This window comes from Lepus europaeus, chromosome 13, assembly GCF_033115175.1.
Source record: "Lepus europaeus isolate LE1 chromosome 13, mLepTim1.pri, whole genome shotgun sequence".
In the NCBI taxonomy this organism is placed as follows: Eukaryota; Metazoa; Chordata; class Mammalia; order Lagomorpha; family Leporidae; genus Lepus; species Lepus europaeus.
In genome coordinates, this window is record NC_084839.1 from 98,892,175 (window position 1) to 98,964,263 (window position 72,089).

Here is a 72,089-nt window from a genome sequence, read left to right on the forward strand (position 1 = left end):
TCAAACTCTCAAATAGCCTTAACCCACATCACCAAAATTGGATTTTTCCTGGCATCATCCATCTGACTGAAATCTGATTTGATCTGGTATCAAATCCAGATACTTGTGTTTCCTTTTTACATATTATTATGTAAAGCTTATCAGGTGGTAGTGAATTCTCCCATTTTTTTAAACCAGGTTATGAAATGAACATATAAAAAGTAGCTTTTTTATACATTGACAATGAACTCACTGCAAGAGAAATCAGGAGATAAATTCTATACACAACAGTCACAAAAAGACAAATATTTTCAAAGAAATTTAACCAAAGAACTAAAAATTTTGCAATGAAAATTATAAGATATTAATGGAAAAAAACATCCAAGACAAGCAAAAAAATTTAAAAAAAATCATTTCTTATGGATTGGAAGAATCATTATCATTAAATTGGTTATGCCAATTGAATCTACAGATTCAACACATCCCATCAAAATACCACAACATTCTTTACAGAATTAAAAAAAAAAAAAAAAAAAACCCAGAGGCCAACACTGTGGCATGGTGGACTAAACCTCTGCTTGCAGTGCCAGAATCACATAGGGACACTGCTCCTGTTCTGATACAGCTCTGCTATGGCCTGGAAAAACTGTGAAAGATAGCCCAAGTGCTTGGGTCCCAGCACCTACATGGGAGACCTGAAAGAAGATCCTGGATTCTGGCTTCAGAGTGACTCAATTCTGGCCATTGAGGCCATCTGTGAAACAACAGATGGAAGATTTTTATCTCTGTCTGCCCCTCTGTGTCTGCAACTATACCTCTCAAATAAAAAATAAATAAAAATATTTTAAAAGTCCAAAAATTCACATGGAATAACAAAACACCCAGGAAGCTCAAAATGATCCTGAGGAAAAAAATAAGAAGCTGGAGGCATCACAATATCTGACTTCAAAATATACTGCAAATCTATAGTAATTAAAATAGGTTGGTACTGGAATAAATATGGACACACAGATCAATTTAAAATAATAGATAGTCAAGAAATTAATCCACCTACCTACAGTCAACTGACAGAAGTGCTCAGAGCATACATTGGAATATGTATAATCTCTTTAACAAACTACTGGAGAGAATCCTCCAAAACTCCTTCTACGAAGCCTACATCACCTTAATTCCTAAACCAGAAAGACACAATGTAGAAAGAGAACTATAGCCAGATATCCCTTATCAACATAGATGCAAAACTCCACAACAAAATACCACCTAATTGAATCCAGCAACACATCAGAAAGACCACTTACCCAGACCAAGTGGGATTTATCCTTGATATGCAGTGTTGGTTCAACATTCGCTAATAAATGTGATGCATCACATCAACAAACTGAAGAATAAAAACAATATAGTTATCTCAATAGATGCAGAGAAAGCATTTGATAAATACAACATCCTTTCAAGATGAAAACCCTAAGAAAATTGGGTATAGCAGAAACATTCCTTAATACACTCAAGTCAATTTGTGACAAACTCATGGCCAATATCCTACTGAGTGGGAAAAAGCTGAAAGCCTTCCCCCTAAGATCTGGAACCAGACAAGGATGCCCACTCTCAGCACAGCTATTTAATACATTCCTGAAAGTTTTAGCCAGAGCCATTAGGCAAGAAAAAGACACCAAATCATAGAAATTGGAAAGAAGGAAGCCAAACCACTCCTATTTGCAGATGACATGATTCTACATACAGGGAATTGAAAAGAATCTGCTGGGAGACTATTGGGACTTATAAAAGAGTTTGGTAAAGTGGCAGATTATAAAATCAACACACAGAATTTTATAACCTTTGTACAAACAAATAATTCTATGGTTGAGAAAGAACTCTTAAGAGCAATCCCATTCACAATAGCTAAAAAAATTAAATACCTTGGAATAAGTTTAACCAAGGATGTCAAAAATCTCTGTGATGAAAATTACAAAATATTAAAGAAAAAATAGAAGAGGACATTAAAAATTGCAAAATCTTCCATGTCCATGGATTGGAATTCACAATATTATCAAAATGTCCATACTACAGAAAGCAATTTACAGACCCAATGTGAACCCAATCAAAATAAGGATTATATTCTTCTCAGATGTAGAAAAAATGATGCTAAAATTCATATGGAAACAAAGGAGACCCTGAATACCTAAATCAATCTTATACAACAAAAACAAAGGTGGGAGCATCACAGTACCAGATTTCAAGATATACTACAGGGCAGGTATAATCAAACAGCCTGGTACTGATACAGTAACAGACCTGCAGACCAATAGATCAGAATAGAAACTCCAGAAATCAATCCAAAGGTAATAAATCAACCACTAGAGCCAGGACAGTCTCTTCAACAATTGAAAAGTAGAGAATCTCCTGAAATTCCTTCTATGAATCCAGCATCATCTTAATTTGTAAACCAGAAAAAGGTACAACAGAGAAAGAGAACTATAGACCAATAGATATTCCTGATTAGCACAGTTGAAAAAATCCTCAAGAAAATGCTAGCTATTTGAATCCAACACTACATCAGAAAGGTCATTCAGCCAGACTAAATGGGATTTGTTCTTAGTGTGCAGGTGTGGTTGAAGATACACAAATCGATAAATGTGTTACATCACATTAACAATTTGATGAATAAAGCAATATAATAATCTAAATAGATGCACAGAAAGCATTTGGTAAAATACAACATCTTTTCATGATAAAAGCCTTAAGTAAATTGGGTATAGAAGGAAAATTCCTAAATGCAATCAAGGCAATCTATGACAAACCCACAGCCAGAATCTTACTGAATGAGGAAAACTTGGAAACATTTCCACCAAGAACCAGAACCAGTCAAGAATGCCCACTTTGACCATTGCTATTTGATATAGCTTTGGAAGTTTTAGCCAGAACCATTAGGCAAGAAAAAGTAATCAAAGGGTTATACATTGGAAAGAAAGAAGTCAGATTATCTCTGTTTCAGATGACATGTTTCTCTATATAGGGGAACCAAAAGACTACAAAGAGACTATTGGAACTCTATGAGAGTTTGGTAAAGTTGGACAACATAAAATTAACACACATTAATCAGTAGCCTTTGTATACACAGACAATGCCATGGCTTATTAAAAACTTGTAACATCTGTCCCTTCCATAATAGCTACAAAAAATTGAAATACTTTGGAATTTTTATCATAAGCAAGGCAGACAGGAAAATCAGGTTTGAACTTTTGCTTCAGAAGCAGCCCCACTTGGCTGATAGACTATGATGTCATGGGCCTAAGGTATTCTCAGGGAAAAAAGGCAACTGTAACTAATTTTTCTTTGAATCTAGGAAGATCACTACCCTTGAAAATATTGCTTTGTAATGTGCTGAACTTATTTTGCAATTTATTTTAACAGGTTTCTGGGTAATCAGTACTCAATGAAACAGCAATGGGTAATTAGTACTTGTCGTAAATGAATGCAATTTTAATTTCAATTAAATGCAGATAAAAATATATCAGCATTCTAGGTCATTTAGGTGTAACTGCTAATTTAAATTGGGTAAAGGCGAATGAAATAAATGTGTCTAAATGTAAACTTTTGTATACTCAACATGTTATATTCTATTAAAAAAACAATTTGGGTTAGTTTATAAACTGTCTATGAAAATAGTTCAACACTGTTTAAAGTAACTCAGGCTGAAATTTGATGTGTTACCTTAATCTTAATTTGGAGATTTTTAACAGTTTATCTCAAAATGTAAATCAAGGACATTGGCAGATGGAAAACATCATAAGTATACTAATCTATTTCTCTTCGACATAGAATTAAAATCTGATTCTCTGTTAAAGCAATGTGTTAATCTATTATATTCTCTTGATGTCTGTTAGATTCTAATTGTTTAAATTTTAAGTCGCTATAATATAAAATGCTACTGCTACAAAGGTCTAAAAATTAAAAAGTCTAATGATCTTGTGTTACTAGACATGATGGTTATCTTAATGAGAAAGCCCCAGAGGCCTAAAGGGTTAAACGCTTTGTAAAATCCTATGGGTGCTTTCAAAAATACTGTGAAGTAAGCAAGTGCCTCTTTTTGGTTAATAAGTTTATAATTTTAAAAGTGGCAACTTTTTAAAGTCTTGTCATCTACAGTTTTATATATCAGATTCGTTGCTCATAAAACTAAAACATTGGTTCTGTGTTTAGTTGTCCTATAGGTTCCAATGGGCTTGTTCCAGCCACATCTATTGTATTCAGTACTTTGGGATGGCTCTGTAAACTGATGAAGACAATAATATATTAAAGGTACCAACTGAGAGAAAGTATGGTTTACTGAGGTTACTAAAAACAAAAAGCAATCCAAATTATTGATAATTTACAAACAGGAGTTAGATTTATAAAAAGCTATTAAAACTGCTATATTGGTCTATTATGTTATGTTATATGTGTATACATATTGTATGTCTACATGGGAAAATTTATTAAGAGTTTTATTTTAATTGGCTTATAGATAAAGATTGCCCATAAATTTAAACGCTAAAATTATTCAAAGATACATTTTGATTCATGTGACCTAAATCTCTGTATTATGTTTTAAACTTGTTGGTAAAAAGAAACTGAAAACATTTTATATGCTTGTGCTTAAGTTTACTGGTTAAACAAGTTACACCATGTTAGATATTTAAGAGATGTTTCCAAATATATGTATTCTTAATATTTATGGAAGGCATTGGACCTTCTGGTAAATGTTTTCTTAAGTTGTTATCTAATGGTTAAAACTGTTTGCTAAGTTTTCATTTGATATTGCTATTCTCAATAGACAATCCAGGACTTGCTCCCTCATTTCTCTACTCTAAGTCCGACTTGTTCTCTCATTTCTCTGTTCTCTTCAAGGTAGGAAACTAATTCTATACTGAAGGACTCTCTAGGATGCAAAATTTAATCTTTAGACCTTATAAAATAGATGGCTAACATTTTCTGTAATAATGGCATAGCCAAAATGAAAGCTTAAATTATAATTTCACAGCTAGATTTACTTCGCCATCATCAAAGTAAACAGGGAAAACTTCCCTTTCAGACGAAACAAAGGGAAAGAAAGTTTGAAAGTGAGAATATAATTTTCCTCATGGGCATTGTCTACCTTAGAAAAACTACTACAGAACATGCCTGTGACTGTAGGCTTCTAGTTTAGGCCACAAAGATTAGAGATGGGACTTCAGCACCCCCTTAACTTGCATCCTCTGGTCTGCTTTAACAAAAACCAGGAGAAAAAGAAAGCTAAGCATCAGAAATGTAGAGATAAGTGGCAGGCCTATTAATGGCTGTTCTATACAGGAATCTGCCCTCAAGGAGACCCAACAGACCAGTCCACTGCAGTGGCTTTCAATGTGGTAAGCCTAGGCTTCAGCAGAAGTCAGCTTGTGAAGAGCCCTGGCAGCTCTGCCAAGAGTTAGATCACTGGAAATGGAACTGCCCTGGAGTCGAAGGACAACCAGATCAGAGCCACAGATCTTATTGGCTCTAAGCCCAACTTCCAAAGTGACCACTGCAGCTGAGGGGACGGCCAAGTAGGGTCAGCAACACTGCAGGCAGAGCTGTTGATTTCCTGTTAGAGATGCCACCTGCCTTTACCTGGCCAGCTCTTCTCCCAGGCCAGCTAGGTAACGGAAGTCAACAGGGTGCCTTCCCAAGGAGATTCATACCTCCCTTAGGATGTACCCTATGAAGAGATGAATAAGTCTGGGCCTCTTAACTCATAAGGTCTCAAAGCCCACCAGATTGTTATCAAGCCCCTTCTGTCAGGTTCCATTTGCCTTTCAATCAGAAAATTTGTTTGTAGCTTGGACAGCACCTTTCTTAGCTCCTCTAATAATGACTCTGTCCTTTGTTCTAGACCCTGTCTAGCCCACTCCTGTGCCTCATTCCTTTGTAATCATAGCCTCTACTCTAACATCAATGGCTCTACTCCCAACCTCTGTGTACTGATGGTCCTCTTCCCCACTTAATGTTGTATGACTATTTAGAATTTCTCTACAGACAAACCCCTCTACCCACAAAAGATGAGTGGCTTTTCTCCCAGTCTTGGCTGGAATCAGCTTTAAGCCACATCCATTAAACTGTCCCCACAAGGGTCCAGAGGCCCCCCCACCCCCATTTCTTCTCCTCTATGAAATCCTTTCATTACCTGGTTAATGCTACTCTTAGGATCATTGGTTACTATTCTCACCCTGTTTTTATACTACAGTGTCTGTTTAAGTGTTTACAGCAGGTGGTAATGGAACAAACGAAGGCCTTCAGCAACCAGGTAGTCAACCAAATGCTGCTAAAGGGATATACTCGGCTCCCCACCCAGGAGACAGCAGCTTGAGACATTGCCCTATGCCAGCGAAGAGTACCTCATCGCCCCAAGTCAGCAGGAAGTAGTTCTATACACAGATCATCATCCCTCTACCCTTCTTGGACTTTTGGGACTAATGTAATTCCATACCACTCCTGCTTTATAAAAAACAAAAGGGAGGAATGTTAGGAAACTGGCACAATTTTATCTATGATGTGATCTACACCCTGATTTACATCCTAGGCTCTATTCCCCCTCCTCCCCCCGCCATTGCTGGAAGCCAGGTGGCCACATGGCCCAACTGCTGTTGTCAAGCTCCACCCCCATCCTAATGGGATTCGCTGCTCCTGCTTCCCTGCCCGCCCTTGGGCGAAGTTTTAAAAGGGCCTGTTCCTGAGCACCTGGCTCTCTTGGCTCCTCTCGTCTGCTCTCCTCTATTCCTCTCGTCTCTCTTCTCTCCTCGCTAGCTCCTCTCCTCTCTGTCTCTCTCTCTCTCTCTCTTATACTTTCCTTCTCTCTCTTTTCCTTCTTCACCCCTTCCCTCCAGTCTGCTGGATTTCCCCTATAAACCCTTTCCCTTAAAAAAAAAAAAAAAGAAAAGAAAAACAGCAAATGCTTTCAGGGCTATGATTGGTCTGTATTTTGATATTGAATAGAAGGGAATAATTTTGTAGAAGCAATATTACTGACAAACCAGTATACAGAAATTTTATGGAATAGAAACCCTTACATATATAGTTATGAAATAAAATAAATTTGACAGAACTTAAATTAAGAATATTTCAAGTGTATTACCAGAATATTTTTGAAATATAACACTGATCTAAAGAACTGATTTTAGAAAATTTCCAAAATCAAATATAAATGTAAAGTTCCCAAAGAATCCATGAAATATAACAAAATATATATGATTTGCAAAGGAGAATGATAACACTGATGCTAAGTGTTTCTACGCAATGTTGTGCAATGCATTGTAAAAACCTGGCAGAATTTCTGTAAAGTTGATTACATTACAGAGACAACAGTGTTTTCTATAGGTAACATGTTCCAAGATTGACATAATATTAATGAAAAAAAACCTAAGTAATAGTTATAAATTCAATAATATAAATGGAATAAAGTATGTTATTTGTTATATAAACAGGTGATTATAATCAACTGAAGTATAAATTTTAAATAAATTATTCACATATGACATGATTCATTACATTTTGATTCCTGTGAGTAGAAATTAGCAGTTTGTTTGGATTTGTAGAATTCTATGCAGACATGGTAGAAATATAGTTTTAAGATTAAATTTATGAAAAAGTCTTTATAATTGCAGGAATATGAATCCAGACCAGTTCTTATTTAGCATAGTAGTTCTGAAGCAAAGATAAAAGTGTGTCAATCTAGCATGTAGAAGTTTTCGAGGTCAACATTGAATTATGTGTACCATTAAAACCATTAAAGGTTCTAAAACACATGCATTCTTGGAAAAGTGAACAGGTCCAGTACTGTAGTGAGGATCAGGAAATGTGCTCATGGACGTTCTAAGATGCTGTGTGGAATTTTATTTGAAATATTGACTCACAATAACAATGGCAAGTTGATGTTTGCTTTTCAAGGAAGACAGATGATAATGTAAGTGAAAAATGATACAATGTAATATGAAACAAGAATTGAGACTGTGATACACATAGCATGATAATATTTTTTGGATTTCCTGTGAATAGAACTGAGTCATTTGGTAGGAGCATTAACAAAGTAACAAACACACACACACACACACACACACACACATATATATATATATATATATACAGGATGTGAATGAACATATCAGTTAAATGAACTCTTAAGAATACAAAGAAATCATCATAATTTAAAGCATAACAAATTCAAGTTAATGCACTGTAAGTATACAAAATTTCACTTTTGACAAAGTAGCCAAGGTAACTGTTCTTTCCATACAGTCCACAAATTACTATATATATGTGTGTATATATATATATGTATACATACGTATTTGTATACATATATATAGCATAAGACACCTGTGTATAGTTGCTTCTCAAAAATTATGAGCATGAAAGTTACTCAGACATTTCAAGAAGGATATGAGATGGTGCCCTCACAGTAAAAAAGTAAGCTGGAGTGATCCCAGGATCCTCATTTTAAAACTGCAGCAAAACAGTTTGGTAATGATACACACATGCACTACAGAGGTGCAAATGATCTTGTCACAGGCAAATAAAAATCCCTGAAAATTCAGATATGATATGCAATTCATCTTGAGTGATGTGATTAGAAATTAAAACTGGTGAGGAAGTTAAAAAATTTCTAGCAGATTTAATGGATATTATTGAAAAATATTTCCAAGATTTCACTTACAAAAATACAAAATTTGCAGGAATTTAACCTAGAAATATTTATGCTACTCAGTGAAATTTTAAAGTAAATATAACAGAATGTATTATTCAGTAAATTTTTTTTGACAGGCAGAGTTAGACAGTGAGAGAGACAGAGAAAGGTCTTTCTTCCATTGGTTCACCCCCCAAATGGCCGCTATGGCTGGTGCACTGTACTGATCCAAAACCAGGAGCCAGGTGCTTCATCCTGGTCTCCCATGTGGGTGCAGGGCCCAAGGATTTGGGCCATCCTCCACTGCCTTCCCGGGCCATAGCAGAGAGCTGGCCTGGAAGAGGGGCAACCGGGACAGAATCTTGTGCCCCAACTGGGACTAGAACCTGGGGTATTGGTACTGCAGGCGGAGGATTAGCCTAGTGAGCCATGGCACTGGCCATATTCAGTAAATTTTAAACTTAAAGGAAAAATATGGCCAAAGAGAACTATACTTTGGAAAATTTCAAAAATCTAAGATTTAAGATCATTTAATTTTTATTTCCCTTGGTATTCAGAAATACAAATTTTCTGTCAATGAGTATAATGGCACCAGGGCCTAGAAGATTCCAGAAAACTATACAGGGAGTTGATTACTTCTCAATGAAAAATGACAAATATGTTTTCTCTGAGGTATAGTGGCTAATATACAGATTATGAAACAAATTCATTGTATGTGAATGAGGCTGACATCTTGGGATTTGATTATTGTTTATAATTCTTTGTCTATATTTTGTGAACAGTGGTCTTTCTACTTTTTACTTGTTGAACTCTTTATTAGGTGGTGCATTGAGCCTGTAACTATGAAGAAATAAATATGTTATCACAAAACCTACACAAGAAAGGAAGGAAGAGGGAGGGAAGGAAGCATCATTATATTCTTAGAATTGTATCTTTGAACTGCATGAAATCTGTTCTCTTTATATTAATAAAAATTCATTATTAAAATTATACATTCTGTTAGGTTTTACATGTGAAATGATTGCTGGCTATAAGCTATAGCAATTTAACAGTAAAATTAATCAAATCAATGTACATTAAGAAAACAAAAAAGACAGTTATCTAGAGTAAACCAAAGAGAATCCTGAACTGAAATGATTTGACTCATAGTAAAGGCACCTGCTATGGATATAGAAAAATAAATTTTATTTTCAAGGTAAAATAAAATAGAATTAGATAGCCACAACTTGTTTCAAAGAGAAAACAAGTACAGAGATTGCTTACTGGGTGAGAAAGGCTGGTTACAAGTCAGTTAAAAATCTGCTGATCCAACATCAGCTGATTACTACTCCAGAGGGGTTAATTCTTGTACATCCTTAACCACTCCAGTCTTCTCCTCCCTCGTCTTCATATTTGAAGATATGAGGGTTGCACTGTGTATAGACCAGGCAGCAGATTTGCCATCTGTTCCTCTTTAAAAAGTTATTTTAAAAGATATTCTGAGGCAATTAACAAAACAAACATAAGTAGCTTTCATTAAATTCATTGATACATATTCACTGTTCACACTTTTGTCACCATTATGGCTAAGTACATAAACAGTCAATATTTTCAGTTTTCAATAGTACTAACAATCCCAACAATGTGTCTTATCACTCTCACTCTTCCCATTAGTAAAGATAAAGTTTTATCAATCATAACCTATGAAATCATACGAAAATAGGAAGACTAAAGACTGATCCTGATCAATAAATCAATTTAATTGAAGATGCTGTCTTAGCTTGATGTATCTGGTAATGAAAGAGTATTTCAGTTACAGATCTAGAAAAGGCATTGCCAAACTAAGTGTATCTTTAGTTGGTGTGCATTTTTTTGTATTAAATGTGCTATTAACAAGCTAAGATGTCTTTAACACATTGGATTGAAGAAGATATCCTGATTAGGCTGCCATTTTTAGTTGCATTTTTCTCTAAAGTTTTGTCTCACATAGTAAATTATTTTGAGATGCTAAAATAATTCTGTTGAAATTATTGTGTCATAAAAAATCTTCCTGGATCTCGCTCCACCATGGTAGCTTTTAGTGAAACTTCAGTGATCAAGTTACAAAATGTTTAACAAAATTGTTTTTATGAAAATTAGATTGCCATACTCATTCATGCAAAAATTCAAGGTTGTGTAATAGAAACAATAGCTAAAAATAGATGTTTTGGCTGTATGCATCTCCCTTTATATTATACATTTAGAAGCTATTAAAAAGTCTTAGGTTTTACCTGTGTGTACTGATGATCCTCTTCCCTACTTAATGCTGTATAATAGTTCAGACCTGGTTAATGCCACTCTTAGGATCATTGGTTACTATCCTCACCCTGTCTTTTTATGACCTTGTCTAAATATGATCAGAGTCAGCGAACTTGGAAGGCTTCCATAACCTTGGCAACTCATGACGAGAGCCTAGGGTGGTTACTGGCACCATAAACTAGAGTGTCAATTTGTTGGGTCAACAACAGGAGTCACTGTGCACTTGCTCCTCGTGTGGGATCCCTGTCCTTAATGTGCTGTACATTGTGATTTAATGCTATAACTAGTACTCAAACAGAGTGTTTCAGTTTGTGCAAACTGTTGAAATCTTTACTTAATATATACTAAATTGATCTTCTGTATATAAAGAGAATTGAAAATGAATCTTGAGGTGAATGGAAGGGGAGAGGGAGCGGGAGAGGGGAGGGTTGCAGGTGGGAGGGAAGTTATGGGTGGGGGAAGCCATTGTAATCCATAAGCTGTACATTGGAAATTTATATTCATTAAATAAGAGTTAAAAAAAAAGTCTTAGGTTTTAGCAGTTGTGACAAATCTAGGCTAACTTGTAGTTGTACCACTGAAAAGCACCGTACAGCAAGATATTTACATGACCCTCTAAGGAGTGTGATTTTAATTCAACAGAGTAATAAAGTGGCTAGCGGTATAATAACTGGAAAAGTTCAAATTTTAAATTACACTGATTGTACTTACATATCAGTGTTACCTAAATCTAGGTTCTGTCTATCCAGATTTAATCTATCCATATGGCATATTGTTTTTAATAGCCACATAAAAAACTTATCTGTACTTAGTAGGGTGTATTAGTGTAACTTAACAATCAAATTTATTGCTTTACTCATGCAGTGCCTTTTCTAGTCACTGTGGTATAGATTAGAAACCTTGGCATGGCACAGGAAGGACAGTATGAAAGTCATTAGAAGAGAGAGGATGCTTTACTGAATTGCTTTTAATGAGGGTATCAAACATCAGGGATGAGTTCAAGTTAAATCCACAGAGAATGGAAACATCTTAAGGTCAGTCACTTCATATGTTCATCCTTATACCTGAATAATCTGGAAAAATGCAGAGCCACAAACAACACAAACAAGAACACCAATAACTAGGGTCCTGCAGATGCCTTCTTTGAGTTCTTGGCGATGTTGCCATGCAGGGTGACAGTCTTGTTATGCTTCTCTTTGGCTATAGTCATCTGCTCATGACCATCTTTGTGGAGTTAGCACTTGCCTTGACCACCATTTCATTGGATCACTCACATCCCCTATAAAGCCATGTGTGACATCCCTTATGGGTGCCAGTTCAAGTCCTGGCTGCTCCACTTCAAATCCCGCTCTTTGTTTATGGACCAAGAAAGCAGCAAAAGATTGCACAAGTCCTTGGACCCCAGCATCCATGTGGGAGACAGGAAGCAGCTCTTGGTTCCTGGCTTCAGATGGGCCCAGCTCCGATCATTGCGGTCATTTGAGGAGTGAACCAGTTGATGGAAGACTTCTTTCCCTCTCTGTATCTACTTCTTTCTGTAAATCATCTTTCAAATAAATAAAACAAATATTTTAACAAAGAGAATATAAAGATAATGCCAGACTTAGATTTAAAACCTAAGGCATTCATTCACACAGTAATGGTAGAGTTGACACATGAGAATGAGTGTCTCTTCATGTTTTACACCCTCCATGCCTTACTTGCCATGTGTTAGTCATCGGCCTTCATCATAACAGTTATTCTGATATTCAATGAGTCACAGCTATACCCTACACAACAGATATGAACCTTAGCCTTGACTCTTGGGGACAACAATTACAATACAATTTTTCTTCCTAGATACCATACCAATGACATTTACATGACCTGTATTTCTTAGCAGCCAATTTTTTGTAACCGTAGTCCCATTACAGATAATTTTTATATTAAATTTTCTGTATTGAAATTATATTTATGTTATGTCTCTTTATTAGATACTGATCATAACAGAATTCATTCCAGGAAACAGTCCTGTAAAGATGGAGTATGGAAATTAGTTTGGCCCTGACTTTTAATCACTCCTTAAATCTGTGCTGCAAAAATCTATTCTTTTATTAATCCTTTAGACTTAACTATAGTGTGGAGTCCATGATGGTGGATTGGGTACTAGAAGTACATGACCTGCAGCAACATCACAATGAACCAAGTTCTGGTTGATAGTGATGTAGTTAGTGCCAAGTAAAACACATGCATCAGGAAACAAATATTTATATTTGATCATTGTGGCAGTACTCATCCTTCATAAGGACTGTTGTATGGGGTGGATTTATTGGCCTCTTGAGCACTTACCAAAAAACACTGATAAGTTCACTCTCTTAACTCCACTCAAGTCACAGTCTGAAGAACAGAATATTTTCATGAAAATCCTGGAAAAGTCTTCCATTTCTTGTAGTCACAGGATTGAAATTGCTTTAAAAAAAAAAAAACAACACAAAACTGATCAGGTTGCAGAATTATGATGAGAGTTGAATTCTCAGCCTTGCTGTTTTTCATGTGAAAGTTATAGGGGTTCTTGATAAAGAGCAAGATAATGATATTTGGACCCAGATTAAACTCACAATATCGAACCCCTTAATCACTTTGTGATCCTCTTATAAGAAATAATTTGCAGTCAAGTGTCCAAGAGACTAGCTTTCTTCAGAAAACGCAAACATCACCAGGAGTGGAATCTTCAAAAGAAGATGATCATTCTCTTCCTGACTGAGTAGAGAGAGCCATTTGGTTACAACCAGATCTACTCAGTTACAATCTAGCATAATACAGTGTTTAGAGACATATTGTGTCTCAGGAAGAAGTAGCTTTTTTTTTTTTTAAAGATTTATTTAGGCCGGCGCTGCAGCTCACTAGGCTAATGCTCTGCCTGTGGCACTGGTACCCCAGGTTCTAGTCCTGGTTGGGGCACCAGATTCTGTCCCGGTTGCTCCTCTTCCAGTCCAGCTCTCTGCTGTGGTCCAGGAAGGTAGTGGAGGATGGCCCAAGTCCTTGGGCCTTGCACCTACATGGGAGACCAGGAAGAAGCTCCTGGCTTTGGATCGGTGCAGTGCACCAGCTGTAGAGGCCATTTGGGGGATGAACCAATGGAATGAAGACATTTCTCTCTGTCTCTCTCACTATAAAAAAAGATTTATTTATTTATTTGAAAGTCAGAGTTAGAGAGAGGAGAGGCAGAGAGAAAGAGGTCTTCCATTTGATGGTAAACTCCTCAACTGGCCACAATGGCTGGAGCTGTGCCAATCTGAAGCCAGGAGCGAGGAGCTTCTTCTGGGTCTCCCATATAGGTGCAGGGGCCCAAGGACTTGGGCCATCTCCTACTGCTTTCCCAGGCCATAGCAGAGAGCTGGATTGGAAGTGGAGCATCTGGGTCTTGAACTGCTGCCCATATGGGATACCCACCTTCAGGCCAGGGCATTAACCTGCTGTGCCACAGTGCCAGCCCCAAGTAACTTCTTTACTATAGTAGTTTGCTAGGGAGGTAATAAGAAAATGTACACTGGATAGCTTACATAAGAGAAATTTGCTCACAGTTCTGGAAGTTAGAAGTCCAAGATCAAAGTAAGGTTTGGTTTCTTATGAGGCCTCCTTCCTTGATTTGAAGATGGTCACTTTCATGCTGTGTTGTTCTTTCCTTTGTGTGTGAACATCCCTGATATCTCTTTGTCCAGTTTTTTTTTTCTCTTATAAGAACATCAGTCACTGGATGAGAGTTCATCCCAACAGGCTCACTTTATACCAGTCATTTCATTAAATTCACATTCTAAAGTACTAGGGTTTAGCCTCTTCAATATATGAATTTTGAGGATGCACACTTTATCCTCTAACACTCACCAAACAAGGACTGTGGGAGAATAGTGATACTGCTGTTCTTGTACCCTTCTGTGTCATTTTAATTTTTACAAACATGTTTAAGTTTTATTCACATAATCAAACAGGAATGGAGTGATAATGTCGAACAGAATACAAACATGAACAAACTAAATGCACTTCAAATGAAAAACAACCACACTGAATGGGGGAATAAACAGATCCAGGTAAGTTTGTATACAAAATTTTGATTGAGATCCCTCAATATGAAGCTAGAGACAACTACATACAATCAGTTATGCTAATTATGTTTGATTTTTATTACACTATCGATTAACATCCTAAAATGATATGTTTACATATTCTACAATTGAGGAAATTATAAGCTTAAGATGAAAATATAAGATTAAGACTGGAATAATTGCTGTTTTTCTTTCACCTATGTTTTATTTTCTGAATATTCTTCATTTCAAGAAAACAGATTTTTAGAGCAATGGTTTCTTCCAGGCTGGAAGTAAGAGAATAGCATTTTGAAATGACATTGCATCATTTAATCATGTCAGTAAGGAAATTGTCAGGGTCATAGAGAGAATTCAAATGGATACAGAAATCAGCCTGAATGTCATAAGAAACCAAATCCAGAATTTGAGTATTTAAATAGTAGCAGATTTTAAGTCATTGAACAAAGTAAAATTCTATAAACTCTTATTGACATAAACACATGCATAAATAGGTAGAAGGAAACACTCTTACTAAAGTAGAATGTCAGGGCTAACACTGTGGCATAGCAGGTTAAACTGCTGCCAGCTATGCCAGCATCCTATTTGGGTGCTGACTGAAGTCTTGGCTGTTCCACTTTTGATCCAGCTACCTGTTAATGTACCTGAGAAAGCAGTGGAGGATGGCCCAACTACTTAGATCCCTATACTCATATGAGAGACCTAGATGAGGCTCCTGGCTATGGCTTGGTCAAGCCCAGTCCTTTTTTGCCATTCAGGGAATGAATCAGTAGATAGAAGACACTTCACCCTTCCATGTGTGTTTCTGTCTGTCTGTCCCTCCTGTATCTCTGACTTTTGAATACAATAAATCAATCTTTATAAAAATATTAAAAAATATAATCAATGCAGACAAAATAATGGAGATTTAAAAAAATCCATTTAGAAAACATCATAGTAATAACAGAGCCAGACAATAATTAGTAATGAATACAAAGACTAGTGGATGGAAATTTCCTAAGAAGTTATTTACAGCTTCAAAGTATCCCACCACATGTTATTAATTACAAATACACCACTTCCAGCACTTGTTCAAAAGCTGCTCAACAGAAACGCTGATCCCATAGCTACTGTGGCTGCAGTAACAGCCAGTTTACATTTCTCAAAACATGTTCTGAAATTATAACCTTGTCAAATGACTTGAAACTGTATCCACATTCACAGGTACAGTGTAACAAACATCCTTTCACCCTCTCTATCAAGACAAAAATATGTATACAGGGTGGTCCAAATTTTAAAAAATTAAAGTTTCAATGCAGGAAGTGCTGGTACACCAAGTATCTTTTAAAAGGGTATTATGTTCTCAAAAAATCTGAAACATTAATGGGTAAAATGCACATACAATATAAATAAAAGTAACTTAAATATAAAAATTTCTGAAGGGGTCCAACCAGAACTTCAATATAATCTATGAATAAAAACATATGCTTATGTTATAGTGTACAATTATGAGTTAAGATGCATTTAAATTTATAAAGAAACTGAAATATAGTACTGTAAGATTATTCAAAGAATATTTGTCAGAACAGGCCATCAAGGAAGGAGGCACCTTTCTCTGAAGGGAGGAAGGAACCTCCACTGTGATATGGCCTTGACTAAGTAAGTTCAGAGTTGGTGAACTCAAGGGGCTTCCATAGCCTTGACAGCTCATGGCAAGAGCCTCAGGTGATTACTGACATCATAAATAAGAGTGTCAATTGTTAAATTAACAACAGATGTCATGTAAGATCTGTCCTTAATGTGTTTTGTTATGAGAGTTAACGGTAAAACTACTAGTCGAACAGTATTCTATATCTCGTGCAGTTGTGTGGGTGCAATCTGTTGAAACCTTTGCTTAGTATATACTAAGTTGATCTTTTGTATATAAAGATAATTGAAAATGAATCTTGATGAAGAGTGGGATGGGAGAGGGAGTAGGAGATGGGATGGCTGTGGGAGGGAGGGAGGGAGATTATGGGGGAAAAAAGCCACAACAGTGCAAAAGCTGTACTTTGTAAATCTACATTTATTAAATAAAAAAGAATATTTTTCAAATGTACAAACAATAATAAAACATAAAAGCTTTGAGCAATGTGCAACTTTAGAATTGACTATCACACCAGCCAAATCCTTAACCATGTTTTAAATGGATTTATTATACCACTTTAATGCAGAGATTATGAAAGATATTGAAACAAAACAAAAAAACTCTTTTAGTGTCTGACTCATTATTTGTCTCCAAATCTTTTCACATTTAAAAATTGAATTTTGAATGTATAAGCTAAGAATTTTAAATGCCTCTCAGTCAACATCTACATTTATTATAAATTATTATTATTATTATTTTTGACAGGCAGAGTGGATAGTGAGAGAGAGAGACAGAGAGAAACGTCTTCCTTTTTGCCGTTGGTTCACCCTCCAATGGCTGCTGTGGCTGGCGCATCTCGCCGATCCAAAGCCAGGAGCCAGGTGCTTCTCCTGGTCTCCCATGCGGGTGCAGGGCCCAAGGACTTGGGCCATCCTCCACTGCCTTCTTGGGCCATAGCAGAGAGCTGGCCTGGAAGAGGGGCAACCGGGATAGAATCCAGCACCCCAACCGGGACTAGAACCCGCTGTGCCGGCGCTGCAAGGTGGAGGATTAGCCTATTAAGCCACGGCGCCAGCCATATTATAAATTATATTTGAATGCTGTACTGCTAACAAAATACATACTTCAAACTTTAAAAATTCACAAAAACTTCACAATGTGTTCACCTCAATGTCTATAAATCACTAAGATGCAAACAAGTCATGTGTTCAGATAGTTCCTGGGTTTTAAGTCTATCCTGATACATGTCAAACTTCACCTTCACTATTTGGCACTGACAGTCTACTGAAACACAATTTATCAACAGTAAACCCTAAGTAATTCTAAAGCCATCAAAAACCATCATGTTTCTTTTACTCTCCTAACATGCAATTCAGTTATATCAAAGGCATTTGGGGTTCTCAAGAATGTGATTTATATATAGGTACAAAAGAAGCTTACATGAAAACTGGTCAAGGATTCAAAGCACAAAAGCTCTGAAATAATAATCTTAACACCCAGACAAGTGAGGAGGTATGATTTGCACAAAAATACTTTAAATTATTTTGGTTATATGCTTCAAAATACTGTACATGCTTATCGGCTTGTGGTGCACGAATGCATTCTCTTCAGTACGTCATAGACATAGGTGATGTCCAGCCACTTCTCCGGATCGGGGTTGATGCACATATTAACTAATTGCCGTAATTCTTCTAAATAGTGCTTTGAAGGCAGAGGTGGGTAGTTGCATGGTTCTATCTTCTTACACAGTGAGTATAAATTAATTTTGTCACCACAGAAAAGACTCTGGAATGCAGCCATGTCATATAGTAGACAGCCAAGAGACCAGATGTCAGATTTGAAGTTATATCCATTTTCACATATTCTCTCTGGAGACATGTAATAAAATGTGCCCACTAAAAAATGTGTAGCTGTGGTCTTGGAGCTGGAAAACCAGCCAAGCCCAAGATCACCAAGTTTTACCATTCCGGTGGCTGTAATGAACACATTAGCTGGTTTGATATCTCTATGCATGACTCTTTGAGAATGCATGTGTTCCAAGGCACTGTAGAACTGCACAAAGTACTTCCACAGTTCTCTCAGGAATTAGCCTCTTCTGTTTCTTAAAATGCTTTATCATTCTGGAGAGACCACTAGCATCTGCTAATTCCAAAACTATATCTAACACATTATCTTCAATAAATGATGCATAATATTTTTCTATTTAATAAATGTGAATTTACAAATTGCAACTTTTGCATTGTTGTGGCTTCCCCCCCAACCTCCCTCCCTCCCGCAGTCCTCCCATCTCCCACTCCATCTCCCATCCTGCTCTTCATCAAGTTTCATTTTCAATTATCTTTATATACAGATCAACTTAGTATATACTAAGCAAAGGTTTAAACTGACTGCACCCACACAACAGCACAAGATATAGAGTATTGTTCGACTAGTAGTTTTACCATTAACTCTCATAGTAAAACACATTAAGGACAGAGATCCTACATGGGGAGCATGTGCCCAGTGACTCCCATTATTGATTTAACAATTGACATTCTTATTTATGATGTCTTAATCACCCGAGGCTCTTGTCATGAGCTGTCGAGGCTATGGAGGCCCCTTGAGTTCACCAACTCTGAACTTGTTTAGTCAGTCACAGTGGAGGTTGCTTCCTCCCTTCAGAGAAAGGTGCCTCCTTCCTTGATGACCCGTTCTTTCTGCTGGGGTCTTGTTCACCGAGACCTTTCATTCAGGTTGTTTTTGCCACAGTGTCTTGGCTTTCCATGCCTGTGAGACTCTTATGGGCCTTTTATATGCATAATATTTAATTACATTTGGGTGGTTGAGTTGCTTAAGGAGGTCTATTTCTTTGATGCAATCAGCAAGTGCTTTGACACACATCAAATCAAATATCCGTACTTTTTTTTAAAGCTACCAGTACTCCATCCAAGAGACAGGATGCTCTATAAACTTCATTAAATTGTCCCCAACCAATTTTCTTTTCTATTCAAAAGTTGGCTAATGTGTTACAGCCCATATCTGGTCATAAGGCCTTCTATGGTTGGAACTGAGAAACAGAGGGCTCTTGCATTCCTTGTGATTGCTCACCCATGGTCTGAAGCAACAGCAACTTAGAATTCATAAAGTTGGGAGTTTCCATCTGTGAGGCACCCAGGGCAGGCAGGTGGCTCAGCAAGACACCACCCCACAGGGGCCCGCTGGGCTGGAGGTTGTGGCTGCAAAGCCCTGAACTGATTGGCCACCACCCACCATGCTGCCCCAGTGGATGCTGTCAGTGACAGTACACACCCTGTGCAGGGCAAGGTGCATCTGGAGCCTTCCTTGCACAACTCCAACTCCTTTGTGGCCACTACTGCTGCTGTCAGGAGTGTTGAGGCATTTACATTCAATGTGACTATTGATAAGTAATGCCATATTTCCATGTTGTAACACATCTTCAAGCATCTTTGCAGGGCTCAACAAGTGGTGACAAATCCTTTACATTTCTGTTTATTATGAAAGGTCTTTATTTCACCTTCATTCACAAATGAGAGCTTTGCATGGTATAATATTCTGGGATGACAGTTTTTTTCTTTTAGGACTTGGGCTATATCTTGCCATTCTGTCCTAGCCTGTAGGCTTTCTGCTGAGATGTCTGCTGTGAGTCTAATTGGAGATCCTCTGAAAATAATCTGGTGTATCTCTTTTGCACATGTTAGAATCTTCTCTTTATGTTTCACTGTGGTTAGCTTGATTACAATGCGTTGTGGTGAGGATCTTTTCTGGTCATGTCTATTGGGAGTTCTGTGTGCTGCCTGCACTTGGACTTCTCTTTCTTTCTCCAAGCCTGGAAAATTTTCTGCTAGTATTTTACTAAAAATGGCTTCTCATCCTTTCTCTCCATGCCTTCAACAACTCCTCAAATCCAAATGTTGTTTTTTTTTAAAAAATAGTATCTTGAAGATTTCCAACAGTGTTTTTTAAATTTCTAATTTCCTCTTCTTGTCTTTGGTTTGATTTACACTTTCCTATGCTCTGTCTTCTAAGTCTGATATTCTCTCTTCTGCCTCACTGATTCTATTTTTAAGGCTCACCACTACATTTATTATTTGTTCTATTGAATTCTTCATTTCATTTTGATCCCTCCTAAAGATTTCAATTTTGTGCTAGAAATTTTCTTTCATGTCTTGCATGGATTTCTGTAGTTTGTGTGTTTGCATTTGATTACTTCTATGTAATCTTATGATCAATTTTTGAGTTCCATTTCTTGCATTTCTTCTATATCATTATCTTTATAATCTAGTATAGAAGTGTTGTGTTCTTTTGGGAGCATCATGATGTCTTTTTTATTCTTGTTTCTTGGATTCTTGCATTTGTTGTTCAGCATTTGTGGAGATACTCTTTGGTTTTATTTTTCCTGCTGTGGCAGCTTTTATTGTTTTAGTATGACTCTGTACAAATTCAGTGAATCTCTAGAGGCTTGTGGTGGGTATAGCCAGAAAGCTCTGTTCAGTTCTCCAGGGTTAAGTGTGTGCCTAAGGTGACATACCCAGGTTTGGTGTGGTAAATCTTATCTTTTTTCAATCAAAAGGGAGTTATATTCTGTTCAGCTGAGCTCTTCACTTCAATGAATTTCAGTGCCTGAGTGCTAGATCAAGTGGGTATATTTGTTCTGTCCCAAGGCCAACAAAAAGGATTTATGCTCCCATGTAGGACCTCTGTCCTTAATGAGTTGTACTATGGGAATTAACATTAAACTAGTCTTCAAACACCAGTTTAGCTGGGAGCCTAGAAAAAGTGCTCAGGCATGCAATATTGTGAAAAATTAGTTCTAAGTAATATGGAAGCTGGAAAACATTATGCTGAGTGAATTAAGCCAGTCCCAAAGGGACAAATACCATATGTTCTCCCTGATCGGCAACAACTAACTGAGGAGAAACCTGTTGAAGTGAAATGGACACTATGAGAAACAGTGACTTGATCAGCTCTTGTCCTGACTGTTGATGTACAATGTATTACTTTATCTATTTTAGTATTTTTTTTTGTTCTAGTACTATTGGTTGAACTCGGTAATTAACACACAATTATTCTTAGGTGTTTAAATCTTAACTGAAAAGTGATCCCTGTTAAATATAAGAGTGGGAATAAGAGAGCGAGGAGATGTACAATTTGGGACATGCTCAATCGGACTTGCCCCAAATGGTGGAGTTAGAAACGTGCCAGGGGATTCCAATACAATCCCATCAAGGTGGCATATACCAATGCCATCTCACTAGTCCAAGTGATCAACTTCAGTTCACAATTGATCACACTGATAGGTCTAAGAGTCAAAGGGATCACACAAACGAGTGTCTGCTAATACTAACTGATATAATCAAAAAGGGAGAGAACGATCCGTCATGGGAAGCGGGATACACATCAGACTCATAGAATGGCTGATGTCCTAAATAGCACTCTGGCCTCAGAATCAGCCCTTAAGGCATTCGGATATGGCTGAAGAGCCCATGACAGTATTTTAGGCATGGAAAGCTAAGACACTCTGGGGAAAAAAAAAAAAAAACTAAATGAAAGGTCTCTGTGAGTGAGATCCCAGTGGAAAGAATGGGGCCATCAAAGAAGGAGGTACCTTTCTCTGAAGGGAGGAGAGAACTTCCACTTTGACTATGACCCTGTCGGAATAAGATTGAAGTCGGTGAACTCAAAAGGCTTCCATAGAGTTGGCAACTCATGACTAGAGCCTAGGGAGATTACTGACGCCATAAACAAGAGTGTTAAATTGTTAAGTCAACAACAGGAGTCACTGTGTACTTACGTCTCATGTGGGATCTGTCCTTAATGTGTTGTCCAATGTGAAGTAATGTTATAACTAGTACTGAAACAGTATTTTACACTTTGTGTTTCTGTGTGGGTGCAAACTGATGAAATCTTTACTTAGTATATACTGAATCGATCTTCTGTATATAAAGATAATTGAAAATGAATCGATGTGAATGGAATGGGAGAGGGAGCAGGAGATGGGGGGGTGCAAGTGGGAGGGAAATTACGGGGGGGAAGCCATTGTAATCCATAAACTGTACTTTGGAAATTTATATTTACTAAATTTAAAAAAAAAATAGGAAAAAAGACAAAACAGCAGTCCAGCAAATCACTCAGCCTCAATGAAACTACCAGCAGCCACACCAAACATTTTCTATTAAATCTGTTTATAATGAGATTTAATTTGATGGACATTTGTAAGAAATTGAGGGGACTTAGGGATGAAGAGCTATTCTCAGTGAATAGTAATGGAGGTGGAATGGATTACTTGCAGTTATTATCTAGATGGGAAATAAAAGAGCTATTGCAGCTAGATGCATCATAGCATTTGTAGACCTGTTACCAAGGGATGGTTATGCAACCTAGGTAAATTGTTCATCCTGAGTGTATTCTGAAGAATGAGCTGAATGTAAATCAGATTTATGTAAATCAAAAAAAGACTTTGTAAATTGGAAGAGATAGTAAAAATAAGGGTCACCTGTAGGAGTGAGGAATAAAACAACCAAAAAGGCTGTAAAAGTCATTGTAAAGTTACATTAATACAAAAGTGTACTACATTTATGCTCCTGCTTCTCTGTTGCAATGGACACCACCCAGATAGACATCTTTCCAAGTTCTTGTCTCTAGGCAATTAGGAATTGAATGAAGAAGAGTAGAAAAGGGGAATCACAAATGAAAGAGAGATTATGCACTCAGTAATACAGGAAAATTCAGGAGATAAGCAGTGTTGCAATTTATAGGGTTTGACATTGTCCCTTTAAAGAATGAGGGTAATGTGTGGGACAACCTCTACTTGAGTATTCAAATAGACCTTGGGTATTGGAGTCTAATTCAGATATGTACACAGATAAGTTGAAATCTCTCATGGGTATATAGGTCACCAGAAGCTCATTCCTTTTTGCTGCATACAATATTTATCATCCAGGGCTGGAGTACACTATTATGGCTGGAACATGTTGCACTTGATATGCCTATGGTCACATGATTGGTTTGCACTACAATAATGTAGGGAAAGAATCCTGGGTGGACAACAAAGCAGCTATAAAACAAATAACTATAATTGATAAAGATGGTATTCCAAATAACTGTGGCAATAACTGTTATTCATCTGTTGCAACTTTTAAATATTTATTAACAAAATTTACACATGAGAGCACAGTTCATATACTTGGTCACATTCACAATAATGAGAAACCAGAACCACAGGTTGTATTAGAGAAAAAATTTCTGAAGAATGGATAACCACTCTCTGTAACAATTCATCATGCAAACTACCCAAATCTTGCTATGATGTGATTCCAAAGAATTCCTCCAAACACATTACATTTCAGGGACTTCTCTCTGTAATCTTGTTATGTTTTGTGGAAGTTTGTCTAATAATAACAATATAATCCCATTACAATACAGTCATAGGATTTTTTCCTTTGTGTTAATTGTCAGTCATTGAGAGATGACTTATAGTACATAACTTTTCTATGCATGCATGTTTTCTCATTTCTGAGTCCCTTCTTGTGAATTGATTTGTGGCAGAAGAATTTTGCACATTCATTAAATTGATTTTTTTGGTATGAATTCTCTGGTGTTTGTTGATGTTTAATTTCTGGCTAAAGGTTTTTTCATATCTGCTGTACTTGAAGGATATCTCCTTTTTTGAGTTCTATATTTATGCAAGCCTGAATTCCAGGAAATATATATTTCCACATTCATTACACTCCTAAGAAACTCTCAGTGTGAATTCTCTGATATATAATGATTGATTTCTGACAAATGGCTTTTTTCACACTGATAAAATTTCTGGCCTTTCTTCTTTATGGGAGTGCCTATTGTATGGGATGTGATTTCCAGCAAAAGACTCTGTCACAACGGTCACATTGATTTTGGAAAAAGTCCTTCACATTTATTATATTCTTAAGTTCTCTATCTTGTTTGAATTCCATGTGTTATGAGGTATTGCTTCTGACAAAAGGCTTTCCCACATTTATAACAAGATTTCCACCTTGTAATAAATTCTCTGATGTTATATAGTGTGATTTTGGCAAAATTTTCCAATACTCCTTACATTCATAAAGTTTCTCCCCCCAAGTGAATTCTCTGAAATTTTATGAGGTGTTACTGATGGATAAAGGCCTTTCCATATGTATTATATTCAAAGTTTTTTCCCCTATATGAATTAGATTATATGCAATGAGGGCTGAATTATGGGAAAAGGCTTTTCAAGTCATTATGTTCAAAAGGTTTCTCTTCATGTGAATTTTCTGATGCATTCTGAGATGTGACTTATTGCCAAGGGCTTTTCTATAGTCATGAAGATTCTCCCCAGTGTGAATTCTCTGCTGTGATATGAGCTATGATTTATAGCAAAATGCTTTCCCACACTCATTAGATTCATAAGGTTTCTGCCCTTTGTGAATTCTGTTTTGTCATAGGTACAATTTATAGCAAAAGATTTTTCCACAGTCATTACATTCATAAGGTTATTTCCCTGTGTGTATTCTCTGGTGCATTTCGAGTTGGAACTTATGGCCAAAAGCTTCCCACAGTCATTACATTCATAGGGTTTCTGTCCTGTGTGAATTCTCTGATGTGATAGGAGGTGTGATTTTGGCCAAAGGCTTTTCCACAGTCATTACATTTATGTTTCTCACAGGTTGCTCCCCTGTGTGAATTCGCTGATGTATGAGGAGGGCTGATTTATGGCCAAATGCTTTCAACAATCATTACATTCATGAGGTTTCTTCCCTGTGTGAATTTGCTGATGGCTTATGAGGTGTGATTTTTGTGTAAAGGCTTTTCCACAGTCATTACATTCATGAGGTTTCTCCCCTGTGTGAATTCTTTGATGCACTATGAGGTTTGACTTTTGTCCAAAGGCTTTTCCACAGTCATTACATTCATGAGGCTTCTCCCCTGTGTGAATTCTTTGATGCACTATGAGGGTTGACTTATGGCCAAAGGCTTTTCCACAGTCATTGCACACATGAGGTTTCTCCCCTGTGTGAATCTGCTGATGTTTCATGAGGTCTGACTTTTGTCCAAAGGCTTTTCCACAGCTGTTACATTCATATGGTTTCTCGCCTGTGTGAATTCTCTGATGCATGATGAGGGTTGACTTTTTTCCAAAGGCTTTTCCACAGTCATTACATTCATGAGGCTTCTCTCCTGTATGAATTTGCTGATGTATGAGGAGAGATGACTTATGGCCAAAGGCTTTTCCACAGTCATTACATTCATGAGGTTTCTCCCCTGTGTGAATTTGCTGATGTTTCATGAGTTCTGACTTTCGTACAAAGGCTTTTCCACAGTCATTACATTCATGAGGTTTCTCTCCTGTGTGAATTCTCCGGTGCATTATGAGGTTTGGCTTTTGTCCAAAGGCTTTCCCACAGTCATTACATGCATAGGGTTTCTCCCCTGTGTGAATTCTCTGGTGGATCATGAGGTTTGATTTACGGCCAAATGTTTTCCCACAGTCGTTACATTCATGAGGTTTCTCCCCTGTGTGAATTCGCTGGTGTGATATGAGGTTTGACTTTTGTCCAAAGGCTTTTACACAGTCATTACATTCATGAGGCTTCTCCCCTGTGTGAATTCGCTGATGTATGAGGAGGGCTGACTTACGGCCAAAGGCTTTCCCACAGGCATTACATTCATGAGGTTTCTCCCCTCTGTGAATTCGCTGGTGTATGAGGAGGGATGACTTATGGCCAAAGGCTTTTCCACAGTCATTACATGCATAAGGTTTCTCACCTGAGTGAATTCTCTGATGTTTCATAAGGCCTGACTTATGGCCAAAGGCTTTTCCACAGTCATTACATTCATGAGGTTTCTCTCCTCTGTGAATTCTCTGGTGCATTATGAGGTTTGACTTTTGTCCAAAGGCTTTCCCACAGTCATTACATTCATAGGGTTTCTCCCCTGTGTGAATTCGCTGATGTATGAGGAGGGATGACTTACGGCCAAAGGCTTTTCCACAATGAAGGCATTCATAAAGTTTCTCTCCTGTGTGAATTCGCTGATGTATGAGGAGGGCTGACATATGGCCAAATGCTTTCCCACAGTCATTACATTCTTGAGGTTTCTCTCCTGTGTGAATTTGCTGATGGTTTATGAGGTGTGACTTTTGTGTAAAGGCTTTTCCACAGTCATTATATTCATGAGGCTTCTCCCCTGTGTGAATTCTCTGATGCATGATGAGGGTTGACTTTTGTCTGAAGGCTTTTCCACAGTCATTACATACATAAGGTTTTTCGCCTGTGTGAATTCTCTGGTGTGATATGAGATATGACTTTTGTCCAAAGGCTTTTCCACAGTAATTACATTTATGAGTTTTCTCCCTTGTGTGAATCTTCTGATGTTTCATAAGGTCTGACTTATGGCCATAAGCTTTTCCACAGTCATTACATTTGTGAGGTTTCTCCCCTGTGTGAATTCTCTGGTGTATGATGAGGTTTGACTTTTGTCCAAAGGCTTTTCCACAGCCATTACATTCATAAGGTGAATTAGAGCTTAGTGATTTTCCACAAGGTTTACATGTGTAGAGTTTTCCCCTTATATGTGGTCTCCGATTTATTGCAAGATATGATTGGTGAATGACAGGTTCAACATACCTAATGTATTCATAAAATTTCTCTCTTGTGTGGGTTTGTTGATGCATATTGAGGCTAGAATTTTCATGGATAGCTTTTTCTATTTGAGTTGCTTTTCCAAAAGTGACAGCTGCCTTATTACAGTTTTCTCCCATGTGAGCCCTCTCAGATTTACAGAACATCTTCCTTGTGAAGACTTCTCCTTGTCCAATGGGTCCAAATGGCTGCTTCATGATGTGAATCTTGTCATGCTGACAGAGAGGCTCACAGAACTGGAGAGAATTTCCAGGTACCTTAGTGTTATCAAATTTCTCTCCAGCTGGTAGTTGATCAGGTCCACTGGGGGGATACACAGTGTGACATATATTGCATTCCTCAGGCTTCAATCCTGAATAGGTTCCCTTTTCAATAATCAGTGTTGGAATATGGCTTGAATTTAAACTAAGTGTTTTTTTTAATTCAACTCTCTTGGAGGCTGATGTCTTGTTATTTTTCATAAAATCCTGATTCAGATTTTTGTCCTGACTTTCCTGGTTGATCTTAATCAGGTCACCCCTTTTCATGCCAACTGAAATGAGAAAAAAGCAATCATGTCACTGAATCACATGTAACTGTTTCTCCTGGAATGCTCATATAAAGGGAATGAAGTTACTTGTTATCCAAGTGGTATAAGATTTTCACAAAATCAGTACGAGATACTTATTTATGACCATTATATGGTTTGTCTCCTTAATACAGTAATATATTAAACTGTACCATAAGGTTTTCCAATGTTCAAACATGAACCTGTTTACTATTAGAATTTTTCAAGTATGGCAGAATGACTTTTGTGCTAAGATGTGTGGGATACCTGAATCTCAAAACAGTTCAGTTTGAGCCCTGGCTACTCTATTTTCAGTACAGCTCTCTGCCTATGTAAATTGGGAGGCAGAAGATAATGGTTCATGTGCCTGTGATACACCAGGGAACCTGTGATACATCAGGGAAGACTAGGTGGAATTCTAGAGTTTCAGCTTCAGATGAGTTAGACCTAAGTGTTGTAGGCATCTGGGGAGTGAACTAATAGAGGACCTCTTTCTCTCTCTTTCTCCTCTCACTATCACTTTGCCTTTCACAAAGATGAAATAACTATAAAAGATTTTAAAGAATGGACAAATATCTAATAAAAATATTCACCCACTATCTAGCAACCAGTTTTTTCCCTGTCCTTTTTCTCCAGTTTATTTTTATAAAAATTGTGTGTTTCGTGCTTCTCTGATATTTCAACCATAAACACTAGAAAGTTTCACTGGATCATTTACTTGCAGGTGGAGAAGAGTGAAATGTGTCTGTATTTTAAGCAGGACCATATTTAAGGAATAGGATTTGAATCTATGATTTAATCATGCTCAGTTTCCTAGGTAAACATCATTTGTGGGATTTATCAAATGAAAAACTACTTTGTTTTTACTCCATGACAGCTTCCCCAAATTCCTAATGACACCTGACACTTTCAGCTTCTCAGAAGTACAACAGGTACAGAAAAGTCCCAATATACCACCTGAGTTATACACTCCCAATCAGTTTGAAGAATTTGTTTCTGCAAACCAGGATGTGCTCATCTTCTTTGAAAAGTGTTTTCTAGCTCATTCTGAAATCATCAGTGTTGGTTATCTCCTCTCAATTCTTTCTATAAACATTTCTGTGTTATAATTTGAATTTCTGGAGGCTTTTGATCAGTTGCCTCTTATTTTCACAGAAAGCTTAATTTCCTATGCCTTTCTTATCTTTTTGTTTGCTTGTTTTTCAATGATACTGAAAAATAAGAGAAAGAAATCATAATTTATATTCCACCCTTAAAGAAATCTGAGCCACTCAACATAAACCCATGAGGCTACTAGACTTTGGGTCTCAGAATCTCATTACTTTCTTGGTGAGTCGAGGATCACTTATTTTCATGTTTTTATACAAGTTCATGCTTACTTCTATGATTTTTTAAAAAGATTTATTTTATTTATTTGAAAGCTAAAGTTATAGAGAGAAGTAGAAAAAAAAGAGAGAGGTCTTCTATTTGTTGGTTCATTCCCCAGATGGACACAACAACCAAGGCTGGGCCAAGATGAAGCCAGGAACCAGGAGTTTCTTTCATGTCTCCCACATGGGTGCAGGGAGCCAAGGAATTAGGCCATCCTCTGCTCCTGTCTTGGGTGCATTAGCTGAGAGCTGGATTAGAAGAGGACTAGTGCTGCAGGGGGAGCTTTAACACATTGCACCACAGTGTCATTCCTAGCTTCATAATTTCTGATGTCTCAGTACAGTGCCATTCTCAGCTTCATAATTTCGGATGGCACACACAAAGGCTTACTCATGACCATCTTTTAGCATTTAAATGTTTACTTACTTGAGAGTCAGAGAGACAGAATGAGAGATAAAGAGAGAATGAAACAGAGGTTTGGCAGCCACAGGCTCAATGTTTCTATCATTTTCTTATTTATTTGAGAGGCACAGAGGAAAAATAAAGAGAGAGAAAGAGATTAAGAAAGAGAATTCACATTTATTGATTCAGTCCTGAGATGCTTAAAACAGCGAGTTCTGTACCTTGGCAAAATCATGAGTGGGAACTCAATCTGAGCAATGTGTTAGAAATACGTTTCTGGGGCTGGCACTCTGGTGTAGGGGGTAAACCACCACCTGCAGTGCTGGCATCAGCTGCTCTACTTCCAATCTAGTTCTCTGCTATGGCCTTGGAAAACAGTAGAAGATGGCCCAAGTCTTTGTGTCTGTGCACCCATGTGGGAGACCAAGAAGAAGCTCCTGGCTCCTGGCTTTGGATCGGCACAGCTCCAGCTATTGCAGCCAATTGGGGAGTGAACAAGTGAATGGAAGACCTGTTTCTCTCTCTCTCTCTTTCTTTCTCTCCTTCTTGTCTTTCTCTGACTTTTGATTAAATAATAAATCTTAAAAAAAAAACAGAAAAAAAATTAATCTTAATAAAAAGAAATAATTTTCTGTAGATGCCTAATTAACAAGCACTGAAGGAACTAATAAGTGCATGAAGGAAAAGGTATGAAAGTGTAGAGAAGGACAAGTTAGAATTTGGGGAATATATCAAACCTAGATAAAAAGCCTTAGTAACATCAGAAAATGATTGGCACTTTTTTTAAAATCGAAGAACATTTTTAACCAAGAACAAATGAGTTAGAAAGATACTGGTATCTCTAAATACTCTAGAATGCCTGTGTCTGATGCACAAAACCAGCTGTCATCAGGATCTGCACACTTTCTGCCTTGGCCTCCCTGTCCCTTACATGCAGACTGACCTGAAAGGCTCTGATTCAGGCATTCGTCCACCATCCATGGCTCTGCTCCTTGCTCCAACTTGAAGATCAAGTCAGGTTTGGTAATGCAGGGCCCTATTAATGGAAACAATGTAAGACTTTGTGAAATCACTATCTTGGGTTATTTAAAGGACTGCAGCTTGGTCCAGGAGCTATGCAACAAATGTTCCAATTTGAATCTTTTGCTAGATGGTAAATATTCAGGTTATTCATGGACTCAAATTCTATACCTGCCCATTATTAAACTTTATAAAGTGTTCACTTATTTGTCAAGTATCAAGAAAATGTTATCACTGGGCATGTGATGGGTGTCACTCACCTAAGGAGAACAGGCTGCTGTAGGTCTCCAACATCACATCTCTGTACAGGGTTTTCTGAGCATTGTTCATTTTCTGCCATTCCTCCCAGCTAAAGTACACAGCCAGGTCTTCAAATGCTATCATCACCTGTAACATTACACTTCCAGTCAGCATATTAACTCTATCACAAAACAAACATTGACAGTTGTGTATGGATATAAAGGAAAAAAGAAAGGATGTGGTTTCACATTAGATTTATTGAGTGTTTAGAAAGCCACACAAAGAATTCAACTGAGTCAAATCTATGATCAGGCTGTGAAAAATGCCCAAGCTTGAGGAAAACAGGAGGTTCAAATCATAAAGGCCACATCTGTCAAGGGGAATTGCACAGCAGGCTAAAAGAGGGGCGATATTGACTCTTGAATGGGCAATGTTAAGGAGAAGTATGTAGAAGCATTGAGGAAAAAAGGCAAAAAAAAAAAAATCAGTGAAACGATGATGGGAATGAACAGAAAAGAATTTCCAGGAAAACACCATGCACATCACTTCTAACATGTCAAAGAAAAAAAAATATTAAAAAACAGGGCAGACATTTAGCTTTGTGTTTATGATGCCACCTCAGAGTGTCTATGTTGGATTTTCAATGCCAGCAGACCTTGGGAAGCAGCGGTGATGTCACCAATGAAGGAGGCCTAGATTTCACTCCTCAATCCTGGCTTCAGTCCTGCCCCACCTCTGCTTGCTATGGTTATTTAGGGAATGAATTAATGTGTGGAAGCTCTCTCTCTCTCAGTCCATCAACTTCTTTCTCTATCAAGCTAATAAATATTTTTAAGTAAGAGAGAAGATACAGGTAAGATGAAGAATAGAAATTAGCTTTTGCCCTAGTCTATGATTATTCTACTGATAAACATTTGAAATAACATTTTATGGAATTAAAGTGAAAGCAATGGAATTACTTGCTCAAAACATTCAAATGTTAAACATTTGAAATAACATTATAAAGAATTAAAGTTAGAGCAATGGGATTATTTTCCCAACAAAGGAACCTGGGAATGTCTGCAGTACAATCTGTGTTTGTTACTCATTGAGAAAAATGCTTAGAGATTTTTTTTAAGAACCTGCAATAGTAACCAGAATTGTGATGCAGCAGGCTCAGCCTCCACCATCACTGCTGGCATCCCATGTAAACAGAGGATTTGACTCCTGGCTGCTCCACTTCCAATCCAACTCCCTATTAACATGACTGAAAGAGCAGTAAAAGATGGCCTGAGTATTTGGACCCTTCCACCAATATGGGAGACCTACATGGAGTTCCAGGCTCCTGGCTTTGGCCTGGCTCAGTCCCAGCCATTGTGGGCATTTGGGGAATGAAACAGTAGATAGAAGATATCTCTTTGTTTCTCCCTGTATCTCCCAATCTCTGTAAGTCTGCCTTTCAAATAAATAAATCTTAAAAAATAAATGAGCCTTCAGTAGATTCTTTTCTCCACACATTCCTTACCCTATTCCTGAATCCAATTCAGCTTCTCCAAGGTATTAAGGACTCCATTACTCTAACAATTCAAAAAGAAACTTAACTGATTTGTGTTTAGCACTAGGTAACTCTTGCTCTTGCAGAATGCTAAGTGTTTACTTCATAGGTAGCACTAAAACACTGCTCAGTACATCATCTATGTGACAATAAAGACTATTTCAGACATCATGGCCCCCAAAAATGTAGCATATTGTGCTCTTAGTTTCAACTCAATACATGTAACAAATATATATTTTGCTATGGCAACAGAAAGAGAACAAATTGCATTATTATAGATAACAGTAATGTTTCATAATCATGCCAAATTAATCATTTATTTCTGTACATTTCTTGAGAACAAATTGTATGTTTATTTTTCCATTTTAATTAACTAGTATACTGGGGTTAGCATTGTGGGGTATAGCAGGTAAAGCCACCACCTGCAGTGCTGGCATCCCATATTGGTGCCAGTTTGAATCCAAGGTGCTCTGCTTCTGATCCAGCTCTCTGCTATGGGAAAGCAGTAGAAGACAGCCTAAGTCCTTGAGACCTTGCACCCATGTGGGAGACCCAGAAGAAGCTCCTCACTTCTGGCTTTGGATCAGCACAGCTCCAGCCATTGTGGAAAACTGGGGAATAATCAGCCATTGGAAGACTCTCTCTCTCTCTCTCTCTCCCCCAATCTGCCTCTCTGTAACTCTGACTTTCAAATAAATAAATAAATCTAAAACAAACAAACAAACAAAAAAAACTAGTATTAATCTCCTAAAATTAGAACTGACAATAAGCTGGGGAATAATTTTTAAAAATTTAAAAATAATTTAAAAAAACACTGTAGGTGATATATTAATTTTCTTTGCTCTTAGAAGTATGTAGAGGACCCAGAATCATACCTGGAAGAGAAAGTGAATGGAAGGAGTTCAAAGAGAACTCTGGGGGCCAGAGTGGTAGCATAATGGGTAAAGCTGCTGCCTGCAGTGCCAGCATTCCATATGGAAGCTGGTTCAAGTCCCAGCTGCTCAATGTACAGTCTAGCTTTCTGCTATGGCTGAGGAAGCAGTGGAAGATGGTCCAAGTCCTTGGGGCCCTGCACTTGCATGGGAGACACAGAAGAAGCTCTTGGCTCTTGGCTTTGGATCTTCTGGATCTCCCACATGGGTGCAGGGACCCAAGGACTTGGGCCATCTACTGTTTTCCCAGGCCATAGGAGAGAGCTGGATCAGAAGTGGAGCAGCCAGGACTAGAACTGGCATCCTGGTACTGCAGGTCATGGATTTACCTGCTACACCACAGTACCAGCCCCAGAAATAGACAATTTGTAAAGTATTTGCCTTCTCAGATTTTCTTTTTCTGACAGTTATCTTCTGAAAAACCCTGGGGCCTGCCTGTGGAAGAGATAGTATATAGCCAAGGTTCACCACAAATCCCCAGACACTTAAGTGAAGCCTCAATCAGTTCCCCAAATGACTAAACTCTCATTTCTGCTCCTGGACTGATCATAGGAACTGCCCAGCTGAGCCCAGCCCATGATACTGAGTCAGAACTGCAAATCAAATGGCTGTTAAGCCACTGTGTTTTCTGATTTGTCCTACATCAAATGCTGATACATACCAGTAACTATGGCAGGAAGTTGAATTACATGCAAACTGCAATGCATACAACTTCAAAATTTCATTTAGAAGTTCCCATAAAACAGGGCCAGCATTGTCACATAACAAGTAAACCTGCCATCTGTAATGCAAGCACCCCATATGAGCACTGGTTCATGTTCTGGCTGTTCTGCTTTTGATCCAGCTTCCTGCTGTTGGCATAAGAAAAGCAGATGGAAGATCTCTCTGTCTCTCCTCTATATATAACATTTTCAAATAAATTTTTAAAAAACTTAGTAAAAAGCTCTTATACACATGATCTTTGCCTATCAATTAGAACTTAGGAAAGCTGCTGACACTAAAAAAAAGTTCTGGGAATCAAACAAATAAATTATGTGGAGATAATGAGGTTGTTCTTCACATTTCTGCTTATATACGGTCATTGTGTTCTTTTGGTTTCTATTTTAAGGAACTTATTATCACATGAAGTCTGACTTAGTATAATGTTACTATTTCAGAACAGGATAAAGGTTCACAGTAATTTTCTGTAGCTGCATGTATACTCTATATTGTTCAAAAAGAAATTACTGAATGGAGAAAATTTGATAGCCTTTTAAAAAAGATTTATTTATTTATTTAAAAGCCAAAGTTACACAGAGAGGAAAGGCAGAGAGAGAGAGAGAAAGAGAGAGAGAAATCCATCCAATGGTTCACTCCCCAATTGGCTGCAATGGCTGGAGCTATGCTGATCTGAAGCCAGGAGCCAGAAGATTTTTCTGGGTCTCCCATGTGGGTGCAGGGGCCCAAGGACTTGAGCCATCTTCTACTGCTTTCCCAGGCCATAGTGGAGAGCTGGATCAGAAGTGGAGCAGGTGAATCTCGAACTGGCACCCATATGGGATGCTGGTGCTTTAAGCCATGGTGTTAACCCACTGCACCACAGCGCCAGCCTCATGATATGTTTTTTGAAGACACACAATCCATACATAGCATTAAGAGCAAAAGGGAAGACATGCTCAGGGGAGATTTCTCAAGCAGTACTATTTGAACTAGTGACAATTTCTGAAATGGATCTGAAAATAAATGTGTTTTTTAATTAAGTGTGGCAAGATAGAGAACATTAGACAGAAGTTAGGGTGCTGGGCATTTACAAATCATATGACACTACTCAAACCACTTTTCTCCTGAAATACAATTTGTTTCATTTTTTAAAAGAGCTCCTGGAAAAACCTTGAGCTACCAGGAAGGACTATTAGAATACAAGGGGCAGCAGCATAGCCCAGTACCAAGTATATGACAGACTAGGTTTCACAGACCTCTATTTCTAGAGACCCTGATAGTGGAATGAAGTAATGGGCATGTGGTAGGAAACAAGGCAGATGGCGACTCTTAGATAGGAGAGGTTATCCCTCCACCCCAGCTGCACCCTTAAGACCACTGTCTTTCTAATCCATTCACAACTCTCTTTTGAATGCTGGTCCAGAACTTCTAGTGCCACCAAATCTTGAAAACTAATGGATGAGGTAAGGTAATATCAAGTATATCTTGTTCACTCTGGTCAGTATGATCCGTAACTGCTTGGACCATGCAACCAGGATCTTTACATTTCAATGACTCTTGTCTCTTCTCTGAGCCTTAAGGTATTGTCTCAGAGAGCATTAAGTTGTATTCTGTTAGAAAATATTCTTATTTGTGGAGCTCCCTTCTTCAAATACCATAACTACTATTCACTTCCAAAGGAAATGGGACTGTCCCCCAGTATCCAAACTTCCATGTTCCCAGAAACTAGGTATTGTATAAGTTCTGTAACCTCAAATGAGTAGTACTGGGCAGGCTATGGAGTACAGGATACCAGAAACTTCACTTGAAGGAGATAAACCAGAAACCCCATAAATGCAATTGCAACACAGTCTAAGTCAGCCTGCACACATCTCACAGTAAGGACATTTCACTAGTATTGCTGCTACACTCATCTTAGAGATGAGTAAACAGTGACAGAGGTGCAACCTACATTCAGCTCATATACAATTCAGCTCAAATGGTCTGAACACCCATCTCCATCCCTTGGCCACCTTGTATGAGACCAGTTGTCTACAGAAATTTTAGAACTCCTTTCTGTATACCTGAAGACTCACTGGTCTTCTGTCAGACACATCATCTTCTGACAAAATAAAAAAATTCTTGAAAATGCAACATTATTCATCCCTTCTATTGCTTTGGAACTGAGGCTCTACCACTGGGATCCCTTCCTGAACCAGCCAAGATCTATAGGGTGAACCTGAATGAGACATTATAATGCCTCTGATCTACAACTGCACCTATGCCACCAAGAGACAGGAACCTGTCTTGCTCTCCGAAGTTTCTTTTACCCCCAGACTAACATTCACAGACATAGAAACCAATCACACAGTTCTTGAGCAAAATGAGGACAGCCTTATGGCCAGAAATTCTGTAAAGATAGTGGGAGTGGTTGCAATGGCATATATGGGAAGGAAAACAAAGGAGACTTTCTATCATCTTTCCCTGTTGACATCATGGGCAGATGAAGCTATCTTCCCCATAAAACAGTGCACACCGCCATTAGGAAGCAATTTGCTGGAAAACCAACCTCTCAGGATACAGAGGGGGTACATCAAAACTCGCCTAACCACATGAAGTACTCACCTAATATTCTAATTCCTCATTAATTCCTGGTTTGGTAAATACATTAGAAAGAAACAGCATTTCCACTAAGATCTGAAAGCAAAGTTGCTCACCATCATCACTGCTGTTCAATACACTTCTAAAAGTTTTAGCCATGGTTATAATGCAAGAAATAGAAATCAAAGGAAAACAAATTAGAAAGGAGAAAGTCCAACAATCTGATTGCAGATGACATGATCCTATATATTAGGAAATCAAAAGACCCCCCTAAGAGATTATTGAAACATATAAGAGAGTTTGGTAAAGTTGTAAAATATAAAATCAACACACAAAAAGTCAATAACCATTATATATACAAAAATGTCACAGCTGAAAAAGATCGGTGTCATTCATGACACCCATAAAAATTTTTATTACTTTGGAATAAATTTAGTCAAGGTGTGAAAGATCTCTACAAGAAAAATTACAAAACATTAAAGAAATAGAAGAAAACACAAAAAAAGAAAAATCTTCCATGTTTATAAATTGGAAGAACTAATGTCATCAAGAGAAATTGCTTTTAATTTAATTTAATTTTTACAATCATTTATTTATTTGAGAGGCAGGTATAGATAGAGGGAGAGACAGAAAGAGATATCTTCTATCTGCTGGTTAATTCCCCAAATGGCTGTAATGGCTGGAGCTGGGCTCATCTGAACCCAGGAGCTAGGAGCTTCCTCCTCATCTCCCAGGTGGATACAGGGGCCCAAGCATTTGGGCCATCTTCCACTGTCTTCCCAGGCCATGAGCAGAGAACTGCATCAGAGGAGCAGCTGGGACCCAAACTGGCATCCATACAAGATGCCAATGACACAGGCAGAGGCTCAACCTACTATTCCACAGTGCCAAACCCCCAAAAGCAATTTACAGATTCAATGTGATCTCGATAAAAATACCAACAATATTCTTCTCAGAGTTAGGAAAAAGATGTTAAAATTGTCATGAAATGCCAAGGCAATCTTCACAAAAGCAAAGCTGGAGGTATCACAATTCCAGAATTCAAGATCTACTACAGGGCAGTTATAATCAAAATAGCTTGCTATTGGCACCCCAAAAGACATGCAGATCTATGAAACAGGATAGAACCCCCCCAGATTAATCCACACATCTATAACCAACTAGTCTGTGACAAACAAATTTAAAGCAATCTCTGGAGAAAGGACAGTCTTCAAAAATGGTGCTGGGAAAATTTGTTCTTCACATGTAGTGTGAAACAAGATCCCCACCTTACAGCTTATACAAAAATTAACTGTAATTGGATCAATCATCTAAATCTATGTGATACCATCAAATTACTAGGGGAAAATATCAGGGAAACTCTGTAAGACATTGTCATAGGCAAAGGCTTTTGGAAAAAGACCCCATGAAGCATAGGCAATAAAAGCAAAAATAGTCAAAGGAAATTATATCAAGCTAAGAAGCTTCTGAACTTCAACAAAGAAGCACTGACAGGTGGAAAAAAATATTCACAAACTATTACTAAAAATATCCAAAATCTCCAATGACCTCAACAAATTTAACAACAAAACAATACAGTTCAAGAAATGGGCAACAGCCATTTTCCTGTTATATTAACAGGCAGTTTTAACAAGCATTTCTCCAAGGAAGAAATTCAAATGGCCATCAGACACATAAAAAAATGCTCAGGACTCTAGCCATCAGGGAAATGCTAATAGAAACCACAGTGAGATTTCTCCTCACCCCAGTTAGTATGGCTATCATATAGAAACAAAAAGTCATTTTGGGGCAGGCACTGTGGCTTAGTGAGTTAAGCCACTGCCTGCAGTACTGGCATCCCATATGAGTGCTGGTTTGAGTCCTGGCTGCTCCACTTTTGATCCAGCTTTCTGCTAATGAGCCTGAGAAAGCAGTGGAGGACAACTCACATGCTTGGATCCCTGTACCCAAGTGGCAGACCTGGATAAAGTTCCTGGCTCCTGGCTTCAATCTAGCCCTGCCTTGGCCATTGTGGTCATTTGGGGAGTGAACCAGTAGAGATCTCTCTCTCTCTCACTTTCTCTCTCTGTAAAACTGCAATTCAAATAAATAAATCCTTTTTTAAATCACAGAGTATTTTATTGAACAATTTTAAATGTTGTATGAGCAGACATCTGCAACCATTTATTTTTACAACAGTCAGTCTCGTGTTAGCTGTTTTCCTGTGAATGGAAGAGTATGTACTTGAAAAAAGTATAGGCTTGAGGAAGTGGTGATATGCTAGAGTGGAGACAGCCAAGCTTGCCCCACTGCCCCCACTCTTCCCACGGTTTAAGAGAATATAGCATCGCCCAATGTCTTAGAATACATCATCTGATGTCTTACTGAACAGTTGCTCAAGAACTGATCTGTGGGGTGGTTGTTGGCAGCCATTGTTTGATCATTATGTGTTTCATCAAGGGAGTCATTTATTTGCCATGCAAACTGGAATGAAGATTGATAGTAAAACTCCCGAGTTTCATAAATTTTTATCAAAATTAATGAATCAGTTAGAAGCCTTTGTACAACAGATCCATGTATTTTTGGCATGAAGAACTAACTCCATTACTCTATCTTCAACCTATCAAGAGTACAGTTTTAAGACTTCAGTTGAATTGAATATGATAAAATCTGTGTGTATCAGATTCTTTTTGAAGCATTCATCAGTAGCCTCAACCAGTTTTTATTGTCCATTTAATGGCTCCAATAGTTTATGGGTACTTAGGGCTGATGTTGGCAAGATCCTAAAAACACCCTTTGAACACTGCTTCTGCAAATGAAAACAAAGGAAGTATATATTGGAAATAAGCTTTATTAAATTACATACATGAAGAGAATTTCTTAAAATTTATGCTTGGACAAACAGATTATGTTACTTTGCTGTAAAATTCTAAATCTAATAAAAGATTCCAGAATAGTCTAGATTAGAGATTACATTTTTGTTTTCATTTAGACTTAAAAAACAAATACAAATGCCTAAAGTGTTAGATTAATGTGAAAAAATCATGTTCAAACTCAATTCTTATTCCTTAAAGTTTATAAAGTGGACAGAAGGAAAAGTCATTCAGTAAAGAGATAGAAATGCTTTCAGACTTAATAATGTTAATGGTGTTGGTTTCCCAAATGCTTTTCCTTATCCATTAAGCTTAAGGTGAATTGGTATTTGCTGCATCAGCAGCCTGACTGCATGTCTTAGAGAAGGAAAAATAGAGACCTGTGGAGATGCCTGAAGACTTGGTGCTTTTAAGTTAAGATTCTTCCCAGCTGCTGTGGGATAGGTTCATATAGTGCACAACTGTGAATGATTCAGAAAACTTATATGACTTAAGATACTTAAGATGCTAAATTTATGAATTTTGTGGAAAATTATGGACTTACTATGCCATCTGAATTTGCTTCATTAAAAAAATAAATACAAAGATTCTTGGGACTGGCACAGCACATTAAAGCCCTGGCATGAAGTGCTGACATCGCACATGGGCTGCTCGTCTTCAATCCAACTCTCTGCTCTGGCCTGGGAAAGCAGTAGAAGATGGCCCAAGTCCTTGGGCCCCTGCACCCACATGGGAGACCCATAAGAAGCTCTGGGCTCCTGCCTTGGGATCGGCACAGCTCTGGCCATTGTGGCTATCTGGGGAGTGAACCAGTGGATGGAAGACCTCTCTCTCTGCTTCTACCTCTCTCTGTAACTCTTTCAAATAAATAAAATAAATCTTTAAAAAAAAAAGATTCCTTTTAGATAAAATGTAAAAAAAAGTATAGGCTTGTATTGAACAAGATGTATCTGAACTTTATAAACTTTGTTATTTTTAATACAAAACATACATGAGCATATGTTTAAAACATAAATAATTGCTTATAGAAGCTTGTGTTTCTACTCAAATGCACTTGTGAAAAGAAACTACAATTTATCCACAAAATAATTTAGAATTTCCTAACAGTATCTAACTTAAATTATGAAGTAAAACATCTTTTATTTGTGTGCAAATTTAATTACAGCACCTCAAATTAGCATTTTCCATCCCAAAGGTTATTAAATGTTTTGAAAGGGAGATAAATTCCATGATGTTGGTAGATTTTCTGTTCTAAATTCTTTATATAGTTGGGGCTAGTGCCATGGCACAGTATGTTAATCCTTTGACTGTGGTGCTGCATCCCTTATGGGTGTTGGTTCTAGTCCCAGCTGCCCCTCTTCCAGTCCAGTTCTCTGCAATGGCCTGGGAGTGCAGTGGAAGATGGCCTAAGTGTTTGGGCCCCTGCACCTGCATGAGAGACCAGGAAGAAGCATCTGGCTCCTGGCTTTGGATAGGTGCAGTTCCAGCCATTGCAGCCATCTGGGGAGTGAACCAATGGAAGGATAACCTTTCTTTCTGTCTCTCCTTCTCTCTGTCTGTAATTCTATCTCTCAAATAAATAAATAAAATCTTAAAAAAATAAATTCTTTATATATTCATATTAATTACAACCTCTTATTTTAGAAAAATGAGGATTAATGATTAATGACTCTTCCTAGTCTGATGTAGTAAAGGTATGAATTTGTAAATTTCTTATCTGCAATCAACTTACGGTAACAAAAATTTTGTGGCACTGTTAATAGTCTTTAAATAAATACAAATTAGGAGAATATTTAGCAACTTAAGAACACCTGGCTATCAAAATTATTCAGATGCAGACAAGATAAGATTCCTTATGGGGTAACCACCTGCTGAATTTCCGTTTTTTTATTTACATGTCTCACTGTCACAGGCTGAAAGCAACAGAACACAGTATGAGAATGATGAGCACTCCTGTAATTCTAGAGACATATGTGCCCTGTCAGGACTTCATTGGCCTAACTGTAGAGGTTAACAATGTATAGTTTTAAGAAACTATACATACAAAATAATCAAAGAACCAAAGAGAACTTCAAAAAAAATCGGACATCATTTTCTCATAAATATATAAAAAAAAGAGTCAGAAATAAATGTTTCTGTTTTAAAATGAATTGGAACCACTATTGTATGCTTTCTTTCACAACTTCAAGTGGACATAGCTCATAAAATAAATCATAGTTTCATAAACACTAAAGCTTGTCATAGACAATTGGTACCAATGAATAGTTCCTCTATATAAATAATTCACAAACCAATTATTTTCTTCCTATTCTGCAAAGCCAGCCAATGCAATTAGTTTCAAATTCAGAATCTTCAAGTCACTCAGAAATGCACAATATTAGCTTTTGGAGCTTTATAAGAGCACAAAATAGCAATTTTTAATTCTTGCACTTTTTAACATTAGAGAGTTCTAACAATGTGCAGAAAAATAGGAGAATTTTTGTTATGCAGGTAAATGATTATGCTTTGCCTAGAATCATGCCTCGACTTAGGTTACTTTTCCTCTCCATTGAAGCCAGGATGAAGAGTCTTGTGAAACTAGTAAAATGCCCCTGGTGTTCTTAAATGATTACTTTTTGGACAGGAACATCCAAGCAAACACACCACAGTCGTAGTGAACTTTTTCTGAGGTTGGAATCTTCTCTTTGCTTCTTCAGGCAGACCAAGGGAAGCCACCTGGAGATCTCAGGGGAAGGCCATGTGGGGATGGAAAGGCAGGCATCTCCTCTGGAGGCAGTTGTGTCTGTGAAATTTTTTTCTCATGGCAAATTTGACAGGTCTCTATCCACTGATAAAGAAGACACTCATTAGAGCTGGCACTGTGGCACAGCGGGTTAATGTCCTGGCCTGAAGTGCTGGTATCCCATATGTACGCAGGTTCTAGTCCCAGCTGCTCCTCTTCTGATCCAGCTCTCTTCTATGGACAGGGATAGCAGTAGAAGATGGCCTAGGTCCTTGGGCCCCTGCACCCATGTGGGAGAACTGGAAGAAGTTCCTGGTTCCTGGCTTCGGATTGGTGCAGCTCCAGCCATTGCGGCTATCTGGGGAGTGAACCATTGGATGGAAGACCTCTCTCTCTCTCTCTCTCTCTCTCTCTGCTTCTCCTCTCTCTGTGTAACTCTGAATTTCAAATAAATAAAATCTTTTTTAAAAAAAGAAGAGACTCATCATAAAAATTAGTAATGCAGAAAAAAATCATTGAAATTTCATTTTTTTCTGCCACAGGCAAGTGGAACAATAGCTCTCAGAGTAAAACAAACAGACTGTAAAGAGTCTGTCCAATATCTCCTGCTTCCCTCACATTCTAAGGACAGACCTCAGAGAACGGCCAGCTGCCCCTTCCAGAAATGTTAATCAATAAATAAATCTTCAATAAAAAGAAAAAGCAGGTAACTTTTTCCCCTGTATTTCTGGGTGGGATTCCTGTCTTTGAATCAATATCTCATGATTTTTATTCATTTTTCCTTTTCTGGAATTGGGGTGGAAGTAGGCAAAACATGCATGAAAGAAGGGGGAAAAAGCTTAAAGTACTAGATTGTAAAGTAGAAACAAATGGACAGGAAGGCTGGAGGTGAAGGGGTGAAGATTAGGTAAGGGAAAAATCCAATTTCTTAAATCCTTAAAAACAGAAAGGAAGAAAGGAGGGGGAAATAGAGAAGTATGGTTATGTTCTTATGGAATTACATTCTTATGGAATCTCTTCTCTTTTTATCAATAAAAATAAAAATGTTTAAAAATTGAAAGTTCATTCCTTTATTGCATCACTACTGCCTCATTCTAACACTATAAAAACAGAATCCAAAGGCAGGCATGGGTTGCAGGGTGGAAGTGGCAGTGACAGCCCTACTTCTCTAACATCAACCTCTGCACCCCAATTTCTGATCCAGCAAAGTTCTATACAGTACCCAGAATCAGATTCATAAAATAAACCACTTATGGCAAAAGCTCAGAGAAAATCAATGATCCCGTTATTCTATGCCTGTGAAGTACTCATAAAAACTAGCATGCTGCTAAAGAAAATGAGATTACGGCCAAGCTATGTATAAAGAACCCAGGGCTGCAAAGTCAGGAGGTGGTTTGGTGTCTTATGAGCACCCAAAGTGAACTGCAGATGATGGAAGGGGATGCATTACAGAATGGGAGCTGAGTAGGCAGCCCAGCCAGCAATGATCAACAAGCCTTTAACCTGAGATTTATGAGTATTTGTGAAGTGTACAAATGAGCTCTACCTATAACAACAGTGATTAATCTTTTTCCTTATGACACAAGGCAAAACACATTTTTTCCAATTTTTATCCATTTTTCATTTTATTTGAAAGGCCGGGGGAGATGCAGAGGGAGAGAGATTTCTTCCATTTTCTGGTACACCCCCAAATGCTCACAACAGTAGGCAATGTTCAGCCTGAAGCCAGGATCCCGGAACTCCATCCAGGCCTGGGTGAGTTCAGTTAATTCTGAGGACACACAGTCTTCAGTGACACCTGTCTTTATAAAGACACAGCTCAATACAAAATAAAACTCCCTACTCAGGACTTTTGAGATCCAAGAGAAAACTCAATATTTTGCAGATGAGTGAAAAACAGAAATCCGGAGACTTCTGTGAGCCAACAAGTTCCCTGCCTACCTGAGAATCAGCCTGGTCACCAGGGAGATCTAGGGAAGAGGACCAAGCAAAGCCAATTGGAAACTGTGCCCAGAGTCTTATCTCTTGAGTGAGCATAAAGGCAGCCCAGTCATTGGTCATTGGCAGTTTTGGACCACCTTAATCCTGCAGTGGGTACACAAACTAGTCAACTCCAATTTGGGCTGAGTTATCAGACTGGAAGTCTGGACAAAGATTGTCACCCATTAAGAAATCTGGACACAGGAGTGGTCAAAAAAGAACCATTAGGAGATGCGCACAATAGGAGTTAGAGTACTAAGGGGGTAATAAACGCACAGTTCCTAGACCAAGGCAACAGGCAATGCCAACCTTCTCTTTTGTTGTAAACTTTTCTTACTTTATCTTAGAGGCCTTGAGAAACATATCTATAGACATCTCATGTGTAAGACAAACATGGATCATTCATAATTGGCCTATAAATATTAGCACTCTTTCCCTGATCAATGAGCCTCAGGACCTAGCTCAGGGAGGGACAAGTAAAGGGAATCACTTTTGTCTCAATTCTAGGGAAGTATACATCCTCCATGAACTGCTTCTTACAAAAACATTTTTCCAATTTTCCAGGAGAAATACATCAACTCTAAAGAGGCTACCTTTTTTTTTTCCCCATAGAGCCCAATACTTGTCTTGGGAATCACATGTGATGACAGGTAGATGGATAAGAAAGCCAATTGGAATCATCTACTAGAAGACAAGATACTTTACCCAAATCACTATAGTTCACTCTACAGAAAAATGCAAACTGAATCAGAAAAAAACTGTTTGATCAATATTTGTTCACCAAGATATGGACACACAAATCATCAGGATAAAGGGTGGTCTGGCTTTGTGGCACAGTAGATTAAGCCACCACCAAATAAAATGCTGGGAACCAATCCAATCCTTTAAAAAAGGATCCATCCTCTAAAAAAGATTTATTTATTTGAAAGTCAGTTTTGGGGGCCGGTGCTGTGGCACAGCTGGTTGAGGCCCTGGTCTGCATCCCATATGGTCACTGGTTCAGGTCTTGGCTGCTCCACTTCCAATCCAGCTGCCTGCTAATGTGCTTGGGAAAGTGGCACAGTATGGCCCAAGTCCTTGGTCCCCTATAGCCACATGTGAGACCTGGAAGAAGCTACTGGCTCCTGACTTCAGATTAGCTCAGATCTGGCCATTGTGGACATTTGTGGAGTCTTGGTTGGACTTCCAGGCTGGGCCAGCATTATTCATTGCAGTCTCTTGAGTGAACCAGCAGACACAAGATCTTCATCCTCTGTCTCTGCCTCTTTCTCTGTAACTCTGCCTTTAAAATAAAATTTTTCAATCTTGAAACAAATAAAGGGAAAGGGTGAGAGAGGAGCCACAGTAAAGTAACAGAGCAAGGCTAGAGTTGTGCTGTCTCTCAGCAGCCTTCTGCCTTAAGTGGGAAGTCTCTGGCTTACAGAACTGACATAAAAGACACATTCACAACACATTTCAAAACAAGAGATGAGAGGTTTACAAGGCATATTGATTTTATGATGACTTTTATTCAAAAGGTACACTGGGTTTAAATTTATGCCTTTTGTGCAGCCAAGTTAACCCAGGGTCTAATTCAAAGAGATGTACTGAGGAAGATGTGCTGCCAGGGGAGAGAGCTGCAATGTCCCATTGTTCTTCTAGTATCATAAAGAGAAGGAAAACGGCTACTCGTGTCCATGGTTATAAGGACAGAAGCATAAAAATTTCAGAAGGTGGGAGCAAAGTTCAAATATAGTTTTCCTAAGAAAATAAAATGAAGTAAATCTCAGAATATAATGTGGGGTAGAAAAACACCATCAGTTCATTATTTCTCACCAAGATCCAGGAAAACCGCCCTGTCTACCCACAGACCAAATGTTTCAAAACACATTTTCTGATTAAATTCATTCAGAAAATTGCAAGACTCAGCACTCTCTCTCTCCAAGTGCCAAATGGAGGTTTAGTTTTCACTATGGGCAGATGTAGCCCAACCAGACACTTGGAACATGAGAAAAGCTTTTCCACAGAAGGAACATGGAATATGCAGTCACACAGAATAACTGTACTTAGTGCTCAAAGTGAACCCCAGGATAAGCACCCAGAAAACCTACTAGGCTTTGGGGCTAGCACCATGGTATAGCATGTAAAAATTTATTTATTTAAAAGGTAGAGTTACAGAGAGGCAGAGGCACAGAGAGAGGTCTTCCATGCACTGATTCACTCCCCAGATGGCTGCAATGGCCAGAGCTGGATCTATCCAAAGACAGGAGCCAGAAGCCTCTGTCAGGTCTCCCATGCAGGTACAGAACCCAAGAACTTGGGCAATCTTCCACTGCTTTCCCAGGCCACAGCAGAGAGCTGAATCTCAAACCAGCACCCATATGGGATGCCAGCACTGTAGGTGGTGGCCTCACCTGCCACGCCACAGTGCCAGCCCCCAAAATAAATCTATCTTAAAAAGCATTTTAAATGAGGGATGGGAGAGAGTTTGTCAAAGCAAGGATAACATAACTACTAGTACTCAACTTCAAAAATATAGAAATTTAATGAAACTCAAAATATAACCAAAATCATCATCTACTACAAGTTATTATCTTTATATTGAGAGTCATATTAGAAAAAATTTAACCCCTCCCCCCACTTTGAAAAAATGTACATGGGACTGATGTAGTAGGTTAAGCAGCCCCTTGCAGAGCCATCACCACACATGGGCACTGGTTCAAGACCTGGCTATTCCATTTCTAATCTAGTTCCATTCTAATTCACCTGGGAAAGCAGAGGATGATGGCCCAAGTGTTTGGGCCCCTGCAATCAAGTGTGAAAACCAGAAGCAGCTCCAAGCTCCTGGCCCAGCCCAAGCCATTGTGGCCATTTGAGGAGTGAACCAATGGATGGAAGACCTCTCTCTGTCTCTCCATCTCTCTCTAAATCTGCCTATCAAGTAAATAAAATGGATCGTTAAAAAAAAAAAACCCTATACAAGGTAGTATTTTGGTTATTCCCTCATACAAAGAAAGCTCAGATAAACTGTAGATGAATCCTCCTGGCTTGATGCAATTCAGAAGGAGGATTGCCTTCTGCCACCCTGTGCTAGACATCAATGAGAGTTATTAATGGGAAGATGAGTGGACACATCAGACTGCTTCCTCACATGGCACCTTTTGTTAAAGGCATCACTGCTACATTACCAGGTTATGTCTCTCATATGAAACATCTCTCCTAAAAACTTTTAAGAACTTGCCAGAAACATAGCAGAGCAGGGAATGATGTCCCAAGGATAGTCAGTTAGGCTGAGTAGTCTAGGAAGCCTGTTCTTGGCTGTTTTCAAGCTCGTATTAATGTACGGACAACATAGTTGCTGAGAAAGTGTCTTACATTTGTTTCCTGCGTGCGAAGCAACTCTTTTCAGCAGAAACACATAACTGCTTGTCCACCCACAAGCACTGTGATAGAGAGTACATGGGAGAAAAGGTAAAAAACACACTGGGCTTGAGAGGAAGAATGCTGTTTATTTGAGGGTAGAGTTACAGATAGTGAGAGGGATAGACAGAGAGAAAGGTCTTCCTTCTGCTGGTTTACTCCCCAGATGGCCAAAATGGCCAGAAGAGCTGCACTGATCTTAAGCCAGGAGCCAGGAGCTTCTTCTGGGTCTCCCACATGGGTGCAGAGTCTCAAGCACTTGGGTCATCTTCTACTGCCTTCCCAGGCCATAGCAGAGAGCTGGATCAGAAGAGGAGCAGCTGGGACTCAAACCAGTTCCCATATGGGATGCGGGCTACACAGGCAGAGGATTAACCTACTGAGCCACAGTGCTAGCCCAAAGCCACATCTTTTACCCTACTGTGAGGGGCATATTTTATTTCTTCCTTACCCTTCCTCACATTAACACCTTGTACAAAGGCTTCCACAGACCACAGTGATTTTGAAAATCTATCACTAATATCCTCCCATGTTGAAAATGCCATGGGGTTAAACACAGAACCCAGAATAAGAAAAGTAATGAGAGGCTGGTGCTGTGGCCGAGCAGATAAAACCATATGGGTGCCAGTTTGAGACCTGGCTGCTTCATTTCTGATTCAGCTCTCTACTATGGCTTGGGAAAGCAGTGGAAGATGGCCCAAGTGCTTGGTCCCCTGTACCGGTGTGGGAGACCTGGAAGAAGCTCCTGGCTCCTGACTCTGAAGTCATGCAGTTCTGGCCATTGTGACCATCTGGGGAGTGAACCAGCAGATGGGGAGACCTCTCTCTCTCTCTCTCTGTGCCTTTGCCTCTCTGTAACTCTGCCTTTCAAATAAATAAATAAAACCTTTAAAAAAAAGTAGCTGGCCCTCTTAATCAAAAGAGTATGTATTGTAAGATAATCAGTTTGGCGGAGCGTTGAGTGAGGGAAGAGAAAAATTGTTACTTTTCTGTATTTATGTTTTCATAGCTCTCCACTTTATGAAAATCCATATTAAAGTAGCTCATTATTAACTCACACGGTAGACTTGCATTAATTTTGGTTCGCTTCTCACTTTGCAAAGGGATTAGCAGCAGATAATAATAGTTGACATCCCTAATAGCATGAGAAGAAAGAAGGGTTGAAGACAGAAATCGAAAAGCAGGAAAATAAATCATCAGCTACGTTTCCATGGCCTCAAGCTCCAGATTGAAATAGTCTGTTAATTAAACACGGAGGAGCAATCAATCCACAAAGCTACTGCACAAGCTTCATGTGCTGCTGGGAAATACATCCAAACACATAGGGCCCCAGCTGTCAAATATGTCTGCAGGGTCCAGCATGGGGACCAGGAGCCAGATCCTACTCTGATCCTCCATCCCCACCTCTCTGCTGCCTCAGGCTCAGGCTGAAGGCCACCAAGCCCCGCCCAGCTGGAACCACCATGGGATATAGCTGGAGGCCCAGCCGGAAGGCATTCTCTGACCCACCCAAAGTGAGAACTGGGCTCATTTAAATATAGAGAATGGGACTCCATTCTGCTGTGCCCTCAACTACCCTGCTTGTGCCGTTCCTCGTCCAGTGTACTTTGAGGAATTTGAGCGAGGCAGCCCGTAGGACTGGCCGAGCGCTGGGATACTGGGAAGCAGTGGTGGGAGACACAACACCTGGGCCCAGCCTTGACTCTGCTGGAGAAGCTCCCAGGACCACTGAGAAGCAAGTGATCAATGTCTGGGAGCCGCCACCCGCCACCGCACCCACCCCTCGCCCACACACGCATAGACGCCCCTTCCTGTTCTCCGTACTTGCCGTGGAAAATCTCGGGAGCACGTCCCCTTTCTTCAGGACACACGGGGAGCAAAGCGGAGTGTGGGACAGGAGAAGTCGCTGGAACTTGGGACCCGGGGGGGGGGGGCAGATGCAGAGGCACAGAAGCAGCGGGCGGCAGGCCTGGGGCGTGTGCTCCCGAACCGCCTGCAACTGCACTTGCAGAGCAAGACGCCCCAGTGAATGTGGGAGAAGGAGCAGCGCGGCCTCTCAGGGCACACTCTGATCAGTAAATGAACTCCCTCTGTTCCCAACCCCGGGCCACAGGGAAAGGCACGCGCATGCGCAGTTCTCCCACACTCACACGCACGGGCGTGCAGAGCAGGAAGAGCGTTACAGCACCGGGTGACTCTGGGAAATGGAGTCCAGGCCTGGACATTCCTAGATAGACTTACTGGCCCTCTCCTAGGGCTTCAGTGTGGGGTGGGTGGAGACAGGCTGGGAACCAGAGGGCGTTTGCTTTTGTTTACATCCCTCCTTCCCTTCCTTCCCACCCCAAATCTCAAGGGTCAGGTGCTGTTCTTCTTAAGAAGTGACAGCCACTGCTGCTGAGTCCCAAGTCCCGGTTCCCTCACACACGCTGTTTCCCTCAGAAAAGTCCTACTGCTGCTGTATTCCTGGACAGCTTCTCTCAAGTAATGAATGACAAGGATTTCAATGTGACCCTTAGCACAGGTGTACACGGCATAGTTTAACATCTAGATTTGAGAATACAATTTTTATTTGTGTCTTGTTGATGTTTGTTGTTCTTTAAAAATCATTTTACACCACCCTCTAATTCAACACCTACAAAAAAACAAAACAAAACAAACAAACAAACAAACAAAAAAAAAAACAGGAGAACTGGATACAGGACTAACATTGCCAAGTATCTTCTAGGGGCCAGATAAACGAAGTAAATGCCTTACTTTGTATCATTTATACCTTAGATTAATTCTGGAGACAGTATTATCAATTTACAAAGAGGAAGCTGAGGTGGAAAAAGTTTAGAATTGAATTTGCCCATGGAAATATGGTTAAAAAGTCTAGGTTAAAGGCCAACCAAAGTGAAATACTGATTTAAGAATTCAGGACTAGCACTGTAGCATAGTGGGCTAAGCCTCTGCCTTCAGCATTGGCATTCCATATGAGTGCTGGTTCAAGTCCCTGCTGCTCCACTTTCAATCCAGCTTTCTGCTCTAGCCTGGGAAAGCAGCAGAAGATGGCCCAAATGACTGGGGCCCTGCATCCACATTGGAGACCCAGAAGAACTTCCTGGCTCCTGGCTTTGGATCAGCTTAACTATGGCCATTGCAGCCATTTGGGGAACGAACTAGTGGATGGAAGACTTCTCTCTCTCTCTCTGCCTCTGCCTCTCTGTACTCCACCTTTCAAAAAAAAAAAACTTCTTTAAGAAAGGAAATATTTCTTTTATCTTGGGGCTCAGTTTCTAAAACCCCAGGTTTCTCATCTCTAAAGTAAAAAGTGAGGGAGAGGAAGAGTATCTACAATGCTAATCTTCACTGTAGAGAAACACGTAGGATTATAACTTATCTAAAAAAGAAAGGAGATTCAAAGTTGCTATTGCTGTATGGTTATTTGTCTCATGTTTAATATCAAGATAGCATATAAATATTATGCATTCTTAGGTATATGTGTGGTGTTTGATTTTTAAGATTTTAAGTAGAGATGTAAATGGAAGCAGGATGACATGGAGTTCTGTTTGTGATTACTTCTGTCAATTATAATTCATGGGATTAGAATTGCTGGATTAGGAATGCTTAAATGTATCCATTCATTCCACACTAATGTTTATTATGTCAGGCAATATTCTTTGTGTAGACTGCTTTTTCTTGACAGATTGAAAATTCAGGAGGACAAAAAACATGTTTGCTTTGACATTAAAACTCAGCATCTTGATAGAGTCACTTTTAGTTGAATGAATAAATGAGGATATAAAAATTAAACAAATACAATTTCTGATCCCTGAGAACTACCTAGTTGAAGAGACAATGAAATAGATATCTATTTGATAACTGCCACAATAGATGAATATATAATTTGTTGCTCAGAGACAAATTTGATAATAAAAGAGACATATTAATAATGACACAGGGTTGAAATGTATGAACAGAAACCATCCAGGGCCAAGCAGGTTAAATGTTCACCCTAGCTTTGTAAGGCATTCCATTCATTATTTAGTAAGCATTTACTGAGCATTCTTTTGTGTGGTGTGTTGAAAGAACTACCAGCCACATGATTTTCCTAGATATTGGAGTAAGAGATCCTGAGCAATCAGGAAAAGGCTGGGATGAACTAAAAGGCTTTTGACACAAAGGTAAGAAAAATAAAAAGCAGATAGGTCAATTAAAAAGTATATAAAAGGTAATTTAGTAGGATCTGAACCAAGGTATGGTGGCAGTGAGCATGAAGAAGAGGCAACAGATTACAGGGAAATCTAAAAGGCAGAAAAAACAGGATTTCAATAGTAGATGAGGCAGGAGGGAACTCGTGTAAATCTTCATTTGGACTTTATTATTTAATAGACAAGGTGTTCTCAGTACATTAATGTTCATCAGTAATAAAAGGCTACCTTCAGGGCTGGCACTGTGGTGCAGCAGGTTAATGCCCTGGCCTGAAGCGCCAGCATCCCATTTGGGTGCCAGTTCTAGTCCCGGCTGCTCCTCTTCTGATCCAGCTCTCTGCTATGGCCTGGGAAAGCAGTAGAAGATGGCCTGAGTCCTTGGGCCCCTGCACCCGCATGGGAGACCCAAGGGAGGCTCCTGGCTCCTGGCTTCAGATCGGCACAGCTCCAGTCTTTGCAGCCAATTGCGGAGTGAACCATCGGATGGAAGACCTCCCTCTCTCTCCCTCTTCTCTCACTGCCTCTCTCCCTCTGCCTCTACTCTTTCTGTACAACTCTGAATTTCAAATAAATAAAAATAAATCTTTTTTTTTTAAAAGGCTCCCTTTAATTGACTTATAAACTTCCCCTAAATGCAGGACACAAAATCTCATGGGTAGCTACTATCTCTTAAGCCTTATGTTGATCATCAAGCCAAATATTTTTAACTGTTACAATATACAATGGTCCTTGTTATGAGGCAGTTACTTAGAAACTAGAAGACATAATCAGTGCCTATAAACAATTTAAATAAAAAAGTTAAATTCAGGGGCTGGTGCTGTGGCGCAGCAAGTTAACACCCTGGCCTGAGTGCTGGCATCCCATATGGGCACTGGTTTGAGAACCAGCTGCTCCACTTTCAATCCAGCTCTCTGCTGTGACCTGGGAAAGCAGTAGAGGATGGCCCAAGTCCTTGGGCCCCTGCACCTGCATGGGGGACTGGGAGGAAGGTCCTGGCTCCTGGCTTTGGATAGGCACAGCTCTGGCCATTGTGGCCAATTGGGGAGTGAACCATCAGATGGAAGACCTCTCTCTCTCTCTCTCTCTCTCTCTCTCTGTCTGCCTCTCCTCTCTCTGTGTAACTCTGATTTTCAAATAAATAAATAAATAAGTATTTTTTAAAAAGTATAGTAATGGTCAATATTTATTTAAAAAGTTAAATTTAAAAACTCACAAAATCATATAATTCAAAGCTAAATTTGGAATACTTCACTAATTCACAATTTATATATTCACCAACCTTAGGAAACTAAAGCACACATGCTTAAGCAGGAAAGAAGTGAAAAAATTTTTCCCGGGGGGTGGGGGGGCGACACTATGGAGTTCTGGGTAAAGGTGCCACCTGCAGTGCCAGCATCACATATGGGCATCAGTTCATGTCCTGGCTGCTCCACTTCTGCTACAGCTCTCTGCTATGGCCTGGGAAAGCAGAAGATGGTCCAAAGCCTTGGGCCCCTGCATCCACATGGGAGACCCAGGAGAGGCTCCAGGCTCCTGGCTTCAGATTGACACAGCTCTGACCATTGCAGCCATTGGGAATGAACCAATGAATGGAGGACCTTTCCCTCTCTTTCCTCCTCTCCTTCTCTCTCTGTGTAACTATTTCAAATAAATGAACAAATCTTTAAAAATACTATTTCCTGGAATAACCAAAATACACATTATAAAGTCCAAGTAAGGTGTCTAGCCACTGGCTCACCATCATGACTCATTAAAAACTCACTTTGTCTTGGGTTCTCTGATATAAGTGGTGGACACAAAGCAGAAAAGAAAGCAATAGGTTTGAGCAGTGAATAAATGGAAAGGGCTCCAACAATAATGCTACAAGACTCTGGCTCCTAACTGAATGTAATATGCAGGCAGGCATCTCCTTAATTTCTGCCATGTCCTCAGTTGGCATAGGACCATAGAACTGAGCACAACAATCAGAGCTTTCAATGCCAACATCTACAATTCAAATTCACTTAGTGATAGTGGAGCACTGTAGCTTCGCTTCATGAGTAGAACTAAACCTCCACACTTGATATGTCATTCTGTTTGGACCTGGAGACTGCATGGGGTCAGAGGGAGTAGAGGAGCATGGTGTGTGAGTCTCATGGTGGTGGTAGCTGTGCAGAGGGAGGGGTGGAGGAAGAGAAGAGCAAGAGCCCCTGGCACTGTGGGAATGAGGAGCAGAGGATGAATGGAGACAGGGGTGACTTGTCTGCATTATGCCTGCTACTCTCCTGGGTATAATAGATGCAACATGAATAATGTGAATACCATGATTTCCCTAATGGCAATTTCAGTCCTGGTGCATGGATGACAAGGACATAGATAATTAAAAACAATGTGACAAAAGTTGTAGGTGCACAATACAATCACCTACACCATTTGTGGATGCCATGCCCATCAAGCAGGAACCATCAGGTTAAGGTCAGATCTCAGGGCTGGCATTGTGGTGTAGAGGGTAAAGTCACCCCCAGCAGTGCCAGCATCCCATATGGGCACCAGTTCAATTCCCAGCAGCTCCACTTCTGATACAACTCTCTGGGAAAGTGGATGGCACAAGTCCTTGGGCCCCTGCACCCTCATGGGAAGACCTGGAGGAATCTCCTGGCTCCTAGCTCCTGGCTTCTGAGCAGTGCAGCTCCGGCCATTGCAGCCAACTAGGGAGTGAGCCAGCATATGGAAGACCTCTTTCTCTCTCTGCCTCTCCTTCTATCTCTCTGTAACTCTGATTTTCAAATAAATACATTTTTAAAAAGGGTCAGATCTCAGAGGTAGCAGAGCCCAGAAATGACACCATTGTATGAAATGAAAATAGAAAAATGATAGGTAGAAGCTTGGTAACTGAAGCTGGGATCAGCACATGGATCTTGACTGGCAGGCTGTCAAACCAATCATTAACCTGGACAAGGCTGGGATCTCCCAACTTCTATCCCTGTGCCCATGTCTTTGCAGAGAGGCATAACCAAGAAAGAGAAAATCATCTCTGGCTTTAGCTGAGGGGACTGTGGGAGCTCCCCACATTTGAAGCCAGAATCGTTTTAACCCTGAGATTCCCTCTTTCATAGGAAGGCTTTTCTGGCTTTGTTTTCTTAGCATAAACCTCTCATGCCACCAGACGTCCCATAGCCCCACATCACAGGGCACATGATAATGAATGGCTGAATGAACAGAGTCTTGAGGCGTCATGTAATTGGAAGATGCATGAATCTATTCTCACCTTATGGGTGTACTTGAAGGTGAGAAAACTGAGGCAGGGGACTTTGCTCATGCTCAACCACAGAGTCCTCCTTACAAAGGAGGACTTGTGCGTGGAGATTTAAGATTACTACCTCACTCCCCGACCATTTAAAAGCTAATTTATAAGCATGGACTTGGAGCTGAAGAGGCAGCCTGCTACTCTGCATGGAGCAGGTAGCAGCACAAGCCGATCTGCAGAGCTGTCTCTGAGCTGTAATACCCCACTGTGTGTGTGTGTGGGGGGGGCTCAGTACGTATGAACCTCTGGATCTCCTCGCACTTGGAGCTGAAGAGCCAGCCCACTAGCTCTCTTGCTACGTGGCACAAAGCGATGACGGGACCAAGAGGCCAGTGGAGCTACTGCATTGCTGCCATGCCACCCTGCCTGACCAGCAAAGCCACCACCTCGCTGCCTCATTGCCTCCTTGCTGTGCATGAGCAGCAGAGCTGTCACCGCATTACCCGAGTCATCGCCCCACCTCACCACCTCACCACCTCATCGCCTACCCATCGCCTCACACTTCACGGTTCGTCCAAGGACTCCAGGCCTGCTGCCTGTGACTGATCTGAGGTCTGTCCCTGCTGGGACGTTGAACCCTGGACACTGGACACTCCCCACAGGAGAAACACATTCATGACAGTGATGCAAGCCTAGATATGTAGCAAACCAATGTTATGTATTGAATCATTTGCTGTGCTTGTGTTGTTCATTGTGATAGTACTTGAGATTACTTTAATAGTGTTTGTTGTGACTTGTGGTATAAGAATATTGATTATCTGGCCAATAAGTGATATTGTTAAGTTAGGTATACATTAAGATAAGTAGTTACATTAAGCTAAGTAATTCAGCAAGTGTGTTAAGTCAGCTATAAGTTATGCTAAGTAATATTATTGATAGTGACATTAGTGATATTGATAAGTATGTTAAGTAGTTATGTTAAGTTAGGTTAGCAGGCCAAATAGTTATGTTAAGCAGTTATATTAAGAATGTTAAATGGTGCTGCAGCTCAATAGGCTAATCCTCTGCCTTGCGGTGCCGGCACACCGGGTTCTAGTCCCGGTCGGGGCACCAGATTCTGTCCTGGTTGCCCCTCTTCCAGGCCAGCTCTCTGCTGTGGCCTGGGTGTGCAGTGGAGGATGGCCCAAGTGCTTGGGCCCTGCACCTCATGGGAGACCAGGAGAAGCACCTGGCTCCTGCCTTCGGATCAGCGCAATGCGCCGGCCGCAGTGCACCGGCCGTGGTGGCCATTGGAGGGTGAACCAGAGGCAAAGGAAGACCTTTCTCTCTGTCTCTCTCTCTCACTGTCCACTCTGCCTGTCAAAAAAAAAAGAATGTTAAATGGAAAAATTGATAAGCATATTGATATAGATGAGTATATTGATCCTAATAACTAAGCAGTGGAATAATATAATAAACCCCTGGTGTGTCCCTGGTGTGTAAACAATAAAAATCGTTCATAGGAAAAGCAATCTTGTGTCAGTGTGTTCCTGTCTTCCCCATGACTGACAAGTTGTACGTTGCACTTGCTACTGTCGAGCTGCATGACAGTAGGTGCTTGTGACAAAGTCCTTGGGCCCTTGCACCTGCATGGGAAGCCCAGAAGGGGCTTCTGGCTCCTGGCTTCTGATTGGTGCAGCTCTAGCCATTGTGGCTATCTGGAGAGTGAACCAGTGGATGGAAGACTTCTCTCTCTGTATCTACCTCTCTCTGTAACTCCTTCAAATAAATAAAATAAACCTTTAAAAAAAAGTGTGATGCAGCATGAATGTATTACATCTACATATGAACTGCATATTGCAAAGTGTTAAAAATTATTAAATCTTGGGGCCAGTTGCCAACTGCAGTGACAGAATTCCATATAGGTGCCTGCTGCACCACTTCTGACATAGCTCTCTACTATGGCCTGGGAAAGCAGTAAAAGATGGCCCCACCTCTTGCACCCCTGCACCTATGTGGGACACCTAGAAGAAGCTTCTGGCTCCTAGCCTCGAATCAGTGCAGCTTTGGCCATTATGGCCATTTGGAGAATGAACCAGTGGATGGAAGATCCCTCTCTCTTTTTCTCTCTGCCTCTGCCTCTTTGTAAATCTGCTTCTTAAAAAATATTTTAAAAAATTAATTGAAAATAAATTTTTTAAATGGAAAAAACATGTGATTATGCCAATTGATGCAAAAATAGCATTTGGTGAAATTCCTGTTTTCATGCTAAAAAAAAAAAAAAACTGTCAAGAGATTAAGTGTACAAGAAATGTATCTCAGGGGCCAGCGCTGCGATGCAGTGGGTTAACACCCTGGACTGAAGCACCAGCATCAGCTCTCTGCTATGGCCTGGGAAAACAGTAGAAGATGGCCAAAGTCCTTGGGCCCCTGCACCCACGTGGGAGACCTAGAAGAATCTCCTGGCTGCTGGCTTTGGATCAGCACAGATCATGTTGCCACCATTTGGGGAGTGAACCAGCGGATGGAAGACCTCTCTCTCTCTGTGTAACTCTGACTTTCAAATAATAAATAAATATTTTAAAAAAAGAAATGTATCTCCTTTCTCTGTGTAACTCTGACTTTCAAATAATAAATAAATATTTAAAAAAAAGAAATGTATCTCAATAAAATAAAGGCCATAAATGACAAGCTCACAGCTAACACCACAGTCAACAGTGAAAATTTGAAAATTTTTCTTCTCAGGCAGACATTGTGGAATACTGGGTAAAGTCACCATCTGATGCCAACCTCTCATATGGGCATTGGTTTGTGTCCCAGATGCTCCACTTCTGATGAAGCTCCCTTTGAATGATCAGGAAAAGTCAGCAGAAGATTTTCTAAATGCTTGGGCCTCTGTAACCCATGTGAGACCCAAAAGAAGCTCCTGTCTTTGGGCTGGACCAAGGCTGGCCATTGCAGCCATCAGGAAAGTGAATGAACCAGAGCATGGAAGATTTCACTCTGTCTCTCCTGACTCCTTAAAAATATAAACATTTCCAGGGTCGGCGCTGTGGTGCAGTGGTTTAACGCCCTGGCCTGAAGCATTGGCATCCCATATGGGTGCCGGTTCTAGTCCAGCTGCTTCTCTTCCGATCCAGCTCTCTGCTATGGCCTGGGAAAGCAGTAGAAGATGGCCCAAGTCCTTGGGCCCCCTGTACCCACATGGGAGACCTGGAAGAAGTTTCTGGCTCCTGGCTTTGGATTGGCACACCTCCGGCTGTTGTGGCCATCAGGGGAGTGAACCAGTGGATGGAAGACCCCTCTATATCTCTCTGCCTCTTCTCTTTCTGTGTAACTCTAACTTTAAAATAAATAAATAAATCTTAAAAAAGAAAATAAAAACATTTCCTATAACAACAAAAAATACAAGGATGTCTACTCTCATCACTTCAATTGTGTATAAGACGGAAACATCTAGTGGGAGCAAATAGTGACAAAAAGAAATAAAACTGGAACTTAAGTATTTAGGAACCCCTAATGATTCCATGAGAGAAAGCTATTCAGTGTCCTGAATTGTGCAGCATGTCAAGCCATCGTTTGTGTTGCCAGCATTCCATATCAGAGCACCAGCTCTAATCCCAGCTACTTTGCTTCTGATCCAGTTTCTTGCTAATATGCCTGGGAAAGCAGCAGAGGATGGTCCAAGCCTTATGTGCCTGTTACCCAATGTAAGAGACAATGATGTATTTTCTGGCTGCTGGCTTCAGCCTGTCCCAGATCTGGCTGTTGTAACCATTTAAAAAATAAACTCTCTCACTCTCATTCACACTCTCTTTCCCCATCTGTCTCTGCCTATCTCAGAGTATCCTGCTTTTAAGACAAACAGGGACCAGCACTGTGGCAGAGGAGTTTAAGTGGCTTCCTGTAATGACAGCCTCTCATATAGACACCAGTGTGGGTTCCATCTGCTCAACTTCCATCCCAGTTCTCAGATAATATACCTGGGTCCAAGGTCCAAGTGTCTGGGCCCCTGCAACCACATGGGAGACCTGGAAGAAGCTCCTGGCTCCTGGCTTTGGCCTGTCCCAGACCTGGTTATTGTAGTTCATGTGAGAAGTGAACCAGCAGGTGGGAGAACTGATTCTCTCTCTCTGTAACTGCCTTTCAAATAAATAAATATTATAGTGAGCAAACATAGCAAACAAATATTTTTGAAGATCTATTTCATTTATTTGAAAGACAGAGTTACAGGGAGGGAGAGAGAGATCTTTGATCCTGGTTCACTGCCCAAATGTCTACAGTGGCATGGCTGAGGAGCCAGAAGCATAGGTTGCGGAGGCCCAAGCACCTGAACCATCTTCCCCTGAGTTTTCAGTGCATTAGCAAGAAGCTGGATAGGAAGTAGAGGAACCAGGACTCTCTAACCAGTGTGCATATGGTATAGCAGAATGGCAGGTGGTGGCTGGACTAAAATAGATATATCTTTAAAAAGGAAAATTTAAGAAACTATTAAATCCAAAAATGAATTCCATAGAGTTGCAGGATATAGAATCAACCAGGTTGTGATAATTCTGCTACATCAAAAATATTTGAAGCAATGCATATTTATCTTGGAGAAGGACAGACTGAAAGATTTATGCCTTACTAGTGAAAAAATGCAGAATCTGATGTTTCAGAGTAAAAGATGGAAGCATTTGAATGTGTATTATTTCCTAGGCTGCCATAAAATGCATGTCAAAATAGGAGACTTAAAACAACTAAAATGGGACAGGCATTTGGCCAAGCATTTACCATGCTGACTGCTCCCTACATCAGTGGGACTAGTCTTGAGTCCAGGCTCCACCATCACATCCAGCTTCCTGCTAATGTGCATCCCTGGAGGCAGCAAGTGAGGCTGGGTTCTTGCCACCTATGTGGGAAACCAAGATTGAGTTACAAGCTCCTGGCTTTGACCTGGCCCAGCCATGGCTGCTGTGTGCATTTAGGGAGTAAATCAAAGGATGATTTCTCCCTCTCATTCTCTATCCCTCTACCATTCTCTCTCCCTCTCTTTTCCCTCTTTCAAAAATAAATAAATATATAAAAATATATTCTTTTTCTGTTCTGGAGGCCGGAAGTCTGATACCAGGGTGTTGGCAGGGCCATGTTCCTTCTAATGGCTCTGGAGAAGAATGCCTCCTTGCCTCTTCCTAGCTTTTGATGATTGCCTGCAATCATTGGCACTCACTGGCTAGAAGCTGTATCTCTCTAATTTCTGGCCCTGTTGTCATGACATTCTCCTTTCTGTGTGTCTTCATATGGCTTTCTTTTTTTAATATTTTATTTTATTTATTTGACAGGTAGAGTTATAGACAGTGAGAAGCAGGGACAGATAGAAAGATCTTCCATCTGCTTGTCCACTCCCCAAATGGTGGCAACAACCAGAGCTGGACTGATCCAAAGCCAGGAGCCAGGAGCTTCCTCCAAGTCTCCCACGTGGGTGCAGGGGTCCAAGGACTTGGGCCATCTTCTACTGCTTTCCCAGGCCATCAGCAGAGAGCTGGATCGGAAGAGGAGCAGCCAGGATTAGAATTGGTGCCCATATGGGATGCTGGTGCCACAGGTGGAGATTAAACTTCTGTGCCACAGCACTGGCCCCTATATGACCTGCTTATAAAAACAATACATATTGGGAGCCAGCACTGTGGTGTAGCAAGTAAGGCTGCCACCTGCAGTGCCAGCATCCCTTATGAGCACCACTTCAAGTGCTGGCTGCTCCACTTTTAATCCAGTTCTCTGCTGTGGCCTGGGAAAACAGTAGAAAATGACCCAAGTCCCTGGGCTCCTGCCCCACATGGGAGACCTGGAAGAAGCTCCTGGCTCCTGGCTTTGGATCAGCACAGTTCTGCCATTGTGGCCTTCTAGGGAGTAAACCAGCAGGTAGAAGACTCCCCCCCCCCCCCCCCCCCGTCTACCTCTGCCTCTCTGTAACTCTGCCTTTCTATGAAATAAAAAATATTTTAAAAATACACATTAAATTTGGGCCCATTCTGATCTTGGATAATCTTGGTTTAGCTACTTACATATGCAAAGATTCTATTTCAGAATAAAATCACATTCTGAGATTCCAGGTATATTTGAGGGAAATAATATTTAACCCAGCAGAGTTTAATTTGCAAATGCCAAACAACAAACAAACCAATTCAAGAAACAATAAGAAAGACAACATGACATCCCCCAAAGAACAGCATTTCAGTACTAGATTGTGAAGATGATGAGATGGAAGAAAATCAAGAAATGGAATTCCAAAACTTGATTATGAGATTACACAGAAGTAATCAGAAGCAAATGCTGTTTTTTTGAAAAAGTAAACAAAATTGATACACCATTGGACCAACTAACCAAAAAAAAAAAAAAAAAAAAGAGAGAGAGAGAGAAGACTCCAATCACTAAAATTAGAGATGAAAAAGGAATTGTAACAACAGACACCCAAAAATAAAAAGAGTCATCAGGAATTACTACAAAGAGCTGTATGCCAACAAACTGGGAAACCTAGAAAATGGATAGGTTCCTGAACACAACAAACCTACCTAAATTGAGCCATGAAGACATAGAAAACTGAAATAGACCCATAACCAAGCAGAAATTGAATCAGTAATAAAGACCCTCCCAAAAAAGAAAAGCCCAGGACTGGATGGCTTTGTTGTAGGCAGGGAGAAAGAGAGAGAGAGAGAGAGGTCTTCCATCTGCTGGTTCACTCTCCAAATGGCCTCAATGGCCAGAGTTGAGTCACTCAGAAGCCAGGAGCCAGGAACTCCTTCATGCTTTCCCATGTAGGTGCACGTCCCAAGCACTTGGGTCATCTTCCACTATTTTTCCAGGACACAGAGAGCTGGATCAGAAGATGAGCAGTCAGGACACAAATGGGAATCTATATGGGATGCTGGCACCACATTCAGAGGCTTAGCCTATGTCACATCACCATCCCCCAGAAGATTTGCATTTTAAGAGCCAAACTCTGAAAGGAGAATAGAGACATAGAAAGGAAGAACTAGAAGAGAATTTAAAAAGAGACACGACCATTAGACATAGTAGTAAGAATACTGAACAGAAAAGACAGGAAACAAGAACATAATTCAGCACTAATTGGTTGGGCAAAGGATCAAAAGTGGAGTTCAATTCCATGATGTATGCATGAAAGACTACGTGGACACTGGCACAGGATGTTGAAATGAGAAAAAAATCAACAGGAATATGATGAAAAGAAGTGAGACTGAAATTGGACACATTGTGTTTGAAGTTTCTATTGTTAATTATGTCGGGATCAACAATGGGCAACTAGAAATATGAGGTAGAGCTCAGTATAGAGATCAAAGTAGCAGAATTTCAGTGATCAGAGTAAATGAAATATAAAGAACAGGTTAATATGATGTGAAAAGAAATGTGAACAGGATCTGAGGAAACTCTGCCACCTACTGGTAGGGAAAGGACATAATAAGAAAAGGACAGGAGAGAAGGAATTTTAATGTTTATTCCAGGGAAAATGAAAATCTCAATATTAAAAAAATCTGGGACCAGCTATGTGGCATAGTGGGTAAAACCGCTGCCTGCAGTGCCAGCATCCCCTGTGGGTGCTAGTTCAAGTCCCAACTGCTCCACTTCTTCTTCTTCTTCTTCTTTTTTTTTTTTTTTTTGACAGGCAGGGTGGACAGTGAGAGAGAGAGAGAGACATAGAGAAAGGTCTTCCTTTTGCCGTTGGTTCACCCTCCAATGGCCGCCACGGCCGGCGTGCAGCAGCTGGCGCGCTGCAGCCAGCGCATCGCGCTCATCCGAAGGCAGGAGCCAAGTGCTTTTCCTGGTCTCCCATGCGGGTGCAGGGCCCAAGCACTTGGGCCATCCTCCACTGCACTCCTGGGCCACAGCAGAGAGCTGGCCTGGAAGAGGGGCAACTGGGACAGAATCCGGCACCCCGACTGGGACTAGAACCTAGTATGCCAGCGCTGCAGGTGGAGGATGAGCCTATTGAGCCACAGCGCTGGCCCTGCTCCACTTCTGATACAGCTCTCTGATATGGACTGGGAAAGCAGTGGAAGATGGTCAAGTCTTTGGGGCCCTGCACCCACATGGGACACCTGGAAAATTTCCTAGCCCCTGAGTTCAGATTGATCCAGGTCTTGCCCTTGTGGTCGTCTGGGGAGCGAACCAGTGGATGGAAGACTTCTCTTTCCTCTGCCTCTGCCTCTCTGTAACTCTTGTCTTTCAAATAAATAAATCTTTTTAAAAAATTATTGAATATGTATGGTTTCAAGTTTTACAGCACCAAAAATAACTTACATCTTTATTCTATTTCCCAAACATTTATGAAGTACCCCTGTAATATTTAATGATATTCAGAGGTCTACTGAAAAAAATTTCATGATCATCAACAAAGGCATTGAGAAAATATATATTTTAAAATATTTCTTTGGCAAAAAAAATATTTATTTAGTTGAAAGTCAGAGTTAGAGAGAGAGGAAGCGAGACACAGAGAGAGGTCTTCCATCTGCTAGTTCACTCCCAAAACAGTCGCAAAAGCCAGGGCTGGAACCAACTGAAGCCAGGAGTCAGGAGGCTCAGCTGGGTATCCCACATGGCTACATGGACCCAGGAATTTGGACAATCTTCCATTGCCTTCCCAGGTGCATTAAGGGAAGTGGATCAGAAGTAGAGCAGCCAGACTCAAACTGGTACCCATATTGGATTCAGGCTATAGTTTAACCTTTAAATCTTGAAAAAAATTATTACTTGCACTCAATTTATACCTGCAAGACTCAAAGAATCCCCATGAAAACTCCTATTGGGTGGTTCAATAAAATAAAATAATGTTGGATCCAAGATTGTGGTATAGCAGGTTAATCCACTGCCAGCAACACTGGAATCCCATATAGGTGCCAGCACAAAGCCTCTCTGCACCACTTCCAATCCAGTTCCCTGCTAAGGTATCTCAGAAAGCAGAAGATGGGCCAAGGGCATGGTCCCCTGCACGCATATAGGAGATGTGGAAGATTCTTCCAGAATCCTGGCTTCAGACTCTCATTGCACCAGTCACTGCAGCCATTTGTGTAATGAATCAGCAGATAAAATCTCTCTCCTCTTCCTTTCAAATTAATAAATAAATCATTAAAATAGATGACACATGGCCACTTCTGGACAAGTAACAGGAGTCAGAGAGTCTTCTTATTTTATATATTATTGTTTAAGGTTGCCTCCTCCAGTTCTTATAGAAAGTACAAGCAATCCTTTGGGAATTAAGAGCAATCTGTTATCTCTCAAGTAACTGATAACTGAAGGCTATGGCCATGACAACCACTGCTAAATATGTGAATGGATTAAATAGATCCCAAGTAAATGCTTCCAAATGCTTACAATTGGCCAAAGGAAAGGAGAATGAAATATACATAAAACATGGTTTTAAAAATCGTAAAAGACAAGATTAAAACATCATGTCTCAAAACGTTGACCCCCCCCATCTAAAATTATGAAAACATATATCTAAGTCCACTTTTTATTTTGTCAGAAGCAATGTTACTGACAAAAAAGTATGGAGGGTTTAAGCTGTAGAGAGGCCAAGGGTGATACAGAGGAAACACAACACCTAAGCAATCTAACCCTGAGAGTCTTTGCCAATGGGTACAGTGTGGATTGCAGAGGAAGGTCACTGCAGAGGGCAGAGACATGTGCAGCAAGGGTGCATAATCAAGGCCTCAGTGAAGAGTGTCTCATGTGAACTTAGAGGTCTCTCCCTACTTCTGTCCCCAAAATGGGCAGATTGCTATGACTCTCCCCCCACCATGCTCTAAGCCTCTACATGGGGTACACAGAAAGCACATGACTTATTTCTCTGTTAGCAGGTCTATGGACCAAGGATAGCTACCTCTGGGGATAACATGGGTGCTTGGCAATATTCGATATTCTGGATTTGAGTGCAATATGGGACATTATGACTATTGAATTACACCATAAAATATGAGTATCATTTGGATTACCATGAGAAAAAAAAAGGAAAGTTAGGAAGTCTATGAATGTTCAAAGAAAGCAAAAAAGATATGTCTGAAGGTTAAGTTCTACCAAAAACAGTGCCACGCTGAGAAATACAGATGAAAAAGATTATCAGGGCTGGTGCTATGGTGTAGTGGGTAAAGCTGCCACCTGCAGTGCTAGCATCCCATATGGGCACTGGTTTGGCGAGTCTTGGATACTCTACCTCCAGTCCAGCTCTCTGCTATGGCCTGGGAAAGCAGTAGAAGATGGCCCAAGTCCTGTGCCCCTGCACTCACGTGGGAGACCCCAAAGAAACTCCTGGCTCCTGGATTCAGCACAGTGTAGCTCTGGCCGTTGAGGCCAGTTGGGGAATGAACCATCGGATGGAAGACTCTCCCTCCACCCCGCCTCTCCTGTGTAACTCTGACTTTCAAATAAATAATAAATAAATCTTTTTAAAAAAAGGAACTTATGGGATATGTACTCCATGGAACACTGGCAGAGGTTAAAAAATAAAATAATTTAATTTGCAACAAAATGGATGAAACTGGAAAACATCATACTTAGTGAAATAAACCAGTCCAAAAAGCACAAATACCATATGTTCTCCCTGATCTGTGATAACTAATAGAGCACATAAGGTAATCTATAAAAATGAAATTTACACTTTGAGAAGAAATGACTGAATAGCCCTTGTCTCAACTATTGAGGAACATTTTTTTCATATTACTTATTGAAATCTTTAATTAGTATAATCATATGTGTATAAAGTTAATTGCAAATATATCTTAGTGAAAAATAAGAATGCAAATAGGAGGAGAAATGAGTGTGGGAGTGTGGGTGGGAGGATGGATATGGCTGGAAGAATCACTACGTTCTTAAAGTTTTAATTATGAAATGCATGAAGTTTGTAGTCCTTAACTAAAAGGTTTCTGGTGAAAAAAGATAGAAGAGCATTCCAGGAAAATTTTCATTTTGATGATTTGGGTCAAGGCTATTTGGTAGTAATATTTAAAAAGAAAATTATGTTTTTCATCTTTTTTATTTGTAATGATTAACTGATTTGTTTTGAAAGATATAGTTTTGGGAGCGAGAAGACAGAAAGATCTTCCAGCTGTTGCTCCACTCCCCAAATAGCTGTAACAGCTGGAGCTGGGCCAGACTGAAACCAGGAGCCAGAAGCTTCATCTGGGTCTCAAACATCGGTGGCAGATGCCGAAGCACTTGGGCCATCTTCTGTTTCTTTCACAGGTGCCCTAAGCAGGGAGCTTGATTGGAAGTAGAGCAACCAGGAAACAAACCAGAACCCATAAAGCATCCTGGCATCCTAGGCAGCTGTTTAACCCACCATACCACAATGTCACAATGTCAGCCCCAGGTTTTCAATTTAGAATTGTATGGCATGAGTTCCATTGGGACAGCTACAAAGAAACACTCAACAGGGAGTAGATATAGTGGTATACATGCTGTGCAAGAAATACAAGCTGGAAGGAAGCAGACACGTCAGACCAGATAGGGTCAAACCTGTCAAGGTGAATTGCAGAGTGGAATCAAAAGGATACCAGTAAAAAGAGAAGAAACCATCAGTGATGTCATGATACAAGCAGGATAGCTTCCAGAAGGCTTTCTAGTAGTTTCAACTATGGCAAGGCAAAAGATTCTAGAAGTGAGGCAGTCATTTCGGCTAGTGCCCTAGTCCTACAATAACATTTCTGGCTGTGCTTCCAGCACTGGCTCCTAATTCTAGCTTTTTGAAATCTAGACACCAGAAGTCAGTGTAGACAACTCAAGCAAGTAGGTTTCTGCAACACAAGTGAGAGGCCAGGACTACATTCCTGGCTCTCAGCTATGACTTTGTTCCAGCCCTGGCTGCTGTGGGCATTTGGAGTGTGAATCAGTGGATTAAAGGTCTCTCTCTCTCTCTCTCTCTCTCTCTCTTCCTCTCTGCCAGTGTTGTGGCTAAGCCTCCAGCCATGGTGCCAGCATCCCATATGGGCACCAGTATGTGTTCCTGGATGCTATTCTTCTTCTTTTAAAGATTTATTTATTTATTTGAAAGTAGAGTTACAGAGAGGGAGAGACAGAGAGAAAGGTCTTCCATTCACTGGTTCACTCCCAAAATGGTCACAAACAATTGGAGCTAGGCCAATACAAAGTCAGGAGCCAGAAGCTTCTTCCAGATCTCTCATGTGGATGCAGGGGCCTGAAGACTTTGGCCATCCTCTACTGCTCTCCCAGGCCATAGCAAAGAGCTGGATCATTAGGGGAGTAGCTGGGACTCAAATCAGTGCCCATATGGGATGCCAGCATTGCAGGCAGAGGCTTAACCTACTAAGCCACAGCACTGTACCCAGTTGTTCTTCTTCTGATCCAGCTCTCTGTTTATGGCCTGGGGGACCCAGAGGAAGCTCCTGGCTCCTAGCTTTGGATCAGCCCATCTCCAGCAGTTTTGACCATTTGGAGAGTGAACCAGTGGATGGAAGACTTTTCTGTCTCTCCTCTCCCTGTAACTCTGCCCCTCAAATAAGTAAATAAAATCTTTTTTAAATAAAGGTCTCTATATATTTCCATCTACTTCTTATTCCCTCTCAAGTATATACATATTTTAAGATGGCAAAAGAGTCAAGTAAAGCAAAGACTAAAGAATTGTCTTTGGCTCTGACTATAGTTTGAGCCATTGATAAATGTTTCAAAAAATGGAATAATTTGCCTGAAAATGTAACTTTGCAGAGTATGAAGTATTCCCAAGTAATCTAACTATGGAGAGATATTTAAGGATGGTGCAATAGATTCTATCCTCTACACAATTTCTGATCTGATCCATGAAACAAGTTCAGCCTCCAGAAGGCTTTTGAGGACCCCAAGAACCTCCTGGCTCCTGTTTTGGATTGTCTAAGCTCCAGCCATTGTGGATATTTGGGGAGTGAACCAGTAGATGGAAGACATTTCACTGTTGCTCTATCTCTCTATTTCTCTCAAAGTTTTAAAAAGTTATTAGACTGGGGAAGGCACTGTGGCATAGAAAGTTAAGCTCCATTCACTTGTGAATGGTGTTGTTACCTGATACACAAAAGAAAGTTGATAAATTAACATCAGAAGAAAATTAAGTGTCCATGAAAAGGAAATCCACTCCTCAAAATCAGTCATAAACTAAAATTTTCCATTTTGCAGAACCCCTATTTTCCTATTTTAAACTGTGGGCATGTGAGAGAAGTAACACACACATTCCTATTCTGCAGCCTTCCTCTGCCAGTTGGGCTCTGTGCCTCTTTGAGGAATAATAAGCCCCTACCAAACCACACATTTTCATGCTGAAAATAACAGTATGATGAAGTCCAAAACAAGCTGTGGTGCTGTTGGTTTCCAAAAAGCTTTGAGGCCTGAGATGAACAATCCACTGAAATATCAGGCTGCTCAAGCTGATGCTCTTAGAGTTCATCCCCTGCACATGTGGAAGAAGAGAGCAGAAGATAAAATCACTCCCACCTAGACCATTGTTTTTATCTGTTAAAGGCACAAGTACAACCCCCATCAAAGGCTTCATTTTGACACTGCCATCTTGTAGGTAACTTGTTGTTTAGTGAAAACTTATTAATTTTGGACAGCTGCATATTAAAAACTTATGAAAACATTTACCAAAAGGCCCATTGCCTTCTATATATTTTAAGAAGCCAAGAGTACATGTATTTAGAAAAATCTATCTTTGGCATTTAGCAATTCATTTTTAATTTTTTATATGAATATTTATCATTTATTGGAGCAGAAAAAGTCATCCAACTGCAGAGTAGCCATTGGTCTCTCTAGCTGCTACACTGCCTTATCTTATGTTAAGCTAAGTAGTTAAGCTAAATAGTTACGTTAAGCCAAGTAGCTAAGTTAAGTAGTTAAGTCATGATTAAGTAGTGGTGTTAAGTTTATTGATAAGTGTATTAAATAGTATAGATTAATGAGTATATTGATACTGATAAGTATATTGACCTCAATGAGCATGCTGATGAGTGGTGTAATAAAAAACCCCTGGTGTGTAAGAAATAAAGTCTCTCATTGGAAAGACAGTCTTGTGTCCTTGTGTTCCTTTCTTCCCTGTGACTGACAAGTCACATGTCACATCTGCTACAGTCGAGCTGCATGACAGCAGGGGCTCGCAACAGAGAAGGAGAGGCAGAGAGAGAGAGAAAAGTCTTCCATCTGCTGGTTCACTCCCCAGTTGGACTCAATGGCCAGAGCTGTGCCGATCCAAAGCCAGGAGCCAGGAACTTCTTCTGTGTCTCCTACATGGGTACAGAAGCCCAAGGACTTGGGCCATCATCCACTGCTTTCCCAGGCCACAGCAGAGAACTGAATCAGAAGTGGAGCAGCTAGGATTTGAACCAGCACTCATATGGGATGTTGGTGCTGGCCCCAAGAGCTTTCAATGTCTTATGTTATTTATACAAGTTGTTATAGGTTCATCACAGACAATTTTAATTATAATAAAGAAATTCTGATCTTTTACTTCTCTGCTTACAGTTTTTTTTTTTTAAAGCCAGATGCTGAATTTAATCAAAGGCTTTCTAGCATTTAATTTAAATAATCATGTGATTTTTCTTCTTGTATTTTTATGATTTATTTGGAAAGCATACTGACAGAGAATTTAGATCCACTGGTTCATGTCCCAAGTGATCAAAACAACCAAGCGAGGCTAAGCTGAAGCCAAAAGTCAGGAATACAAACTGGGTCTCACACATGAGTGTCAGAGACTCAAATATTTGGGACATTTTCTGCTGCTTTCCTAGGTACAACAGCAAGGAACTGGGCAAAATGTCAATCATTCAGGATTCAAACTAGCACTCTGATATGGGACTCCAGCATCACAACTGGTGGCTTAATTCACTGAGCGACAGGGCAGTCATTGATTTTGAGTGCTTTTCTTTTTTAGGCAATAGCTTGATTGACAAGATTTATATATACTTGAAAGGCAGTTATGCACACACACACACACACAGAGAGAGAATGAACCTACACACACACACACAGAGAGAGAGAGAGAGAGAGAGAGAGAGAGAAAGAGAGAGAGAATGAACCTATCAGTGATGACTAGGTCTAGGACAGGCTGAAACAAGAGAGTTGAACTCCATCAGGGTTTCCACAAGGGTGCAGATGGCCAAAGCCTTGGGTCATCTTTCACTGCATTCTCAGACTTATTAGCAGGGAACTAGCTCAGAAGTGCAGAAGGGGCTAGTGTTGTGGTGTAGCAGGTAAAGCCACTGCCTGTAGTGCCAGCATCCCAAATGGATTCCAGTTTGAGTCCTGGCTGCTCCATTTTTGATCCAGCTCTCTACTGAAGTCTGGGAAAGCAGTAGAAGATGGTCCAAGTCCTTGGGCCCCTGCACCCATGTGGGAGACCCAGAGAAAGCTCCTGGCTCCTGGCTCCTGAATTAGCTCAGATCCAGCCATTGTGGCCATCTGGGGAGTGAACCAATGAATGGAAGATCTCTTTCTCTCTCTCTCTTTCTCTCTCTCTCCATAGCTCTGCCTTTCAAATAAATAAATAAATCTTAAAAATAATGCAGCAGTCAGTACATGAAGCAGTGCCCATATAAGATGTCATCATTGCAGGAAGGCCCCAAGATATATTTTTAGTAACTATAATGTTTGATATCTTAGGGATATTTGAATAGGTAAACACACACATAAATGGCATATATCCCAGGGTTCATCCTTACCTTTTGGGTAGGGCTAAACACCAATGACTCCTCAGCACCTCAACTCAGAACCACTCTCAGAGGGTTTATACATTGCACTGATGAGTAAACTTGCTTTAAGTGTTCCACAAATAAAAATCACCAAAAATGTGTCAGTTGAACTCACTAGGGAGCAATAGTGATGATGCTGTAAAACTCCAACCCAACGAAGTATTAGCACTTTTCTGTTGGGTCTTGTGCCTACTCATGTGGGTTAAGGGAGCACAGGGAGGCTGAGGAGACTTCAGCTGACAAACCTGTCATTTGGAGGTTCAGAAAAGGGAGCAGCAGCATCTTCCTGTAACTTGGGGTCCCAGCAGGGAAATCTGGTAATATTTCCTCCCAGTAGCACAGAGGCTGCTTCTCTCCTCCAGGGTCAGGCCCCTGACTCAAGGTCTTTACAAAATTTAAATGTTTGTTTGCACCCCCAGCCAGTGCTGAAGTCTTCTATGACCCCTTGCTAGCTGACAGCTGTCGTCACAGCATCCCTTGTGACCTGGAGGATGGATGGGCTCTTGTGGCAACAGTGTCCTGTTCAAAACTGAATCTCAGAGGAAAGAGGTTTTGGGCAGTTGTGACTAGGTTTCAGACTATGAGCAACACTGTCAACATGTTGAGGTACTGTAGTGTCTGACACATACAGCACCCCTTGACAAATACTTGCTGTCCCAGGAGCACTCTCAAAAAATTCTGGGGGGTGGGAGAATGCTGTTGTGGCATAGTGGGTTAAGCCACTTCCTGTGATGCCAGCATTCCCATGTGGGTGCCAATTTGAGTCTTGGATGCTCCATTTCTTTTTCTTTTTTTTAATTTTTATTTATTTATTTTATTTTTGACAGGCAGAGTGGACAGTGAGAGAGAGACAGAGAGAAAGGTCTTCCTTTGCTGTTGGTTCACCCTCCAATGGCCGCCGTGGTAGGCGCGCTGTAGCCGGCACACCGCGCTGATCCAATGGCAGGAGCCAGGTGCTTATCCTGGTCTCCCATGGGGTGCAGGGCCCAAGGACTTGGGCCATCCTCCACTGCACTCCCTGGCCACAGCAGAGAGCTGGCCTGGAAGAGGGGCAACCGGGACAGAATCCAGCACCCCAACTGGGACTAGAACCCGGTGTGCTGGCACCACAAGGCGGAGGATTAGCCTAGTGAGCTGCAGCGCCGGCCTGGATGCTCCATTTCTGATCCAGCTCCATGCTAGTGTGGCATGTGGGAGACTGGGATGAAGCTCCTTGTTCGGGCTTCAGTTTGGCTCTTTCCTGGGCAGGGAAAATCTTTGCAGGGATTTGTGGAGTGAACCAGTGGAAGGAAGGTCTCTCTCTGTGTCTCTTCTCTCTCTCTCTCTCTCCTTAACTCTATGTTTCAAATAAGTAAATTTTTAAAAAGAATTTTAAAAAACTGCCAAATATTCCAAATGCTGGGCACAAGACCAGCTCCCAATGTCTTGGTTCCCCTTCATTGTAGTGTTGT

General features: G+C 40.1%; 1 protein-coding gene and 1 pseudogene across 1 annotated transcript; both read right to left on the reverse strand.

The window, feature by feature from the left end:
- Positions 1-18,187: 18,187 nt before the first annotated feature.
- LOC133772440 (serine/threonine-protein kinase Nek7-like) lies at positions 18,188-19,703 on the reverse strand (annotated as a pseudogene).
- A 4,042-nt stretch (positions 19,704-23,745) lies between these two features.
- Positions 23,746-49,628, reverse strand: LOC133772931 (zinc finger protein 345-like). Its single transcript, XM_062210085.1, has 4 exons — positions 49,356-49,628; positions 30,850-30,976; positions 30,513-30,605; positions 23,746-27,781 (listed from the first exon to the last, which is right to left on the reverse strand). Exons 2-4 carry the CDS (start codon positions 30,971-30,973, stop codon positions 25,335-25,337), a joined length of 2,664 nt encoding a protein of 887 aa, XP_062066069.1. The 5' UTR covers positions 30,974-30,976; positions 49,356-49,628; the 3' UTR covers positions 23,746-25,334.
- Between the last annotated feature and the right edge of the window lie 22,461 nt (positions 49,629-72,089).

Excerpts from the sequence above, each read along its gene's own strand:
- LOC133772931 (XM_062210085.1), bottom strand. The coding sequence starts at position 30,973 with ATGATAGCATTTGAAGACCTGGCTGTGTACTTTAGCTGGGAGGAATGG. Across the intron at positions 30,606-30,849 it reads CAGCAGCCTGTTCTCCTTAG|GGCCCTGCATTACCAAACCT; the intron begins GTGAGTGACACC and ends TTCCATTAATAG. Across the intron at positions 27,782-30,512 it reads CCTGAATCAGAGCCTTTCAG|TTGGCATGAAAAGGGGTGAC; the intron begins GTCAGTCTGCAT and ends TTCTCATTTCAG.